Genomic DNA, 68916 nt, shown 5'->3' on the forward strand with positions numbered 1-68916 from the left:
TTAGCTCACTGCACCATCCCAGTTTCAGAACCTGGCTGTATGCAAATTAGTCTGTTCCTGTCCTAGTGCATGATGGGAACAGGGCAAACCAAACTACAAAAGCCAATTCTTACACTGGGAAGGAAACAAGCTCCCGGGGACCGGTTTCTGGCATTACAGCCGTCTTCGGCCCGGTTTGCTTGAATCCTGATGGTGCAATGAGCAAGGGACTCACATCTGAGTATACCCTTCCACGCTTAGGGTGGACAAAAATATTTACAACAAGGGGTGGTGAGGGACAGAGTCTCTGAATTTAGCAGAAAACTCTAACCCAGTCAAGAGATCAGGGCTAGATCCAACACCGTTTTTTAGCTCACTGCACCATCCCAGTTTCAGAACCTGGCTGTATGCAAATTAGTCTGTTCCTGTCCCAGTGCATGATGGGAACAGGGCAAACCAAACTACAAAAGCCAATTCTTACACTGGGAAGGAAACAAGCTCCCGGGGACCGGTTTCTGGCATTACAGCCGTCTTCGGCCCGGTTTGCTTGAATCCTGATGGTGCAATGAGCAAGGGACTCACATCTGAGTATACCCTTCCACGCTTAGGGTGGACAAAAATATTTACAACAAGGGGTGGTGAGGGACAGAGTCTCTGAATTTAGCAGAAAACTCTAACCCAGTCAAGAGATCAGGGCTAGATCCAACACCGTTTTTTAGCTCACTGCACCATCCCAGTTTCAGAACCTGGCTGTATGCAAATTAGTCTGTTCCTGTCCCAGTGCATGATGGGAACAGGGCAAACCAAACTACAAAAGCCAATTCTTACACTGGGAAGGAAACAAGCTCCCGGGGACCGGTTTCTGGCATTACAGCCGTCTTCGGCCCGGTTTGCTTGAATCCTGATGGTGCAATGAGCAAGGGACTCACATCTGAGTATACCCTTCCACGCTTAGGGTGGACAAAAATATTTACAACAAGGAGTGGTGAGGGACAGAGTCTCTGAATTTAGCAGAAAACTCTAACCCAGTCAAGAGATCAGGGCTAGATCCAACACCGTTTTTTAGCTCACTGCACCATCCCAGTTTCAGAACCTGGCTGTATGCAAATTAGTCTGTTCCTGTCCCAGTGCATGATGGGAACAGGGCAAACCAAACTACAAAAGCCAATTCTTACACTGGGAAGGAAACAAGCTCCCGGGGACCGGTTTCTGGCATTACAGCCGTCTTCGGCCCGGTTTGCTTGAATCCTGATGGTGCAATGAGCAAGGGACTCACATCTGAGTATACCCTTCCACGCTTAGGGTGGACAAAAATATTTACAACAAGGGGTGGTGAGGGACAGAGTCTCTGAATTTAGCAGAAAACTCTAACCCAGTCAAGAGATCAGGGCTAGATCCAACACCGTTTTTTAGCTCACTGCACCATCCCAGTTTCAGAACCTGGCTGTATGCAAATTAGTCTGTTCCTGTCCCAGTGCATGATGGGAACAGGGCAAACCAAACTACAAAAGCCAATTCTTACACTGGGAAGGAAACAAGCTCCCGGGGACCGGTTTCTGGCATTGCAGCCGTCTTCGGCCCGGTTTGCTTGAATCCTGATGGTGCAATGAGCAAGGGACTCACATCTGAGTATACCCTTCCACGCTTAGGGTGGACAAAAATATTTACAACAAGGGGTGGTGAGGGACAGAGTCTCTGAATTTAGCAGAAAACTCTAACCCAGTCAAGAGATGAGGGCTAGATCCAACACCGTTTTTTAGCTCACTGCACCATCCCAGTTTCAGAACCTGGCTGTATGCAAATTAGTCTGTTCCTGTCCCAGTGCATGATGGGAACAGGGCAAACCAAACTACAAAAGCCAATTCTTACACTGGGAAGGAAACAAGCTCCCGGGGACCGGTTTCTGGCATTACAGCCGTCTTCGGCCCGGTTTGCTTGAATCCTGATGGTGCAATGAGCAAGGGACTCACATCTGAGTATACCCTTCCACGCTTAGGGTGGACAAAAATATTTACAACAAGGGGTGGTGAGGGACAGAGTCTCTGAATTTAGCAGAAAACTCTAACCCAGTCAAGAGATCAGGGCTAGATCCAACACCGTTTTTTAGCTCACTGCACCATCCCAGTTTCAGAACCTGGCTGTATGCAAATTAGTCTGTTCCTGTCCCAGTGCATGATGGGAACAGGGCAAACCAAACTACAAAAGCCAATTCTTACACTGGGAAGGAAACAAGCTCCCGGGGACCGGTTTCTGGCATTACAGCCGTCTTCGGCCCGGTTTGCTTGAATCCTGATGGTGCAATGAGCAAGGGACTCACATCTGAGTATACCCTTCCACGCTTAGGGTGGACAAAAATATTTACAACAAGGGGTGGTGAGGGACAGAGTCTCTGAATTTAGCAGAAAACTCTAACCCAGTCAAGAGATCAGGGCTAGATCCAACACCGTTTTTTAGCTCACTGCACCATCCCAGTTTCAGAACCTGGCTGTATGCAAATTAGTCTGTTCCTGTCCCAGTGCATGATGGGAACAGGGCAAACCAAACTACAAAAGCCAATTCTTACACTGGGAAGGAAACAAGCTCCCGGGGACCGGTTTCTGGCATTACAGCCGTCTTCGGCCCGGTTTGCTTGAATCCTGATGGTGCAATGAGCAAGGGACTCACATCTGAGTATACCCTTCCACGCTTAGGGTGGACAAAAATATTTACAACAAGGGGTGGTGAGGGACAGAGTCTCTGAATTTAGCAGAAAACTCTAACCCAGTCAAGAGATCAGGGCTAGATCCAACACCGTTTTTTAGCTCACTGCACCATCCCAGTTTCAGAACCTGGCTGTATGCAAATTAGTCTGTTCCTGTCCCAGTGCATGATGGGAACAGGGCAAACCAAACTACAAAAGCCAATTCTTACACTGGGAAGGAAACAAGCTCCCGGGGACCGGTTTCTGGCATTACAGCCGTCTTCGGCCCGGTTTGCTTGAATCCTGATGGTGCAATGAGCAAGGGACTCACATCTGAGTATACCCTTCCACGCTTAGGGTGGACAAAAATATTTACAACAAGGGGTGGTGAGGGACAGAGTCTCTGAATTTAGCAGAAAACTCTAACCCAGTCAAGAGATCAGGGCTAGATCCAACACCGTTTTTTAGCTCACTGCACCATCCCAGTTTCAGAACCTGGCTGTATGCAAATTAGTCTGTTCCTGTCCCAGTGCATGATGGGAACAGGGCAAACCAAACTACAAAAGCCAATTCTTACACTGGGAAGGAAACAAGCTGTTCATCACCACCCCCTTTTGTAAATCGATTTTGGCCACTATAGGTGTGGCAGGGTATACTCAGACATGAGTCCCTTTCTCACTGCTCCATCAGGATTCAAGCAAGCCGGGCCGAAGAGGCTGAAATGCCAGAAACCGGTCCCCGGTAGCTTGTCTCCTTTCTGGTAAAGAATTGGCTTGGTAGTTTAGTCTGCCCTGTTCCCATGATGCACTGGGCCAGGGACAGACTGATTTGCATATAGCCAGGTTCTGAGCTGGGATGGGGCAGTGAGATAAATAACGGTGATGGATCAAGCCCTGATCTTTGGACTGGGTAAGAGTGGTCTGCTCAATTCAGACACTCTGTTCATCACCACCCCCTTTTGGACAATCAATAATGTCCTCTCCAGTGTCCTCTGCTTAGTTCCAGCTGGGAGGGGAATAGGAAAAGACCATACGTGTTTGTGGTCAAACCTCTACCTCTGTGGTGCTGTTGATTATCATCTGAGGTCCAGATGAATAAAGGAATATGGAAGGCCAGTTAGGAGAAATTTCAGCAGATATTGGTGGAGAGTTAGAATCAATCACAAGGTGTACTCTCAAAATATCCTAATTCTAGCAAATCCTTTATAGAGAACATTCATGAAATATGTAAGCGATTTGTTTCCCTCGTCGTCCTCTGTCAAAATCTCCCCCCACCCACCGCTCTTACCTGCGTGGGCCGCTACTGCTCTGTACCCCACAAAAGTTGCAGGTATCCTCTGGCCCAGGGCCTCAATAAAAGGTCAGCCCTCATATGCAACTCAAGCAGGTGCCCTTATTTTCCCGGGTACCATCCTTCTGTCAAATTGATACACTTTCTCCCTTCATTAGAACCATCTGGGGTATGCCACTTTCCTGTTTGGAACCGCCTACATAGTTGGTGTACGCGCCTAGTCGCTTTGGGGTTCCCATGCTAGTATTTCAATGTTTCTTTACAAGGACTCCATCATTTTCCGCACTGTTTTGAGCACTTCACTTAGCAGAGCTGCCCCTCTCTTGGAGCCCACTCCAGAAGGTCAAAGTTCTTTGTCCTTACTGGGCAGAAATGATTTCCCTTTTCAGAATAGCATCTTCCTGCAGTATACACTTCCAACACCCCCTGGCACAGCAACCTGACCTCTTCCCTCAAGGCAGATCCAACAGCTGCAGCAGGATTGGGACAGTTCCTTAGTGGTTATGCAGCTGGGCTGATGATAACTACTCACAGAAGGCTATCTTCTGGAATGCAGTTAGTCAATTGCCTTTCTCTAGCAGGTAGTTCCTACTTCACCAGGCAATCAACAGCTCTCCTTCTAGAGGTCTTCTCCAGGTTGTTTCCACCTGGGATGTAAGGCAGCAATCAGTGATTGTCGCTTTGGAGCTTGCGTGTTCTTCCTCCACACTGCTGTGCGGGCCCTGGCCTTAGTCCATAAGAATCCTGGCACACTGTCTTTGGTTTCTACCGTGTTTGCAGCCTAGTTCAGCAAGCAAATAGGCGGATTCCAGAGATCCATTTCTGGAGATGGCTTTACATAGTTCCTCACGTTTATTAGCCAAACATTAGCCAGACTAAATTATTGTATTTCTCCAACTTGGGAGGTAAATGAAATACCAGTATTTGTAAAGCGCACAGCTACCTCCGAAGTGGTGTCCCGGCGCTGGGGGCCCTCGGAAGATTAAGCAAGCTATTGCCCAGAGTCACATGTTGCTGGGCTGACCTGCCGCCGGTGATCGAACCATGAGCCCCAGATTCCAGCGACAGCCGCCCTGGCCGCTGCACCACACCTCTGTGCGATAGAGCTGGTGATGCCCTGACAGAGAATTCTGAGGCAAATTTTCAAAAGAGCTAGAGCCCTTCCCACTCAGCGGCTATACAAAACTGTCTGCAATAACACCTCAGGGGAAACACCCTTTCGCAGGAGGGGTTAGCTCCCCTGTACGATGCGGGTAGGTATGTTAGACTCATGGGTGTTGCTCCCTTTAGAAGGTTTTTTGAATTATTACTATAAATAACTTTATCACTATTTAGCATACTATTTTGTCAATTGTGTATTACATCAGCATTTGGCATTTTAAGCATCATATATAGCTGAGTGAAAGTACTTTTCCTTTTAAAAGTGAAAGCACTGACTGGACAATGATTTACTAATTACTATAATGTACGTTACTGATATATGAGTTTCAAACCCATATCATCTTCATGATGGAGCCCTTCAGGCCGATTACGATCTCGTTCAGAAGGGCTCCAAATCAGATTCGGGCTAACCGAATCCGAATCGGTACCCTTGTTGCCGACAGAATCGTACCCAGTTGTAAAGGACTGATTACGATACCTGGAAAACCATTTGGGCTGTCCGAATCGGTTCTGAAAGGCATTCGTTCAGGTCTAGCCTTTCAGAGCTGATTCGAACAGCTCTATGGACACAGTTTTCAGAGCCTGTGAATACGATGACAGATTCAGACAGCCGTTCCGATTTGGCTTCCCTGGAACGAAACGGATGTCAGAATTGGTCTTTGGGGGCCCGTAGCAGGCCCCCCTTCAACCGGGGCCCTTCAAATCAGGCCCCTAGCGGTACCTAAGGGACCTCCTATTTCTACAATGCACAGTGTGGTAGGCACCAAGGGGTGCCCACCACAGAGTGCACGATTTTCCCCAGCCACCCCTTTCTTCAATGGGAGCCTCTGCTCTCGTTCTGAACACAGGCTCCCATTGAAGTCAATGGGATTCTGACCGAATCATATCCGGAAGTATCCGGATGCATCCAAATCGCTTGGTTAGACTCCCCTGATCCGAATCGTCCAGAAAGCATTCCGGAACCGATTTGGTCGGAATGCTTTCCGTACAGGATCGTAATCAACCCCTTAGACTGCTTTGCCATTGCAGCCCCAAGATTTCAGTGCTGAAGGGTTGGGCTTGTTTTTAGGTCTCTCCTGGTGTTAGCAGCACTCATGTGCTGCTCTCGTCATGCGAGGGCTTTTTGTAATCAATACGCTTTTGGAAGCTTTTGGAAGGGGACTTGAAGCCCTGCCCATCTTTTTTATTGGGTAGCGTCATCTTCCATGCGAAACGCTGGCTTCTGATTATAAAGGAGGCTTCTTAGTCCCTTCTTGTTACCGTCTTTTCCACTTTTAGCCCCGCCCACCGGGACTGGATCTTTTACTTGCTGTGTTATACACTGTCTCCTTCATGTCGGTAAGCACTATGCTTTTTGGCGCGCGTCCAGATTTGTAGTTGTTATCTCAGCGGTGCCTCTCCACAGGGTCAGCAGACTCCCTGTCGCTGAGTGCTGTGTCTCGCTCCCGTTTTATTTATATATATATATATCCGCGCATTATCGCAGGCTGCTGAGCTGTTCCTGACACAGCGCACGTGAGCAGATGAAGGGCGCCGGCTCCTGGCGATAGACGGGGGCTCTCCTTCATGTCGGTACACATTGTAGCTCCTAATAACTTGAATCATATGCCACAGCGCTCTATGCAGCACACATTGTAGCTCCTATTAACTTAAATAGGATGCCACAGCGCTTTATGCAGCACACATTGTAGCTACTATTAGCTTGAATCAGATGTCACAGCGTACTATGGAACACACACTGCAGGTCATTTAACGAATCAGATGCCACTGTGCTCTGTACATCCTGCATTGCAGCTGCTAGTGATCTGACTCAGATGGCAGTTAACTCTCTGGTCACTGTTCCTGCAGCTTCAGACGTAGTATCCCTGGACAGGGACAGGCATCAGCTGGTGAGCCGGATTTTCTGCTGTGGGACAGTTGTTGTTTACAAGACTGAGCGAGGGCCACTGTGGTGTTCAAAGAGCAGGATCCTTTATTAGAGCATGCTATAGCGATCCTAAATTCTGGGATATTTCCTAAAGGCTGGTTCATGGACATCCCATCTCACAGAAGCACAATTTACATTATAGTGATGTTTCAACAACCCTCACTGTGACCCTACACGAGACAGCCAGGTGGAGGCCATACAATGAGTTCAAATCCCACGTTTACCCTAGTCGGCCTCCTTGCTCCTAAAATATCCCTGCTCAGAGTTGGCAGCCACAGCACGTGCAGTGGTTTAGACATGGTACCATCTGGAGAACTGGATGGGCAGCGTCATATGTTGCTTTTACTGTATGTCAAGAAAAATCCCAGCGGATATTGCGGCGGTCCATGGAAATGTGATTTACAAACAAACATGTTTATGCAAGAAGAACACAAGAGAACTATTTCACATAATATCTGTCTGTGTTCAAGAATAATATGAATTGTTTCATGCATTTAGTTATTCCTACACTAATTATGACCTTTTACTTATCTCATACAGTAATAGGAATATTTGTTGGCATTTAATAATAATATTGTCCATCTAAATGACATTCATGTGATCGAAAGCTGAAGATTCAAGCCCTGCACAGATGCAAGCTTACACCACACAGACAACATGGAGATATTTGCTGCATGCTTACAACTCTCTGGTCTGTTTATTAGGCTCAGAACTAGTTACATGCAGTTTACATAAGGAACTCTAAACCCACTGAGATGTCTCACTAGTATTAGAACCTGAGACCTGCCGATTACAGGCATTGCGGTGCTCTTCAAGATTAGTACAACACTCCATTGTTGTAGTTACAAGTTGTTAGTAAATTAAAAACATACAACTTAGGCCTGCCTTCCTTCACCAAGGAGTGATGGCAGAGAGTCATGTGCACTGCGAGGATCATCAAATATATATAATGCAAAGATTGTATCTTCAGGTGTACCTTTATATAAAACTAATGACTTTTGGGAACATACACCATTTGGCCCCATTTTTTTTCGGTGGAGACCTCGCCCCCCTGTGCACCAGTCCTACTTGGGAGAGGAGGGGTGGGCTTGAGTCCCTCGGATCGTTCAAGAGGGAATCCTAGCATGCATTGAAACCAGGCACAGGTTGGACACCTCTGAGCTGACCAAATTAGGGAAACACCCACAAACAAGCATTAAAAATGCAATAGGTCTCTCCTTTCATTAAGTTAAAGCCATTTGCGTTGCTATACAATACCATTAGCAAAGCAAATGGCTTTAACTTAATCAAAGGCAAGACCTATATCATTTTCAATGCTTGTTTAAATTTGGGGTTCGATAGTATGGGACCCCAGTGATAAGCGACCTCCACCCACACACTTTCAGTCAGAAATTGTGTTTGTCATTTCTACAATTTCCATAGTTACAGCAATCATATACCAAGTCCTCATTATCTGCAAAATCCTTCCACACATCCCGTTCCACAAAGCCGAGGAACTAGTCTGTGCGTTCATTCTGAGCAAGTTGGATTACTGCAGTGTCCTACTTCCTCTTCTCTCATTCCTTTCATTGGACAAAGTACTAAACTCTGCTATTACACCTTTTATAACCTCCCACGGTGCACTCCAGTATACTACTTCATCACCAAATTCCCCAGTTATCCACGAAAAAACAAATAATTAATAGTTTATAAGTTGTTACTAACTACTAATTGTTTTTTAATGCTGTCAATGAGCTATCCCTAAGCTACCCATCTCAAAAGCTAACACAGTGCATGCCTTCCTGCTACTTTCACTCACCCAACCTAAATCTTCTTACTGTTCTTAAACCAGTCTTACTTCCGGATTCTGCTCTTTTGAACTACTAGGCCCATGCTACTGAACTCAACTCCCAGATGAAGTGTGTTCCATCTCTATTTTTCTTCCCACTGTCAAAACTGCCTTTAAGAGGCAACTATTGATGCTTGAAAGTGGCCTCGCCTAAAACTTACTCACACTCTTATGCAGTTCCATTTATCCCAAATACAAATGTACATATGGATATACATAACAATTTTGTCCCTCAATTAATACTTATAATGCATCTCATCTAACAAGAAATTATGGGGCATATTCACAAGGGCTTATCGCCTAAGGAATGTCACTTTTTATGATGTTTCTGTGGCGATAAACCCTTCGCCTTATCTACAAGGCGACGTTAAGGCATTTAACAAGGCTTAAAGCCGCCTTGTAAATAAGGCCCCCTTTTACACTACACAGTGTGAAAGAGGCAGCCAATGGGAATTGCGGTGGGCCGTCTGCCGCAACACCCATTGATTTTTTGGCTCTGCCCCTGTTTACAAGGTTGGCGTAAATATAGAGGCAGCACCAAAATGAAGACCAAAAATAACCTGGTCTTAACATGGGGCAACGAGGAGAAATTTAATTTCTCCTCGTTTTTACTGTTTCTATGTGTACTGCATTGTGCAGCTGAATTTAGCACTAGGGAAAAAGCAGAGGTGCGCCATATCATTATAAATACGGCGCATCCCTGCGTTTTCAGAACATCGTTAGCAATTTTAGCTTAATGCTGCCATTGTAATGTAAATATGCCCTTATGTATCTGTTACCACCGTTAATCTGTATGGGCTTTTGTATCTGGGTTCTTTTGGTATGTTCAGTATGTCTTGTTGAAATTATTATTTCTTATAAATAAATAAACCCCAAAGGATGGATGGGGCAGTACCTAATAGTTAGATGCTTTGTGGATTCGAGAGACACTGTGTAGACTTTGAGTGGGGGATTACGTTTCCAGATAGTTCCTGCCTCAACTGAGACGCAAAAGCAACGGATACATTGTCAAACGGTTGTATATTCAAGGAGGCATCCTTTAGAAGAACTAAGGAGGGGCAAACTGTTTGTGCAGATCCGGGGCACTAAAACAGTTCTCGTCAACCCTTTTTTGTTCTTTTGGGTCAGACCTTATTTGCTCTTACTTAGAAATTTGGTCCAAGATTGTTAGCAATAATAATTCCCAACTCCTCCTCACCTTCGATAAATCTAACCCCGATATACAATTCACCTTTTCTGAGGGCATGAAGACCATTGTGGCCTGGATGAGGACCAATTTCCTTCAACTGAATGCAGAGAAATCGGAGATCATTGTGTTTGGAGGAGCAGCCATAAGCTGGACCCCCAAGTGGTGGCCAGAGGAGTTGGGCGTGGCTTTCTCTCCCAAAGAAGTAGCCAAGAATCTAGGATTTCGAATCGACCACAATCTCACATTCGATGCCTATGCCTCAACCATTGCTGCCACCTTCGGCTAACGAGGCCTCCTTAAACAAGCTACAGGTTGTACAGAATACGGCTGCTCGACTAGTAGCTAATGCCCCTCCCAGAACAGCTTCCATCCCCCTTCTCCGCTGGCTCCCTGTAAGAAAGCGGGAGAAGTTCAAGATCGGCTGTATTGTTTATAAAGTCCTTAATGGTCAGGGGCATTCATAATTGCCCCACAAACTCATCAAGTACACTCCCCCGCAAATCCTTAGATCAGGGTCCAAGTTACTTCTGTGAACTCCCAGAATTAAAAAGGCTCGCAAGGGTGGCAAAGCTTTTTCACATCTTGCCCCTACGTTTTGGAACAAACTACTCATCCAGCTTCATAATTGTCAGAGCCTCCCTCTACTCAGGAATCTTTTAAACACCTTTCTTTTCTGATTCCTCAGGTCTGGCTATAGCACACCGTCCTAAGCGCAGATGTACCCCTCATGGGTTGATTCAGCGCTATAGAAATAAATAAATATCAATAATAATTTGTTTTAATATAGTGCCTCGTCAGTTGCTTCTAATAGCATATTGAAAATGTGAATTCAGGGCTTCAGAGCTAGTAGCGTAAAGGCTACACTCAGTTTTCCACATACCCAATAGAGAGCAGCAAGGGCAAACTCCATCTCACACTGTGGTCATTGCATCCTTGCAGAGGACATCATATACTCGACAAATTAACTAACAATTATGTAATACCTCATAGAAATACACTACTCATACGTCTATACAAACCACAGCCCTCAATTTCCATGCAGGGATACGTGAAGAACCCCCTGCTGTGGAGGAGATTGAGTACATTTTCCTACAAGGACGTAAGAAGATATGTTCTAGAGATACATTTAAAATATTTGTAGTCAGAAAAGTAGAAACTGTATAATCCAAGCTCATTCTGCTCATGCTGAAGATGTGGGTTTAGGAGATTCTGACAAAGTTGCATATTGAAGTGATGGAGGTTGGTTTCCAGATGAGTGGTTTCGACTTGGCAATTCCCAACTGGGGCGTTATTTACAAGCCCCTTGTGTTGATGGTACGTCACTTTTCCCCATATTAAAAGTGATGCAACTGCGGCAATGCCCCGGTTACTTACCGTAATTTTCATTACTCCGAGTCCTAGTCTTCCTCGCCACAGTAATTAACAGTGAGCATTCTGCTCCTACAGAAACTCCAAGTAAAAAGCTACATACTAGTCTCCCTATCCCTCCAATATGGCCCCCAGTGGCAACCACCAATCAGATAAAAGGACTCAAAAGTCCCAACATGACCTGAAAAACAAAGCCGTAGACATGAAACCACTAATGGGGCAAGGAGGGAAGGGAAACTATACTGTGGCGAGAAAGACTAGGACTCGGAGTAATGAAGATTACCGGTAAGTAACCGGGCCATTACTTCCTCGTCCGTCTTCCTTGCCACAGTAATTAACAGTGAGCCAATACCAAAGCAAGAACAGCTTCATGTAAGGAACACAACCCACACAAGTAATGCACTAGAAAAACACAGGGGAGCACCATCAAACAACAAGATGATAATGAATGGAATTGGATGGCAACAGCCTTAAATGTTCGGAAAGTGGAAGGACTTCCCACAGAGGGTAAATGCGCCAATAATAGTACAGTAAAATTCCTCTCTTGGAACATCGCAAGTGCAGAAAAGGAACTAGAGGAAGAGAATACACCAGCATATTGGGAACATTATGACATCATTGCACTCCAAGAAACATGCATGATGGAGTGTAAGGATGTGGCTAACTATACACTTCATCAAGTAAAGGCAACTAGAACACACAAATATGGAAGGCCGAAGGGTGGCTTAGCAATTTACTTTTCAACTGCTCTAAATCTAAAAACAGAACAACTACTGAGTACGACAGCAGACCTACAAGTAATTAAAATGGTCCAGGGGAATAAAAATCAAACAACAGTACTACTAATAAATCTCTACCTTCATCCAAACGCGAGGAAAAAAGAGGTTCAATCTGAACAACTGATGCAATTAATCACGTCCATCAGATTTGAAAACCCAGCGTGGGAGATAATAATAACCGGGGACTTTAATTCAAATCTAATTTATACACAAGAAGATGACCAGCTCACAGCGGACAACGAGCAATGGTCTGTTCCCCCACAATCCTCCTCACTACTAAAGAGACATAACTTAAATGGGCAAAAGCTGGTCCTGGCTTAAGACCTGTGCTCAAATTTTTCGATGCCCCAACCAGACAGCTGGTAATCCAGGCTACTATCATCTCTCGCCTGGATTACGCTAGCTCTCTTCTGGTCGGGGCTAACCAGGCTGAGCTTACTCGCCTGCAACGGGTTCAAAATGCGGCGGCCAGAACGATTGTTGGCCTGCCCAGATTTTGCCCGGTGACGAGTGTTCTTCGCTCCCTACACTGGCTTCCAGTTAGGAAGCGTATTCTCTTTAAGGTCCTTTGTCTGACCTTTAAGATTTTGAGAGGTATAGGCCCCGAAATTTTGTCCAGCTGTCTCTCCTTTTATGTCCCCGCACGTGCCCTCCGTTCTCAAGGTCAGGACTTTGCTGTAGTCCCTAGATTTAGGCTCAGCCGTATGGGAGGACGCTCCTTCAGCGTAAAAGCTGCACTTACCTGGAATTCTCTTCCGGTTGACATCCGTTTGTTGGAGGACCTTACGACCTTCCGGAAAGCAATAAAAACTTTTCTGTTTTAGCTGTCCCTTTTAGTCTTCTTTTCCCTGCTGTGTTATGTTTCTCCTTGTCTATGCGCCAGGACGCTCCTTGGCTGGAGTAGCTGTGCGCACAATAAAAAACAATAACATAACATAACATAACACTAGAACATCTAGGCTTGCGAGTCTTAAATGGGAGAACCGAAGACGATACTCCTTCGCGCTGGACCTATCAGGGTGCCCACATGCAGTCAATCTTAGATTATACAATTTTAACGCTTCCTCTACTCGCTCGTGTGACGAAGTATCAGATCAAATATTCCACCCGAAGTGATCACTCATATCAGGTATTCGAACTGGATACAGGCCATAAAAAACATCATCTAGCTCCCATCGAGATGGGTCAATTGACCACAATACATTTGAAAAGAATAAGATGGTCAGCAGAAACCTTACCAGAGCTAACAGCATTAGCAAAAGAAATATTTGAAGCTAAGATTCCACCAGGTAAAAAGCTAGTAGAGAGCTGGCCCATATTTGCTAACGCACTATTGATTCATGCACCCAAAGTTAATTATGACCAGACTAGAAGGATCAAGCCCAATATAAAAATGTCCAGGAAGGCCTATGCACTAAGAAAAGAGCTGAAAAAGATGGTGAGGAAAAACAACACACAGAAAGTCCCAAATCATATATGGCGGAATATAAAGACTATCAAGAAGCGGTATAAAAACCAAATCTGGAAGGATCAGATAGCGCAGCAGGAGACCTTCTGGACGAAGCTACTCTTTAGTGCTAAGCAAGCAAACAATAAGCTCTTTTGGGAACTAGTAAACGGCACAATAATATCAAAAAAAGTGATCAACAATGCCTCGGTATCAGAGAATGTATGGGCAGTCCATCTAAATAAAATATTTGAAGATCACACATCGTCCACGAAAGGTGCATGCAATGTTAATAGCAAAACCCTTACTACAGAACTATTGGGGAAGAACTACCCACGATCCGAAGATGCCGGAACTATTACAGCCCTGGAAAGGCAATGTCACACAGTAGAAGATACTGCAAGTATAATAAAAAAGGGTCGTAACGACGGGGCCCCAGGCCCAAATGGCATTCCCCAGGCCATATTCAAGGCTGATCCCGACTATTGGGCAAAATCGTTATCAGATCTCTATAACGAAATCAGTTTAACAACGACCATCCCCACAAGCTGGAAGGGATCAATCATAAATCCGATCTTCAAGGGAGGTGATAGAGCTGATCCGGCAAATTATCGGTTAATTGCACTTATGGACGTGGAAGCGAAATATTTTGCCTCATTAATCTTGGAGGACCTGGTAGAATGGTCAAATACAAACGGGCTGATTCCATTAAATCAAACCGGATTCCGTAAAGGATGTGGCACTACAACAAATATCTTAGCTCTCGCCAAAATAGCTGAAAAGTGCAAACACCAGCGAAGACCGCTACAATTGTGTTTCATAGATTTCAAATCTGAATTTGACCGCGTGAATCGCGGACTACTTTGGACCAAACTACAGAATTTCGGTCTCCCAAAAACAATATTACGTCCCATTATACAACTTTATACAGGTACGTGGGTCCGGGTTCAATTGGCGAATGGAACTAAATTATCCAAGAAGATACAAACTGAGACTGGATTAAAACAAGGCTGTGTACTAGCCTCCCATTTATTTAATCTCTTTATGTCAGACCTTTCACCCCGACCTGATCAAGCAAATACACATCCACCCAGCTTGGGAACATTGCCCATAACGCACTTCTCGTATGCAGACGATATAGTTTTGTTTAACCTGATCCGAGTAGATCTACAAAGAGCACTTAATAAACTTTTGATGTTCACTAATGCTAACGCATTGGAAATAAATAATACGAAAACAAAAACTATGTCACTCACGAGCTGCACACGTTATCTATATCAATTCAAAATGGGAGAGACGTGCCTTGGAATAGTAAACACCTACAAGTATTTGGGGGTATACATAGACAAAAGACTAAGGGCCAGATGTAGGTAAATCACATTTACCGATTTTGAAATACCGAATATTACCGAATTTTACCGATTCGGTATTTCAAAATCGGTAAATGGGATGTAGGTACCAACATCTGGATTTATTACCGATTCCTTAAAAATTCGGTATTTACCGATTTGGTAAATACCGAATCGGTATTTGCTATTGAATCCTATGGGCCTTGAAGCCCATAGGATTCAATTCAAATACCGATTCTGTATTTACCGAATCGGTAAATACCGAATTTGTCAAGGATGCAGGGGGTGTCACTTTGACACCCTCTAGCACCCCCAAAACGGGCATGTGTGCAATGTGGCACACAGACATGCCCTAAGGGCACGTCTGTCTGTTACATGGCACATGTGTACATGCACAGATGTGCATGTACACAGGAATCGGTATTTTACCATGGATTTGTATTCCATGGTAAAATTACCGATTCTGAAAGCCATGTGCCAATGGAAAATTGGCTACCCACATTTCAATCTTGCATTTTCGGTAAAATTACCGAATCGGTAAAATTACCGAAAATGCAACATTTGAGGGCCCCTACATGTCAATGGCCATTTACCGGTCGGTAACGGCCAAATTCGGCCGTTACCGATCGGTAAATGGCTATTTTCGGCCACCTACATCTGGCCCTAAACTTTCAATTTCAGAAACAATATCTTGAATAAAAAGAAAATGGAATTATTTATGCTTTTTGTGCTACCGTAAAAAAGCTATATGGTCCGTCATTCACGCCACTAATCTCAGTGATGGCTGCGAAGCTGCTACCGGTAATAACCTATGCTAGCATAGTGTTAAATGGTAAAGACGGAAAAATCCTTGACTCTTTACAAATTAAGGCCTACAAAAAAAGTCTTTGGTCTACCGCAGTCAGCAGCTCCGGCACAAGTCCGATTGGAATTCGGCCTTATCAAGCAAGAAATTGGGAGAAAATATGCTGTGATTAAAACTTGGTATAAACTGTGGCAGAATCGATCCAATTTATTAAATGACGCCTTGTGGCAAGCCCAGGACGACCCAAACTCAAGTTATGGCAAATTCTTGAAAATAGCACTGAACGACACCGAGACGATGGATCTATGGGCGAAAAACCCCTCCTTCCAAGTTTTCCGTAGATTAACAAATAAGGCGGCAAAACTGCAATCACTACTGGAAGATAAAGGTACCCTAGCAAAAAGATCCCACGCCTGGATGGTTCTGCAATCTTACACATCACTCCGACCGGCGGAATATCTCGGCGCAACATACTCGCCCCACTTGAAGCGCAAACTAATGGCAACTAGATTTGGGGTATTACCAAGTCTGGCTGAACAACTATCATGGAAGCATACCGACGTCAAATCGTGTAGCCTATGTGGTGTAGCAAGGCAAGATATTATCCATCTAATATGTATCTGCCCCTGCCTAAAAATGAAACGTATTGCTCTACTAAAAAAGGCTTTTAATGATAGAGGTGTTCGAACTTGTAGATCTGCAATCATTAGAGGACTTGGCACTACAGACCCACAGCTGACTTGTAAATTGATGAAATTTCTATTGTTTTATGAGAAAAATAATGTCACACTACAAAATCAATAATGTCTAGTAATCTAAAGGAACATAATAACAATGATGTTCAGAACTTTAGTGCAATTTTATAAAAATGTTTAAAATGTTGTGTACGTCATTTAGCAGCAAAAAACATAATTTGACAATAATATGATGTTGTAGAATTTTTAAACAAATTTTTAAAGTGCCTCATGATAAGGACACCGCCATCGGTTTTTAGGTCTAAAATAATTAATACGTTTTTAAAACTTTTGTATATAGTTCACATGGATTCCATATTTGTACTATGATATTGTTATGGTTTTAAATAACTTAAACAATAAAGATTAATATTAAATATTAACTAACTATTATTAACTATTAACACTAGAAAAAGACATACTTTAATGAAAACAAAGGAAAGAGATATACATCTCATGAAGTCACAGAATTGAGGACTGAAGAAGCAAAGGCCACGGTAGCTCCACCCCCAACCTCAAGCCGGTAATGAGACATGAAGGTATGAGGCGAAGACCAAGTGGCCGCCCTGCAGATATCCTCCATGGAAACACCTTTAAAGGCGGCCCAAGAAACAGCAACAGATCTAGTAGAACGCCCCATAACCAGATGAGCGGGAACCACAGAGAGAGTATCATATGCCAACAGAATAGTCTCCTTAATCTACCGACTGAGAGTGAAAAGAGCGGCTTCTGCCCCTGTCTAGCCAGACCAAAAGTCACAAATAAGTTGTCCACCTTACAAAAAGAAGAGGTTCGGGCCAAATAAATGACCAATGCGCGCCTAATATCCAAATGATGCAACAGACATTCCTCCGGGGACGAAGGAATAGGAAAGAACACAGGGAAGACAACCTCAGCAGAACAATGAAAGAACGATACCACCTTAGGGAAAAAAGTAGAATGAGCCCGCAATACCACCTATCATCCAGAATCTGTAAAAAAGGAGCAGATCGTAGGAATGCACCCAACTCCCCAACACGCCTGGCAGAAGCAATGGCTACCAGAAACACCACCTTGAGAATCAAAAATTTCAACTCCACCTACGCCAAAGGATCAAAAGGAACACCAATGGAAGGTCCCACGGAGGAGGAGAAAGCATCGGGCGAGGCAGCTGAAGGGAAAGAGATCGAAAAAGGCGAGCCGCCAAGGGCTCTACAGACACAAAAGGGAGCCCATGAAAATCCCGAATGGCAGCCCACTGCGCACGGAGGGTAGAAAGGGCCAAGCCCAAATCAAAACCCTCCTCAAAAAAATCCAGCACCCGAGGAGGATCCAAAGAGTTCACAGACCAACCATGGCGAAGACACCAAGCAGCAAAGTTGTCCCAATGTTTAGCGTAGGACTTCAAAGTTGAGGGACGCCTGGACCATTAAATAAGACCAGCAACCTCCACAGAACAACCACCATGAACCAGGGATTCCCTCTCAAGAACCAAGCCTGCAGACTCATGGATCTGAACACCGGAAGAGGAACCAGAGTGTCCATCAAAGGAAGAGGATGGAACGGCAACGTCCAATCCGGACCACCGCCAACTCCAACAAGAGAGGATACCACGGGCGACGGCACCAACCCGGGACCACAAGAAGGACAAAAGCCCCCTCCCTCTTGATCTTCATCAATACCGTAGGGATCAGGGGAACTGGCGAAAAGGCATGCAACAGGCCCTCCGGCCAAAGGAAGGATATTGCATCCACCTTCCATGCACTCTAACAGGGCATAATTGTGCAGAAACAACGGGTCTTGGCATTGTCCGGAGATGCAAACAAGTCCATCTCTGGACACCCAAACTTCATCTGCAAAGTCCGGAACATCAACCTGGTCAGAGACTAAGACCCCATGCAAGGAAAGACCCGGCTGAGACAATCCGCCGCAACATTCCCCCGACCCAGGAGATAAACTGCCGAAAGGGACCCCAGATTGGATTCCGCCCAAGAACAAATCCGGCGACTGAGGCAACTGAGGGAACAAACTCTATAACCCCCCTGGTGATTGATGTAAGACACGACCACCTGGTTGTCCGTCCAGACCTGAACATGGTGACCCACTATCAGGGCAGAGAAAGCCAATAGACCCAACTGAACAGTCTTCAGCTCTCGGTAATTCGTCAAACAGGACATCTGAACTCGCGACCAGACTCCCTGCACCGAGGCATTGCCCAGAGTAGCCCCCAGCCCAAACCGCTGGCATCCGTCGTGACCACACGAGAAAGAACAATCAGAAAGGGACGACCCTAGGACAGATTAACGTCGTCCAACAACCAACCCAGATCCTCCCTCACCTGGGCCGACCAAGGAACCCTCTAGCTGAAATCCTGACCACATGGGCACCAATGAGACAAAATGTAGTTCACAATGGGATATAAGTGAAGACGAGCCCACGGAACCACCAACAAGGTGGCAGACAGAAGACCCTGGACCCACACCACATTTTCACAGGCGGACAAGACTCTGACAACAGGGATCGAATTGCAGACACCAGAGTCACTTTCCGTGCAGGAGGCAGGATTACCAACCCCAACAGAGTCTTGAAATGAGCTCCAATGTACGTCAGATCCTGAGAAGGGGGCAGGCAGGACATCTTCAAATTCACAAGAAAGCTGTGACTCTCCAGGACCTGGCAAACCTCCAGGACATGGATCACTGCCTTAGAAAGAGAAGAAGCAGAAATCAACAAATCATTCAGGTATGGAAATATCTGAATACCCCTCCCATGCAAATGACCCGTTAGAGGAGCCAGAACCTTAGTAAATACCTGTGGTGAAGAACACAGGCCGAAGGGCAATACCTGGAATTGAAAATGTTGACCCAGAACACAGAATCTGAGAAACAGTTGAAACCTTCGATGAACCGGAACATGCAGATAAGCATCTTGTAGGTCGATTGAGGCCAGAAAATCACCCTGACAGATCAGAGGGAGGATCACCTGCAAGGACACCATCTTGAACCCCACGGGAGAAATGAACCAGTTCAACCATTTCAAATCTAAAACTGGTCTGAGATCCCCGGTGTGCTTTTTCACCAGGAACAAAATCGAGTACACCCCCTTACCCCTCTGTCCCACCGGAACCGGAATCACAGTGCCCTTCGCCACCATACAACGGACACCTTCTAAGAGGGCCAACTTCTTTCGAGAGTCTCGAGGGCAAGGAGTGACCCGTAAATCCAAGGAAAAAACCTTCCAACACCACTTGAAGAACCCATTGATCCGACACAGTATGTCTCCATGCAGCCAGAAAATGAGACAGCCTTTTTTTTGTTGTTTTTTTTAACTTGAGTTTTATTTAGCGCTGGCTAGACCCAAAGGTATCAGAGCACTTTACATGAGTAGAGTTACATAGGTTACAAGTTACACATTGTTACAGAAGGTACATCAATTTTAAGTTACATCCATTGGTTCATGGCGTGTAGAAGGGTAAGGGGTAATGTAAAAGGGCGACAGGGAGGGAGATTAAGCGGAGAATCGGCACAAGGAAAAACAAAGCAGACAGGACCGACTCCTGGAGCAATCCAGTCATGACTTAGGAGGGGCAGAAGATGTAGAGGGTTTTTCGGAGAACCGGGACTTGCCAAAGGAAGGAGCACCCCGGCCACACCCCTTTCCACAAAAGGGCTGATGAGCCCTTTCCTGACGAGCCGGACCAAAAGGTCTGCGAGCCCCAAAAAAGCCAGACCGCCCAGCCCTCTCCTGAACCAGGAGCTTCCCATCTTCCGCCGATTTCTTGACCATGTCCTCCAATGGTGAACAAAACAATTTCACCCCCGAAAAGGAGATTTTCATGAGCAGACTCTTCTGCCCAGAATCAGCCTTCCAGGAACGGAGCCACAACTGGCGGTGAGCAATACTTTAGATTGCAACATACAATAAGGGTGCAGTGTCCCTCAGTGGCAACCACAAGAATATATGATGCTTAATAAAATATATTTTGACGCTTTTAGGGGTTACACCCCCGATAGCCCTCTGAATAGTGTTGGGAAGCAGATATGGGACTTTCACAGGCTAATGACTGCTGGGCATACTTTTGCAGCCAGATAAGAATACTCTCCCAGCCCTAGACATAAGCTTCTGCATTTTAAATTCTTACATTCCACTAATTGCACCACTTATTTGCTACACAAATTTGACCCTGCCCAAAATGACTCCTGCCTGTGCTGGGCGTGAGGTAGCTGAATTTTTGTATGTGGCTTTAGGTTGCTCATTTGTTTCGAGATACTGGGCCCAAATATTTGAAATGTTGTGGGAAAACATTATGTGGATGGTAACTTGACCCCATGCACTGCCTTTTTAAGGTACATATTGGATATACCCAAATCCTACAGGAAGTTTACAGTAATGGATCTGCTACTTGCATTAGGTGGGAGGCCATGCACCTGTAGAGAGTACTACTTCTGGCAGGAATTACTAGATATAAACTCTAATATATGGTACTGATACAACAGATGTTTATTCTACTAGGCTTCCTGGAGCTAGTTTTCTCGCCTGTTCATTTTTAATATCTGCACTGTTGTGAACTGCTCTTTTAAAATTTGCACAGCTGTGTTCTGGTTAGTGGGAATTCGGGGGGTTGGTTAGGTGGCTTCCTGGGAATTCGGCAGCCTGCGTTGGTCACCTCATTGATCACAGGGGTCCACTGCTGTATGTTTTGTTGCCTCATTTTATTCAGGGTATTAATTTAATCTCTTACCCGTTACCTTGGGAGTGCACCTCGCTGAGGCGACTCTCCTGGGGGCGGTATTTGGTGACGGCAGCCATTTTGGGCGAGCCACGCTCACGAGCGGTCAGCGCTCTAGTCATTTGACGCTGACCGCCGGCTTCAGGCAAAGCGAGAAGCTATTTAGGTAGGCTCGGATCTCCAGAGCGGTGCTTCCTGGAGATAGTTTGCTCGCCTGTTCATTTTTAATATCTGCACTGTTGTGAACTGCTCTTTTAAAATTTGCACTGCTGTGTTCTGGTTAGGGGGAATTTGGGGGGTTGGTTAGGTGGCTTCCTGGGAATTCGGCAGCCTGCGTTGGTCACCTCATTGATCACAGCAAGCTACTGCTGTATGTTTTGCTGCCTCATTTTATTCCGGGCATTATTTTAATCTCTTACCCTTTACCTTTGGGAGTGCACCTCGCTGAGGCGGCTCTCCTGGGGGCGGTATTTGGTGATGGTGGCCATTTTGGGCGAGTCACGCATCACGAGCGGTCAGTGCTCTAGTCGTTTGACGCTGACTGCTGGCTTTCAGCCACATCTATTTAAGCGAATGTTGACCCAGAAGCGCAGCGGACAAGCACAGCGGGCGCCCGGTGGCGCGCCAAAGGCAAGCCCGTCTGCGCCCGTCCGCGCTAAGTCAGTGCTCAGGGCGAGACACTCTGCTCAACATGGCACAACCACTTCCAGTGATAGCTTCACTCATTTCACTGGCGAGGAGCTGAAAGCTCTTAGGCCCTCGAGCTGCTCTCTAGTTAGCTCTTGTGCCTCTGGCCCCACTAGTGATTTTGCTTGTGCTGAATGCGGCTACACCTTCTCCACCGAACCATGTATTTTGACCTTACCAGCATGTACCACTTCGATGGGGACCATCAGGGCCTGCCTTATCAATGCTAGGTCAGTAAGAAGGCACCATGTTGACGTGGCTGACCTGACGTGGTTTGATGTGTATTCCAATCTGACTGTTGCGTTGCCTACTCCAGCTGGTTATAAAGTTCATCGGCTGGACCGCCAGTCGGGTAGGGGCGGGAGACTCGCCATTTGGCTTAGGAATAGCTGGACTCTGCTCAGTGAATCTTCCTCGCTCCTGGGTGATTGCAAGGTCCTAAACTTCTGCATCCAATTCTCAGCGCACTTCACGCTCGGAGGCTCGTTGGTCTATCGACCTCCTGGAACGTCAAAGCATTTTTTTTACTCCTGTGGGGACGCTTTAGCTGAGCTCATTTTTCTTGGAGATGTTAATATCCATCTTGACCACGCGGAAGTCTTGGATGCCTCTGCCCTGTTGGATGCCTTCCACCTGGCGAACCTCACTCAAAGAGTCTTGTTTCCCACCCATCTTGGTGGACACACCTTAGATATTATAGGGGCCAACTTTCATCTATTGGTAAAGAAACCTAGCCCGGCCGCTTGGTCCGACCATTTCCCTATCTTCTTTTTTTGGTCCTTGGTAAATCCTTCCCGCCCGGCTCATTGCTCTCGGCCCCCTGCCTTTAGGAGACCAGACTTAGGGTCTCTGAGCGCTGCTCTGGATGTCTCTCGTCCTTCCTTTTGTGGGGAGCTTGAGGACAATGTTGGCCAGTTTGCAGAGTGGATTTCAGGGTGGGTCTTAGCACAATCCGCTTTGAGTCAGGCTAAGCTGAGCAGAGAATCCCCTTCTAAACCCTGGTTTTCTTCTAAGCTAAGGACTATGAAACAGGAGTGTAAAGCGGCCGAGAGAGCCTGGCGTGCCCCAGGCTACAGTCTAGCCGACAAGAACACTCTCAGAGCAAGACAGAGGCAAGGTTTTCTGGCCCCTTGTGCTCAGTCGGTGGCCACCCCTACCTCTGATTCTTGGTGCAATTCCTTGGCAACCTTCTTTAAGGATAAAATAGCTAACATCCAAGCTTCACTGTCCATCTTCTCAGGGCATCTTGTCACGGGGTTATTTCCATCTGTCAGCAGGGTTGAGCCCCTCTTTTCCTTTGCGGACTTTGACCCTGTGGACTTGGCCAGCTCTCTTAAAATCTTGAAAGATCTTAAGTCCAGCTCCCCCAATGATCCCTGTGCTGCCAGGCTTCTGTCCGATTTGGCCGATATCGTCAATCCAGAGGTAAACTACTTGATTAATAAGTCACTCTGCTCGGCCTCCATGCCCAGAGCCTGGAAACTTGCCCTGATCCTTCCGCTGCTTAAAAAGCCATCCTTGGACCCTTTTGTGCAGGAGAACTATCGCCCCATTTCGCTTCTGCCCAGCTTGGTGAAAGTGTGCGGAAAGCCGTCACTTTTCAACTTACCAAGTTCGTCGAGGAGTCCAAGGGGCTTCACCCGGCTCAGTCAGGATTCCGTGCAGCTCATAGCACGGAATCGGCTTTGCTGGAAGTCGCTGAGGCCATCAGGGAGTGTCAGGATGCCGGCGGGAGGGCAACATTCATGCTGGACCTCTCGGAGGCATTCGACACGGTTCCCCATGCCATGCTGCTCAATCGCCTGTCTGCCATTGGCATCTTTGGCAACGCTTGGCATTGGATTAGTTCCTTCCTTGAGGGCCGGCAGCAGCAGGTTTGGCTCCCCCCTAGTGCTTCTGCGCCTCTCCCGGTGTCAACGGGTCTGCCTCAGGGTTCATCACTTAGCCCCCTCCTTTTTAACATCTATGTGACCCCGCTTGTGTACCTAGCGGAGTCACTGGGGGCTAAGGTGATGGCCTACGCCGATGGCACCCAGCTGCTGTTTACTTGGCCTAAGGAAGTGGACTCGGTCGGGCTGGCCCAAAATTGCCTTTCCTCTGTCTTTCACTGGCTATCTAATGCCCAGATAAAATGCAATGAAGGGAAGTCTGAGGTGCTGCTGTTTGGCTCCTTTCCTTCGGACTTCAGAGAAAGGCTTTGGCCTCTGGGTTTTTCTCGGCCCTCCGAAAGAACGGGCGCGGTTAAAAACCTGGGTGTCTGGTTCGACCAAAACTTGCATTTTGTGACGCACGTGAAGAAGTTGGCCGGTTCCTGCTTCTGCATATTGAAGAGCTTGAGGAAGTTTCTTCCTCTCTTGCCGAGTGCTTCTAGAGAAACCGTGGTCCGTGCGTTGATCCTTTCCCGCCTGGACTACGCCAATGCGCTCCTGGTCCCTGGTTAAAAACTTCAGGTCGTGCAGAATTCAGTGGTTAGACTCCATAGGGGGCTTTCTCCCAGAGATAGTGTGCGGACACACTTGCGAGCCTTGCATTGGCTGCCAGTGGAGTCCCGCCTGAAATTCAAAATGCTCACCATCGCTCACCGGGCCTTGTATGATACCGGCCCTCTATACCTTCAGAGAAGATTTGCCTTTTATGTGCCTGGCAGAGTGCTGCGGTCCTCTGCCCAGTGGCTGATGCAGATCCCGAAGTTTAAGTGCCAGCGTCTCAGTGGCAACTCCTTTGTGCGTAGGGCTGGTTTGGCCTGGAATCTACTGCCTTTAGCCCTGAGGACAACTCAGGACCCAGTGCTTTTTAAAAAAAAACTCAAGACCTTGCTGTTTTAACCTGATACATGTTCATTCTCTCTTCAGAAGCTAGCACCGGGATACTTTGAGTAGCTGTGCGCTTTATAAGCTTAATAAACATAAACAAACATAAACATACTATGGTTCATCTCACTGGGGAGCTGCATCATGTTCGGGGCAAGTTATGTCAGTAGTTGTTATCACAAGGACAATGCTGTACCCAGTGTTATCTGTCTTGTTTTGTAATATTCTCGTTACTTCGCCTTCTAAGCCTTCTGTTCTTTTCATTGCGATTATCCTCCATGTCTGTATTTACCAAAGTCCCTGTTCTCCCTATGGGTTATTAGGTGTTTATAGTCTTGATGTGCTGCAGTTTGCTATTTCACCCTCTTGCATTATGTCTATGTCTATGTAGGGATATTTATAAAGCGCAACTGCTACTCTAAGGAGTATCCTGGCTCCCGTGGAGTACCAGTTTTTTTAAATGCATATGTTTTGAAATGTACATTTTGCTCAATTGTCCTGCATCGTTAGTACCTAAATTTCACATGTTCCCATAACCATCTGCATTTGTAAATCCTGAAACTGTAATTCACTGCATCCAAGGGCATTTCAAGTATGGGGCTGCCTCGTATAGCCTACTGAATTTTCAGCACAAAAGAGTTGCCATTTGACTAGTTTCCTACAATATTCAATCCTACATTCTTGATCTGACTGCAGCGACTCATACTTCTTTCCGTATTATGCTCCTTATCTTTGACTACCTTCAAACTTTTATTTTTTTTTAAAAACCTTTATTGAAAAAGACATGGAAATACAAAAGCAGTTATACGGCATCTGTGGACCGGCCAGCATGTGCACACTACAACACCGGATAAAAAAAGATACACAGCCCTTCAGCCGACAACCCATAGGGCCCGGCGGCAAACATAAACCCATGTCTTGCTATATGCACCTATAAAGGAAAAGAGAAGGTTTCGATTTTATCTTTTTTTAAAACAACTCCCCCCCAACCAACAAACATAAGAAAACTACTGCAAGGGCTCAAAATAAAGGCACAAATCATGGTGAGTCCTTCTGGAGAGGGGCACCGTGTCTGCACAAGTGCATTATCAACAAACTGGATGTCCGGAATGGAATGAAAGAGGGAACAGGCAGTAAGCAATCATACACACATAGAACCCGGAGAAGAGGAAGAGTCATGCTAAGGGGACTGGAGACGCTCCGGCGGTGGCTCAAAGGGAGGGGTGCAGATCTCTCCACGGTACTGATTCCACTGACCCCATATTCTACCCCACTTCTTGGGCCTGCCCCTGGCAACATACACTGTTTTTTCTCGGAACATGCACCAATCCATATTCTTAGACCAGGCAGACAGTCTTGGAGGCTTTGCCGACGCCCACAATTGCGCATATCACGTTTCGCAACCATATTGCCCAAGGTGGCCCATTGCGTTTGGGCAACATTATAATCATTGGGCTCCCATACATTAAGCAAACATCTCCGAGCCTCAGGCAGAAGAGAAACACCCGTCACTTCAGACATGACACCATGCACACCGGTCCAGAATGAGGCAACCGCCGGACATTCCCATATAATATGGAGGAATGTACCCACCATACCGCAGCCACGCTTACACAAGGCATCCGAAACAAACCCCATCCGCAACAATCGAGGACCCGTCATATACACTCGGTGTAGGATTTTTAGTTGCACCAGTCTCAGACGGGCCTGGATCGCCACCTCCTTTGGAGAGGATATCGCCGCCTGCCAGTCCTCGTCGTCAAGCTCCACTCCATCGCCGGTCCAAGACGCGCGGAGCTGCACAAGAAGATCCACCCGATGGTTAATTAACTTCTTATATATTAACGAGATCGTACTGTCCGGGATATGCCCGTCTAATACCCTATCCTCAAGGGGCGAGGAGTCCGGTACGGACGTCCCAGGCAACATCACCGAGGAAAGGGCATGCCGAACTTGCAGGTAATGAAAGTGTTCGCGGGGGCCGAGTTGAAATTCCCGTCGCAGCTCCTCAAAAGACTTGATCTCGTCCTTCCTCAACAGGTCACCTACCACACTGATTCCAACAAGGTCCCACTTGTCGAACCCCTTAGTTTGCCATAATTTACCCAACTTTTCTGAAGCATAGAGTGGAGTCGCCCAAGTGATGGTGTCCAACCAACCAGTGGCAGCGGTGGCGTTGTGCCAAACCCTCACTGCAACCTTCGTAGGCCCAGTGAGGGCCACATCAGACCGCTTCGAGTAAAGCGCCCTATTGTAGTCTCCACCCGGAAGCAGCCATTTATCCATGGCAAAGGCCGGATTAGATGCCGGACCGTACAAAGCGTGATTGACCGGGCTCAGTTGTGAGGCCCAGTAATACCGACGAATATCCGGTAGCGCGATCCCGCCATCATACCATGGAAGCGTAAGCTTAGCCAGGGCAATCCGGGGACGGCCAGCCCAAACCAGTTTCCTTTGCAAGCTCTCCACCTCACGGAAATAGCTGGAGGGCACCAAATCTAACGTGTTCTGGAGAGCATACAGAAACCTGGGAAGGGACATCATTTTGAATAAGGCTGCTCTACCCACCAGGGACAGGGGCAGCCTATTCCACGCCTTCACATCTGCTCGGAGCCGAGTGAGCGGGGGAAGCAAATTAAGCCGGTACATCGGCGCCGGGTCTCGTGAGATATGGATGCCAAGGTACTTGAATCCAGTGGACGAGATCTGTATCCGACAAGTACGTGGCAAGGACGGGACATCCTCCGTAAGCGAGTATACACAGGACTTAGTCCAATTAATGACTAGTCCCGAGTTTCTGCCAAAGGAGCTAAGGACATCAAATAGTACCCCCAAGGATTTCCGCGGAGCAGTTAAATAAAGATTAATATCATCCGCATAAAGCGAGATGCGATCCTCAAAACCGGGGGCCCACCTGATGCCTTTGAGAGAAGGCTCCCACCTCAACCAAGCTGCCAAAGGCTCCAGCGCCAGAGCAAAAAGCAATGGGGAGAGGGGACATCCCTGTTGTGTACCCCGACCCAGAGCAAAGGGAGCCGACACTCTACCATTAACAACCACCTGGGCAAGGGGCTCTTCGTACAGCAAACGGACCCAACCAATGAACACCGGCCCAAAGCCAAACTTAGCCAAAGCCGCCCATAAGTACGGCCATTCCACAGTATCAAATGCCATAGTAGCATCCAACGAGGCCAAAATGGCCGGCTCACGCAACGTGTCCGCTCTCGCCAGCACGCCATGAAGGCGACGTAAATTGAGCGCGGTGTTACGGGCTGGAATAAAACCGGATTGGTCCGGATGCACCAAATCACTTATAACGGTTATCAACCTGTTTGCCAACACCTTCGCCAAAACCTTGGGTTCAACATTTAGGAGAGAAATAGGCCTATACGAGGTACAGAACTCACGTGGCTTGCCCTCCTTAGGAAGCACCACAATGGAGGCGAGTCGTTGGTCTCGGGGAAGTCGACCTTTCCCTCTCGATTCCAAAAACATCGCACGAAGCTACAACGCCATTTTATCTGGGCACAATTTGTACAGCTCGATGGGCAGACCGTTTGGTCCCGTGGCTTTGCCCGAGCGAATGGAGTGAATAGCGAGCGCTACCTCATCTGTGGAAAAATCCGCCTCCATCCGCTCCCTATCAGAATCAGACAGACAGGGCAAGGCTATATCTCGAAGCAAAAGATGGGAGTCCTCCTCAGGCCGATCCGAGACCGGAGCATACACCTTACGAAAATGCGAGGCAAACTCCTCCACTATCTCCAGCGGCTCCATCACACGTACCCCATCCTCACGCTCAATCACAGGCATCACACGACTCAGTCTCTCCCGCTTGTCCAACCACGCTATCAACTTCCCAGCTTTATCACCCACATCATACAAACGGCCCATTTGCTCTCGACTCATGGCTTTCGCAGCATTCGTAACCAAGGCCTTATAAGCAGACTGTTTTAACTGCAAAACATGTAACTTCTCCTGCGTGACACCAGTTTCGAGTTCTCTCTCTAGAATGGCCACCTCAGCCTCCAGCCGTTCAACCTCCTCATTGTGCCGCCTCTCCGCACCAGCAATAAGCGAGAGTGCCTGGCCCCGTACCACAGGTTTAAAAGCTTCCCAGATGGACACTGAAGACGAAACTGAGCCCACATTCTCGGCAAAATAAAAGTCCACAGCTTTAACCAATCCCGCTCTAGTCTCCGGAGTCCTGAGATGCCAGGGGTTGATTGGGGCGATTCGGCCTCCAGCATTCAAATGAAGGTCAATAAGAACCCACAGCGGGGAGTGATCCGAGATGCCTCTGGGCAAATGTCGAATCTCTCGCACTGTCGTGGCCTGGGCAGCAGGCACAAGTAGATAATCAAGCCTAGCCAGACTCCCATGCGCCCCAGAGTGAAAGGTATATTCGGCCTGACCTGGATGAAGCATCCGCCAACAGTCTACCATACCAAAGGTATCCAGCAGCCCACTAAGACCCGATTGAGATGGTGTGAGCGTCCTGGGAGGGTGTCGATCCAGCAAACCATCCACGACAGAGTTAAAGTCACCTCCCATCACTAGAAGCCCTTCGGGGAGCCCAAGCAACAATTTATCCAAGTCAACAAACGTGGTATTCTGCAGGCCAGGGGTAACATAAACCGAAAGGACAATAACAGTTCTTCCCTGCCACCTCCCAACAATTGCAGCGTATCGACCCCTGTCATCCAAAATCGTGTCATCTATCTCGAAGGGAAGGGAATTACGGAGCATAATACCAGCACCTCTGGAGCCCGATGTAAACCCCGAGTGCGCCACCAACCCGTAGCCCCTCCGATTCATGGCATGAAACGTATTTCCAACCAGATGTGTTTCCTACAGGAGTATGATATCGGGAGAGTGACGTTTTACATATTGAAGTACAATGCCCCGCTTTATCTTGTCCCCCAAGCCATTGACATTCTAGCTCAAGACCCGTAGCCCCCTACCCCCCATCCCGGAAGCAAGAAATCAGGTACACCCAACCCCCCGAAGGAAGCACAGAAATAGCAACAATACGGAGCCTCGAATGCAGTATAAACAAATTAAAGAAAACCCAACCCTCCTCCCCCCAAACCCCACAACAACAACCCCCCACCCTGCAACTCTGCGAGGAACCAAAAAACCACCCCACTCTGCAGTGTGCCTGTCGCCCTTCCCCAATAACTAGAACTACAGATGAAAAGGAAAAAACATCCCTGGAGGAGGAGAAGTCCCCAACCCCCCCCCCCGCCACCCCAGGGTCCAAATATAAAAGTCATCGACCCCAAAAAATATCAAATCACAGTACAATGGAGCATATGCCGGTGCCTCTACTCCTCCTGGTCCCGTTGGCCTCCCTCAGCACCACCAGTGTTATCATCATTGTCTCGAGGCGTGGATAAAGTGTCCAACCAGTCACTAGCCACCTCAGGCAGATCGAAAAAGAGCACCCGCTCATTGTGTTCAATACGCAGACGAGCGGGAAAAAGCATGGCATACTTCATGCCCAAATCCTGTAGTCTACGTTTCACCCCGGAGAACGCCAGTCTCTGCTTCTGCACCAGGGGAGTAAAGTCAGGGTAAAAGTTAACGGAGGTGTTCTCAAACCTGGTGGGGCCATTGGTCCTCGATGCCTGCAAGATGGCGTCTCTGTCTCTATAGTTGAAGAGCTGCACGATAATGGGCCGCGGTGCCGTCCCCTGGGTTCGTCTGCCGCCCGGAATCCTATGGGCGCGTTCCACAGCAAAAAGCTTGCTCAGGCCTTTAGGGGCTAGATGGTTGACGATCAGATCTTCAACAAGAAGGTTTGTCGATTGATCCGCCGATGCCTCCGGAACTCCAATAATGCGGATGTTGTGGCGCCTAGCACGACCTTCAAAGTCCTCGAGGCGGCGGGCAAACCGTTCGCTAGTGGATCGGAGGGTGCGGACTTCAGTCTGGAACTCAGAGACATCCGAAGTTAGACTGGCAGCCTTAATGTCCAACGACTTCACCCTCTCGTTGGTTTTCCCCAAATCTGCCCTGATCAGGCCCACATCCACCGCCACTGTGTCGATCTTGGCCGCCAAGGTCTCATATTGTTTGCCCATCGACGACTGTATGCTGGCGATCGCTCCCATTATGTCTCGAAGAGTCGGTTCTTCTGACTCCAGGGTACCACTACCCATGCCCTCCGAAGTTTTCCAAGTCCCACTCGGTGAGCCTTTGTTCCGAGCAAATCTTTCCATAATGGAGGATTGGGTCCCGCCACCACGAGTTGTAGTCTTGAGAAACCGTTTGTCACCCTCCGACTTAGCCGCCATGGTGGGTAATCCGCCCCGCCTGGGCTTCCGAGTTCTGGTGGAAATGGCTCCCACAAAGGAAAACTCCACAAGGTGTGGAAACACAGGGCACAGCAGGGATTAAGCAGGGAGCTGCAGCAGCCAGCTGGCTCGAGGACAGTGATCTCCAATCTTCACGACCAGGGAAAAGCAAAACCGAAAGTAGTGCCCGGGCAGCTGTCCCACACCACAGGCCGTTGTTGTTCAACTACTTTCGGGTTGCTCCCGATGCCCAAGACCTGGGATCAGCCACGATGTAGGCCTCAGGGCTCCAGACGGAGCAAGTCGGGCATCCGGTGTCCAAATCGAATTCCGAAAAGGGTCTTGCAGATCAGGAGAGTCACGGCAAGAAGAACCCGTCGTCTAAACCAGGATTAGTGCCAGGATAGTCGGTGGAGGCAGCGAGGGTCTCGGGAGCTCACAGCTCACGCGACCATTTTGGATGCGCGCTAAGCCCCTCCTCTCTACCTTCCAACTTTTGGATTCATCCGATTACCACCATCTCCCCTTGTAGAGCTAGCGCCTGCTTAAAGCCCTTATTTCCCCACATCCACCTGCATTTCCTCAGTCAATATTTTGTTTTTTTTAAATACAAAATGTCACAATGGTTCTTTCTGACAAGTAATTGAGCCCTTTGGGTTAATGGCCAGGGTACTTTACATTTTCTTTTAATAGTAATGTTTATCGGATACCTATTCTTTTGTTTTTTTGCTGTTTTTTTTTACCTGTGTACCATAGTAATAAATGATATGTATCAAAATATATCGATTAGTATGTACCCACTAACACATTTCATATAAAATCCATATTCATAATATAAACATGTAATTGTCATTGTTCTAATTTAGATATATTGTTGCTACATTTTCTCTTCAAGTTAATTGTCAATTCAGACCCAATATTGTTTTATGTATTGTATTGTAATTGCATTTATATAGCGCTTACTTCCCCTGACGAGGCGTCAAAGAGCTTTTTGGGCGAGTAGCACCTTTCTCCGGAACCCATAAAGGATTAGTAATGAATTAGTATAGTGAAAATATGAAAGTAGTTTGAGTGGTGAATATATTAGTCAGTTATTTGGATTGAGAAGGATAGTTGAGGGATAGAAGGGGGAAAAAAGTTTGCATTTATATAGCGATTGCTACCCATGATGGGGTGTTGAAGCGCTTTTTCGGCGAGTAGCACGCTACTTCGAAAGCCAGAAAGGATTAGCAGTGAATTCAAAATTTGCAAACATTCGTGACAAGAATTTTCAATTCTATTAAGGACAAGGAGGCGAGGATTATGCTATTTCATTTCTTTAATGAAATGCCCAGCAGTCATAGAAACAAATAAAAAACCCCAATACCCATGAACACTTGGGTAACAACAATAGAGTCTGCAGTATATAAGGCCATATAGAGAGTCACACTTCCTCTTTCTTTTGTGAAAACAGATAGTGTAAACAAGAAAATCCAACATGGAAAGTCAAGTAAGGCCAACACCATCACCAATCCAGGAAGAGTAAGGAACATCCAGAATGCAAACGACTGAAGAGTACTGGAGCCACAATCCCCGAAGGAGCAGGCAGGAAAATCCAGGCATCCTTGAAAAGCCTTCATTTGGGATCAGATCCTGAAAAGACCGTCCTGTTTACTTACCACAGACGCGGTCGCTCCTCCACGCTGCTCCCCGACCTGCCTCACCTCACAGCCTGGTATCGTTGCACTCCTCCGCTGCTTGAATACATCGCTTTTATTTACTTAACTCGCATTGCAGGACAGCTTTAATTGAATACATCGCTTTTGTTTATTTATTTAACTCGCATTGCAGGATCGTTTTAATTGAATACATCGCTTTAATTTATTTATTTAACTCACATTGCAGGATCGTTTTAATTTCTGTGCCATATAGCGCTGAACCACCTCGCCTGCTAATTAGCTGCTTGTATCATTGTGCCGTCGCTGTGTTGCCTTGACTGCCATTTCATTTTGTGTTTTTTGCACATTTTGCATTACTTTGGCTGCTTGCTCCGTTTCGCGCTGCCGGCCATTTTGTTGTTGATATTGTTGTTGTGTCGCCCTGCCCGAGTCTCCACCCCGCTCCCGCCTTCCCAGCTGACCCTCCCTCGCCCCTCCCCTTCCACTATCCACATATGACAGATGCAAATGCGCGCAGCGTTCACGCGCAGCGGTCGCGCCCCATGCGCGCCGAAGGTGCGCCAAAGGTAAGCTCGTCTACGCCCGTCCGCGCCTGTACCGCGCCCAGCGCCTGTCCCCCTGGTCCCCGCCGCTTCCAACCCTCCAGATTCACATATGATGCCGCTACTCTCCTCGCTCTCAACCCCGGACGTACACCATTATGCTGTGAAGCTTCTCCAGGACGTACTCACGGCCCATTCGCCTGCCACTTCCTCCACACACAGCTCCGACTCTAACCACCTGAAGTGCATCCTGCTTAACACCCGCTCGGTCCACAGACACGCAACTGAACTCTGGGACCTACTCGACACTGCGTCACCGGACATCGCCTTCCTCACAGAAACATGGATGAACACATCATCAACACAGGACATCGCCATAGCCATACCGGACGCTTACAAGATTATCCGAAAAGACCGCATCAACCAAACTGGAGGAGGCATCGCCATCATCCACAGGAACATCATCAAAGTCACGACCAGCTCCGACGATAATCTTGCAACCGCCGAACATCTCCACTTCCAGATCCACACCGACCCAAGGACCACACTTAGAGGCACCTTCATCTACAGGCCTCCAGGTACCCGCACTCAATTCAGCGATGACATCATGGACTTCGTCAGCCCACATGCCCTCGCCTCCGAGAATTACATTCTTTTAGGAGACCTCAACTACCACCTTGAAAACAAACATGACAGCAACACCACCACCCTTCTGGACAACCTGGTCAACCTCGGACTCAAACAACTCGTTGACACCCCCACCCACACAGCCGGACACACGCTCGACCCTATCTTCACCTCCAGCAAGCACATCTCCTTCGATCACACCACAGCTCTCCACTTGACGGATCACAGCTGTGTTCACTTCAGCTACAAAACCACCCTGACCCACAACCGCCCACAACCTGTTCCTCGGAGAAACTGGAACAAAATCACCTCCGACCAACTCCTCTCATCACTCAACCAAAACCCTCCCACCCTCTCAATGGACCCAAACCAAGCGGCCACCAATCTCAGGCAATGGATTACCCACAGTGCTGACGAATTAGCACCCCTGAAAAAGCACCAGATGAAATCAGCCAGAAAAAAGGCTCCCTGGTTCAATGATGAACTTAAAAACTCCAAGAAGCTATGCCGCTCCCTGGAGAAGATATGGAGAAAAAACCCAACCTCCGACAACATGGCCTCCCTCAAGATAGCCACCCGTAAACACCACCAACTGATTCGGTCCGCCAAGAAATCAGCATTCAAGGATCGTCTCGACAACAACACTCACAACAGCAAGGAACTCTTCAACATCGTCAAAGAATTTACCAACCCCACCGCAGCATCTAACGACATCACTCCCTCCCAAGACCTCTGCGACGCGTTATCCTCCTTCTTCTACAACAAAATTGCCAACATCCACAACAGCTTTGAGAATACTCCCAGCGATCAACCCTCCCCACCCCCCTCAGATCCTACTCCGCCAACTAACAACCTCAGCGCCTGGAACCCAATCACCACTGAAGACACCATTCGCCTTATGAACTCAATCCACTCTGGCTCGCCTACCGACCCCTGCCCGATCACATCTTCAACAAAGCCGACTCCATCATCGCACCCCATCTCCGTGATGTCATCAACTGCTCGTTCAACTCTGCCACCTTTCCAGAAAGCTGGAAACACGCCGAACTCAGCGCCCTTCTGAAGAAACCCACAGCTGACCCCTCTGAACTTAAAAACTACCGACCCATATCCCTCCTCCCATTCCCGGCCAAAGTCATCGAGAAAGCCGTCAACAGCCAGCTCGCCGCCATCCTCGAATCCAACAACTCCCTTGATCCATCTCAATCCGGGTTTGGAGCCAAACACAGCACCGAAACCGCCCTCATTGCAGCGACTGACGACATCCGAACACTCCTGGACAACGGAGAAACAGTGGCCCTCATCCTACTCGACCTATCCGCCGCTTTTGACACAGTCTGCCACAGCACCCTTATACATCGCCTCAACAACATTGGCATACAAGGAAAAGCCTTGGACTGGATCATCTCATTCCTCGCTGGGAGAACTCAAAGAGTCCGACTTCCCCCATTCTGCTCAGAGGCCACCGAAGTCATCTGCGGCGTACCTTAAGGATCCTCACTCAGCCCCACCCTCTTCAACGTCTACATGAGTCCTCTCGCCTCCATCGCGCGTCAACACAACCTCAACATCATCTCTTACGCCGACGACACCCAGTTAATCCTTTCCCTCACCAAAGACCCCAACACCGCCAAAACCAATCTTCACGAAGGCATGAAAGAAGTAGCCAAGTTGATGAAACTTAGCCGCCTAAAACTCAACTCAGACAAAACGGAGGTGCTCATCCTAAGATCTTCCCCCTCAGCTTGGGACGACTCTTGGTGGCCTTCCGCTCTGGGCACAGCACCCACACCCACAGACCATGCACGTAACCTTGGCTTCATCCTAGACTCCTCTCTCTCGATGTCCAGACAAGTCAACGCAGTCTCGTCCTCCTGCTTCAACGTCCTTCGCATTCTCAAAAAGATCTTCCGCTGGATCCCCCTCGAGACAAGAAAGACTGTCACCCACGCACTGGTCACGAGTCGACTGGATTATGGCAACACACTATACGCCGGAATCACAGCAAAATTACAGAAAAAGCTCCAGCGCATCCAAAACGCGTCAGCGAGACTCATATTAGACATCCCTCGCCAAGATCACATCACCGGACATCTGAAAGACCTCCACTGGCTTCCCGTCAACAAAAGAATTACTTTCCGCCTTCTCACCCACGCACACAAGGCCCTCTACAACCTAGGACCCGAATGCCTCAACACTCGACTGTCCTTCTACAAACCCACCCGCCAACTAAGATCGTCCAATCAAGCCCTCGCCGCAGTCCAGCGCATCCGGAAATCCACCATGGGCGGCAGATCCTTCTCCTTCCTGGCTGCCAAGACCTGGAACTCACTCCCCACCCACATCTGCCTTACTCAGAACCACATCTCCTTCAGAAAAGAACTTAAAACCTGGCTATTCGACAAATAACGAACCCTTCCCATGCGCCTTGAGACCCTCCGGGTGAGTAGTGCGCTATACAAATGACCGAACTTGAACTTGAACTTGAAAAGAGACATAGAGCCGTAATACACATACTACGCAAAAAGTTGAGCATAGAAAGAAGGGGGGGGTAGTAGAAAAACAAGGTAGATGCAAATAGACCACATTAAGCATATATGCAACATGTGTGTAGCAGTAATAAATGCATACAACAATGGGTGGGATAATCCTCGCCTCCTTGTCCTTAATAGAATTGAAAATTCTTGTCACGAATGTTTGCACATTTTGAATTCTATTGCAGGACAGGAGGCTCTGATTATGCTTGTTTAAAGCTGATCCACCACCACAGAAGCAACATTAGCAATAGGCTTATAATAAAACGTCTTAAAAACAGAATCAGAAGACCAATCAGCGGCCTTCATAATGTCAAACAAAGTGACCCCCATCGAGAAAGCTTTAGAGGCTATCGCCCCTCGAGCGGTATGAGCCCCAAACACAGCAACATCAATACCTGCTTCCGCCATGAGCCAACGTACCCATCGGGCCAAAGTAGCCGGGGTAATGGGGCGAAAAGGCTTCTGCAAAGCAATCAACAACTGACCCTGCATATCGGAACGTAAAGAAGCAGTACTTACTTCATAATCCTTGAGACACTGAACAACACAAAGGTTGGGATGGGCGGGAAAAGAAGGGTAAGTAATGAATGCAGTATTCGTTTTGGTAGTGAGCTTGGCCGACAGTTGTTTATGGGACAATAAAGAATTGGCAAGCCAGGCCTCCAGAAAACGCAATACAACTGACACATCCCATAAAGAGATGTATTTAGGACATGGAGGATTAGCCAGACGGATACCCTTGAGCAACTTAGTAATTAAAGGGTGTTCACCCACCGGCTTACCATCCACGTGGAGATGGCCCGCGGAAACGGCAGAACGGAAATTGTTCATTGTGCGATAGGCCAAACCAGAAGAAGCAAGGGAGGCCAAAAAATTAACCATCACAGAGACATCTGCTGAAGTGGGATCAACCTTCCGTTGAACACACCAGTCACACCAACGCTTCCAAGATCCCCTGTAGCATTTGCGGGTACTGGGAGACCAGGCATCATTAATGAACTTGGAAGCGTCTGCAGAAAGGCCCTGGACCGACCAACGTTCCCCGAAATCTGCCACGCAAGGAGCAGGAGAGATCCTGACAGAATCAGGGGATGCGGATTGTGAAGAGGATCTAGCAGGAGATTCCACTTCTGGGGAAGAAGGAGCGGCACTGCACAAGACATCTCCAGGAGAACCGGGAACCACGCTTGAGCCCGCCACAGAGGAGCAATCAGGATCAGCTCTGATTGATAACGCTTCGTGCAAGCCAGTACCCTGGGAATCATCATGAATGGGGGAAAGGCATAACACAGAGTCAACGGCCACGGTTGCAGAAAGTCATCCATGGCGAGGGCTACCGGATCCGGTCTCCAACTGAAGAACAGCGGGAGTTGGTTGTTGAGGCGAGATTAAAATAGATCTATCTGGCACTGGCCCCAAGTCCGGAGAATGCGGCGGAACACGCGGGGATGGAGTCTCCAGTCGCTGAAATTCCTCAGGTGTCTCGAATTCCAATCCGCAATCTGATTGTTGCAGCCGGGCAGATACTCTGCAATAATAACTGTGATCCTCTGTTGCAGACAAAAGTGCCAAAAATCTTTGGCAATCTCTGCCAGTAACCTCAACCGAGTGCCGCCCAGTTTGTGATATAGTAGACTGCCGATACGTTGTCCATGCGGAGAAGTATACAGCAGTTGGACTGAAGGGGAGAGAGGCAACGGACCGCAAAGGAGCCCGCCAGGAGTTCCAAACAGTTGATGTGGAGAGTGAGCTCTCGAGGAGACCATCGACTCCCTGTCGAGACTGGGCCGCACCGGGCTCCCCGATCCCATTGACTGGCATCTGACTCGATCACTATCTCTGGCGAGGAGCCGAACAGGGCTCGCCCATTCCAAGCATCCATGTGATCCAGCCACCATTGCATCTCCCACCTCGCCTCCTCCGAGAGAGGAATCTGGTCCGAATAGCTGAGGCCTTTTTGGAGATGACGTATCTTCAGGCGTTGCAAAGCTCTGTAATGCAGAGGGGCCAGGAAGATCGCTTGAATGGAGGAAGCCAACAGACCGACAACGCGTGCTAACGACCTCAATGACACAGTCGGTTTGGAAATAACCGAAGTCAATTCCCTCTTGATGTATCGAATTTTTTGATTGGGTAACAGAAGTTGCCACGTAAGAGAATTGACCTGGAAGCCCAAGAAGTCTATTACCTGAGTCGGGCTCAGGACCGACTTCTAAACGTTCACCAGAAACCCCAGGGATTGCAAAGGTCGATGGACCTTTCCAGGTGAGTCAATAATTGGGACGGGACTCCGCCAAGATGAGAATGTCGTCCAGGTAAATGATCAGACGAACACCCCGAGTGCGCAACGACTCCACTACTGGCCTCAGCAGTTTTGTGAAGCACCAAGGTGTAGACGAAAGGCCGAACGGGAGTACTTTGTATTCGTACCACGTCCCCAGCCAATGGAACTGAAGGAAACGCCGATGAGGAGGGAAGACAGAGACGGACACGTAAGTGTCCTTGAGATCGAGGCGAACTATCCAGTCCTTCTCTCTCAGAAGATCCCGTAATAGATGGATGCCCTCCATCTTGAAATGCCTGTAAACCACCATTCCGTTGAACTCCTTTAGATTGAGGACCAAGCGGGACCCTCCCCCTTTCCTTTCCACCAGGAAAACCATGCTGGCAAACCCCTGAGGATGGTGCACGGTCCAAACAATCGCCTCCTTCAAAAGAAGGGAATCCAGTTCCGTAGAAATGAACTCTTGATCCTGAACGGAAAAGCAAAGAGGAGCGGGAGGGCGGGACTGACGCGGGGGTTGATAAAACTCTATCTTGTAACCCTGGACCGTCTCCAGCACCCAAGCATCGCTGGAGATCAAGCGCCAATTGTGTAGGAAAAAACGAATCCTGTCCCCCAGTACCTCACTGCATGCAGGAATGACGCTCACCTGAAGAATTGAAGTCCTGGTATCCACCATAGCCTCCACCGGAGCGTCCTTTTTAGGTTTCGCCTCGCCGAAGGCTGCGCTCTGCGCAGCTTTTCGGCACAGGCGAAATCTAATGTTAGAAAGAGTGTGGCTTGGAATCCGCCCCTCTGTTCCATTGGCTAGCTCCATAAATGGAGGCTAGCCATTGGAACAGAGATCTGTCCGTCATGGCCGGACCAGATTCGTGGGCGTTCCCGCGATTTCTTCCCTCTCCGATCGTCATCGCGGCCGTGGGCGGGGTTTATTTTTTTGGGTCGTCCACGTTTGTTTTTCCCATTCCGCGGCCGACCGCCGCCGGAGGAAGTCCAGGTGAGTGCTTGTTTTTTTCCTTGCCTTCCCGCCCCCCTCCCGCTGTCCGTTCCTGCCCCCCCCGCTGTCCGTTCCTGCCCACCCCCCTGCTATCCGTTCCCCCCTCCCGCTGTCCGTGTGCCCGACTTGTTGTAGATGACATCATCCCTAGCTGCAGAATAGCGGCGTCTGCTGGGATTTGCGGTTATTTCATCCCCCTCTGAAAGAAGGCTGGTATTGATATCATAATTGGACCCATTTGATGGCGCCGCTTGGAAATTGAAAGTTGTAAGGGTGCTGAAAAGTTGTGCAGTATTCAAGGCGTTTTAGGCATCAGAGATCACGCTGCCGTTCTGGGGCCTGTTTAATTTGTGAACTTTGGCAGCTCGCCACCCCTGTCACTGTTTGAAATCCGCCATAGAAATGCTGCACGAAAGATCAGGTTATTTCAAACATGTTACTTTAAGATGTGCTGACCTACTTCTCATTTTTTTGCGGTAGAATGACATTCTGTGGAACTGACAGTGGGTCAATAGTACAACATGGGAAGTCAGTCGGCCTGCGACTCTATTGTTATACATTTAACCCCAGGCGATGCGTGTTGTTATTCTTTTCTCCACCTTTTGCCTTTCTGCACTGTGATTGATATTTGTAATTTATTAAAACATTGTTTAATCAATTATAACAAGGTAGGTGACAGTATGCACACAGTCACTGTATTCGAAGGGAGGAAAGGTGGCCTGGCGGCCAAAGAAAGCTGCTGACTTAGGAACAAGGTTCGAATCCCGCCCGCAGCTCAACTTCCTGTGATTCTGAGCAAATCATTTAATACTCTGCTGCTTTAAACGTTTGTAACTTTAAGCGTTCAAATTCCCTAAGGGCAAGCTTGCAATACATATTACAACAAAAAATAAATAAGTAATCATTTTCTCAAAATGTAATATCTGTGGAGCAAACTTAATATTTTATGTTCATAAGAAAATCACATAGCAAACATCTCTTATGTTTCATGACTCAAGCACTACCATTCTTTGAGTTAATTTCTCTGGCTATCTCCTTAAAACAGCGGAGGAGTCCTACAATATAAAAGTTACAAATATTTGGTGTTCATTTGTGCAGGGCGTTGTCTTTGGAAGCCCGGGTGAGTGCAGTGGACAGTACATCATTGTATTACTTGAAATACAAATCCACAGTAGCTCCCTCCCTGTCACTGCCTCAGGTAGCTACTCTGGAACAGATCACGATAGGAGTCAATCTTCAGTATGATTATGTACACCATACTTGACTGCCTACTGTGTTACACCATCACGTGCTTCAGAGCCAGGCAGTGCTTAATTTGAGCCTGTGGTTGCTGGTGCTAACCATCGGCACCTAATTGTCAACACTTGCACTTAAATCAGTCTGTCACATGGATTTAACCCCAGGCGATGCGTGTTGTCATTCTTTTCTCCACCTTTTGCCTTTATGCACTGTGATTGATATTTGTAATTTATTAAAGCATTGTTTAATCAATTAGAACAAGGTAGGTGACAGTATGCACACAGTCACTGTATTCGAAGGGAGGAAAGGTGGCCTAGCGGCCAAAGAAAGCTGCTGACTTAGGAACCAGGTTCGAATCCCGCCCGCAGCTCAACTTCCTGTGATTCTGAGCAAATCATTTAATACTCTGCTGCTTTAAACGTTTGTAACTTTAAGCGTTCTAATTCCCTAAGGGCAAGCTTGCAATACATATTACAACAAAAAATAAATAAGTAATCCTTTTCTCAAAATGTAATATCTGTGGAGCAAACTTAATATTTTATGTTCATAAGAAAATCACATAGCAAACATCTCTTATGTTTCATGACTCAAGCACTACCATTCTTTGAGTTGATTTCTCTGGCTATCTCCTTAAAACAGCGGAGGAGTCCTACAATATAAAAGTTACAAATATTTGGTGTTCATTTGTGCAGGGCGTTGTCTTTGGAAGCCCGGGTGAGTGCAGTGGACAGTACACCATTGTATTACTTGAAATACAAATCCACAGTAGCTCCCTCCCTGTCACTGCCTCAGGTAGCTACGCTGGAACAGATCACGATGGAAGTCAATCTTCAGTATGATTATGTACACCATACTTGACTGCCTACTGTGTTACACCGATAAGAGAAATTCCTTATGGGGTAACCCAGTATCCCTCAGAACCTGGGCAATACAATAATAGTTTCAACAATGGCTCCGTCGGGTGTGAACACAATTGCTTTAAATCATGTATTTATCTTTAACTCAAGTATAGGCATAACATTTCTACTTATTATGCCGCCTCTGTTAGACCATGAAGTGCAGAAACCAAACACTGAAAAGGGTCAGTACGACATTTTAATCATTGAATCATTTTTCATTCATGGTTTTTGTTTGTTCTTATCGACTGACACCTTTAAATATGCAATAAAATTTACAAAAAGCGGCGCAACAATTCAGTTTAGTGGGCAAAGTGACATAGTGTGAAATAAATGTGACACAGTGACATCAAGTGATCTATATACACGTGCGTGAAGAAAGTATTTAGAAACGGAAGAAGGAATGGGAAAGGCCGATTCTCATTTAGCTGACACTCAAGACCAACAAACTATATTCAATAGATGTGTTATGTTGGACATGGTTGACTGGTCCTTTGTGTGAGGCTGTCGACGTTTCGACCCTGGGACACCTTATTTATGGGTCTCTAGCGGGTCTTCTTCAGGACGGGGGCAGATAAGGGTAGTTGCGCCTGTAGGTTAAATTAAAAGGTTACATTAAAAACCATCAGGTTTGGATTTTTTGCACTATATTTGAGTTTACCAAAAGACTGGTAATGGGAATGAAAAATAGTTTTTTACCAGTTCTTCAAGAGTTAGACATCCTGATGTTCAATTCAATCAGTCGGTCTTCTTATGTATTTGATGAGTATCTGTGACCAAACACAGTTGTTAGGATCAATCTGAAAGAGGGGCTCTGTTTCAACCCTCCTGTCATGCAACACTCACCTATTTAAAAAGGCATTAGTCCTTGTATAATCCTATTCACTGGCAACTGTTATTAATTATCAGGATCCCTTTGTGTTGGTTTCCAATATCCTGTAATTAAGCAGTACATATGTATCATCAATATGTTCTATTTAGTTTGTATGAGTTCTATCATTTATACCTGGCCACCTCATACGTTTCTCACTCACCAATAGTTGGCTCTAGTGATGTCTCCGTTAAACTAGTTTGAGCCACGATGTCTTGTAACTTCCTACGTGGCTATCCGTGTATCATCCGGTGATTTATGCAATCTACAAACAGGTAAAACGAGGGGACAGTTAGTGCCAAATACCTCGTGGGTTTGCAGGAACGTGATTCTGATTGGGAAAGGCAGGTCTGAGTAACATCGTTTTCACTCATCATCACGAAGGAGTTAAACATTTCAGAACGGGTTCCCAACGCACATCTGCTCTGCTAGGCGGCTTCAGTCTCTGAAAGCGAGCGCAACCCAGTGGTGAATTCTACTTCCGCATATCGTCTCGAGGACGTTGCGGATGCTAGGCAACCACACGTTGATGCGGAATGACATCACAGCGTGTGTATGTTGCTAGGTAATGCGGTAATGCCCATCTTTCGGTCATTGTTGGAGTAACACAATAGTTATTCAACTTAGATCCTTATATTTTGGCAGTATATCATTGCCCCTTCTTTCTCTTATTGTATATATTAATGTCTCTTCTTCAAGGGAGCACGAGTGTTCCAATACCGAGTGAATGGCCCATGTACCAAGGCAACATTAATATTCAATGACCAGATGTACTGGTCTTCAATGGGATTTACAAGATATTGTGCAAAACACTGGTAATACATGTCCTTGCTGTTAATCAATACTCCTATTCTGCATACTGGATTACACAAATAAGTATCCGTGCAGGTGAATAGAGAGAGAGGTAAATAATTTAGAGAAAGGTGGCTGAGAAATCCAGGAGAAGTGTACAATTCTCTGTTATAAATGATATCGGGCCCAATTGTCATAAGGCAATCGCACATTCATACAGCCATATCAATTACTAAACAAAATGTCTACACTAGTATTATGTTAAGGGTAGTTGCATTAACATAAACACCTCATTCCTAAATAAAACGTCTATACATGTAAAATGTCAAAGATAGTTACATTAAGCATGAGTCCAAATATCAGACAAGGCAACCGCTATTGTCATTTGTGATTAGTACATTACCGCAACATTGGGCAATACGTCTATATCAGACCCATGTTATACGAACAGTGATACATTATACAAAGGTATAGGAACAAAACAGAACAATGCTGTATAAATTCCCTAGATTCAATCAAAGCTGTCCCATTTGTCTAGCTGTCTCCTCTCTCTCGTTCAAGCCCTGTTGTACACTATTCAGAGAGTGTATCCACCTGCATTCTTTGTAGTTCATTGTCCTAACTAAGGAGCCACCCCTCGGTCCTATATTCACTTTTTCTAAGACTCTCCACCTCATCTCTTCTGGTTTGTGTTTGTGGGTATTATAATGCTCGACTAGCCGGGCCCCAATAGTGTTGCATCTGAGTCTACTCATGTGTTGTAGGATTCTTGTTTTGACTCTTTGTGTTGTTTGCCCCACGTATATTAAAAGTAAGGACAAAAGCACTTAACTGGCTGCGGAGCAGCAAAGAAAGAGGAAGTGTGTCTCTCTATATGGCCTTATATACTGCAGACTCTATGGTTGTTACCCAAGTGTTCATGGGTATTGTGGTTTTTTATTTGTTTCTATGGCTGCTGGGCATTTCATTAAAGAAATGAGAATAGCATAATCGGAGCCTCCTGTCCTGCAATAGAATTCGTATAGTGAAAATAGGAAAGTCATTTGCGTGGTGGACATGTTAGTCAGTTATTTGTATTTCTTTGAAATAAAATAAAATAATAAAATGTAAACAAAAAATCAATATTCAGGCTATTTTAACTTAATGAAAAAAAATGAATTTTGACAGAGGCACACCCAAGGCTTAGAACAGTATCAGCTCACGTTCTCCATGTAGTATTTGAAATATCGTTCAGGTCCAGGAATCTGTAGTATGTGTTGCCTCAGGCTAAATGGCACGTTGCCTCTCGAACATTGTAAAAGCTTCATGAAAAAACACCAGCGCTGCCTGAGCTCTGTTTACGAAAAGCAAATTCCTTCCTGGATCCGAGAGCCCGCGAGGGTGTGTCCCATGACTGAATTCCAGGGCTGCCTCGGGCTGTCCCCTTGCGTCCCCGGCGGGAGCGCGCCAAGGAATCTGTTTCCTCCTCACAGCCCATGATAACATGCGGAAGCGTCAGAGAACGCGAAGCACAGCAGAGGCACCCCCCACATGGTCGCACCGCCCGAATCCCAATAAATTCAGACCACACCAGTTTATTTTATGGAAGAATTAAGGCCGCAGTTTATTAGGCATTTATCACTTACAAGCGATCCTTTACAAGCCATTATTTCTGTTTTGGCGACCGTGCGTCCTTACACAACCAGCTCTGCACTGTGCCCTACATTCAGTGCGGCTCTCTTTACAAAGTGACTTGTCCCCGTCCTTAACCACCAATGCCTCTGCACTGTGCCCTACATTCAGTGCAGCTATCCTTGCCCAGGCAACCCCCTCCCTGGGACACACCTTTTCCTTTCTCTCCGGGCAAGCTTCTGCTTCCGGCCCGACCGGGTAACCTTTTACCTCCGGTTTCCACACACTCCTTGGGTAAGCGTCTGCTTTAACCCAAACCGGATGGCCCCTTAGCCTCCGGTGTCCAATCACTCCCGGGTAACCAGCCGGTTCCCACCCGGCCGGGTGACCTTTTCACTTCCGGGGCCCACACATTCCCTTCCGGGTTGGCGTTTGTCCCCCGCCCCCCGCCCGCGTTGCGCCATTAATTGTTTGCTTCCGGTTCACCTGAACACAGGGAGCTCGGGGAGCTTGCCAGTGACCCCCTGGGTCCCGCCTGCCCCATTTGTAGTCTGAGCCCTCTGCGCCACCTGCTTTTTGTATTCTTCTTGGATCGCTTTGTAAGTACCGCCTGTTGTCCCTTCTTCCGAAACCACAGGATCTCTTGTAAGCCCCATATGCCTCTGCGACTAATCTCACCTCTTTTGTCTACCCCCCCTTCAATTCCTGTCCCTCCAAGGGTGGGTGGGCGGGTCTTCTCCTGCCAAAATTCCCCGGAGAAAAGAGGGCCTTGTGCCCGGTGTCCACCCTTAAATAGCCCTTATCCCCCTACACATTCCTACCTTAAATTTATGGCTGAGCTGGCCCAGCCCCAATGCTTGGTGGGCCCGCTCTTTCTCTTTCCTTGCCTTTGCTCCCCTTATCTCCAGCCAATCATTGGGTGCTCGGGCTCTGCCTCCCGGGGGTGGCCTCCACTGAGACCCCCGGTCCAGCCACTGTCCCCCTCCCCCTGGGGAGTGGGGGGGGCCGAACCAAGGGGCACAGCAGAGGCACCCCCCACATGGTCGCACCGCCCGAATCCCAATAAATTCAGACCACACCAGTTTATTTTATGGAAGAATTAAGGCCGCAGTTTATTAGGCATTTATCACTTACAAGCGATCCTTTACAAGCCATTATTTCTGTTTTGGCGACCGTGCGTCCTTACACAACCAGCTCTGCACTGTGCCCTACATTCAGTGCGGCTCTCTTTACAAAGTGACTTGTCCCCGTCCTTAACCACCAATGCCTCTGCACTGTGCCCTACATTCAGTGCAGCTATCCTTGCCCAGGCAACCCCCTCCCTGGGACACACCTTTTCCTTTCTCTCCGGGCAAGCTTCTGCTTCCGGCCCGACCGGGTAACCTTTTACCTCCGGTTTCCACACACTCCTTGGGTAAGCGTCTGCTTTAACCCAAACCGGATGGCCCCTTAGCCTCCGGTGTCCAATCACTCCCGGGTAACCAGCCGGTTCCCACCCGGCCGGGTGACCTTTTCACTTCCGGGGCCCACACATTCCCTTCCGGGTTGGCGTTTGTCCCCCGCCCCCCGCCCGCGTTGCGCCATTAATTGTTTGCTTCCGGTTCACCTGAACACAGGGAGCTCGGGGAGCTTGCCAGTGACCCCCTGGGTCCCGCCTGCCCCATTTGTAGTCTGAGCCCTCTGCGCCACCTGCTTTTTGTATTCTTCTTGGATCGCTTTGTAAGTACCGCCATGCCTCGCCGGTAGCTATCGCTGCCTGCGAGGCCCCCCCCATGCCTTAACTGCGGCCCCATTCTTGCAAACTACCAACAGCCCCTTGCATACAACACTGCTAGCATATTTCGTAGCAGGACATCCGCCCCTGTGTCAGAAAGGTACACCCCATCCGCTCTGTAATACTGCGGCTGCCGCAAGTTAATCAGAGTGTGCCTGATAATCCCTAAGCCTGCCCCCTTTAGAAATTTGACCATCAAGCTATTTAGCCTCTTCCTTGACAACTCCATGCCATTTTGGGAGCGCGCCCCAGCCCATACCCTTCTAGGAATAATCTCGGACCATACTATTTCCGTTGAGCCCATGCACTTTGCTAAATTGGTGAGATCCTTCTTTAATGTGTGAAGCAGGTCACCCCGCCCCATCTCTGGAAGATCATTTCCCCCTAGATGAATTACTAAAATACTCGGATCCTTCGCACCTGCGCGCAATTCCTCAATGACACCCCACAATTCTCTCCAGCGCAAGTCCTCTTTTCCGAACCATTGCACCCTTGTCCGTTGAAATGGGAACGTAGCATTCCACCCAAGGCAGTGAGCTCTGTTAGCCGCCCTGGACACGTATGAGTGTCCGATGACCCACACTGTTTTGTATTCTGCGAATTAAACAGAAGCACGGAAATGTTCAGTACACGTCACCCATCATCCTTTTATTATACATAAAGCTTGCTGTACAGAATGTATATCAGATCCCCCAATTGAATAGCCGCAACACATGTCTTTCCAATTTCCTTATCTGTCTGCTGTTGGGCGAATGTACCCCTTAAACCTGTCCGATTCCCATCTGCCTATCTGTTTTATTCCTTCCGCCGACATGCCCTCCTGGAAGGCTGTGGTGGCTGCCCCAATGCGAAATGAATGTGTAGTGTAGTGACACCTTTGGAGGCCGGATATTTGCACCGTTGCTGCTAACACCCTTTTAAACTGATAAAGTGTTAACGGAGTCCCATCCCTGTGAGTGAGGAGGTAGCTGTTCCTATCAGCACCTTCCCGCTCCTGCAAGTACCCTGTTAAAAGCGTCACTGGGCAATAGGAGCTGTGCCCCTCCATCCTGTTCAGTGTGATGCACTGTCCCCTTCCCACCTGATCTGTCTTAGATTGTCGCACCAGAAGGGACACCTGGTGTGTGCCTAAGGATATGTCCTTCACTAACAGGGCCCTGTTGCTTTTGTCCCCTTTCGCCCTGGCTATTAGTTCACTAATGCGAAAGGCCCCAAAAAAGGCCAGAGAAAATGTTAATCTGAACAACTTACTCTCAGACTCCGAGTAACACACCCTAGGGATGTTGTCCATTAAAATTTTAAGTGTGTTAAATTCAATCGGGGACCTGCTGTCCTGCTTCTTGCCTTCCTTTTTGGCCCATCCTTTCAATGCTGCCCTAAGCACAAAACCCTTCGTCGGATCCTCCAAACCCCTTATCTTTGAATAGTATGCTATTGCTGCGAGGTGCTCCCCCACCCATGATCTGGATTTTCCGGCCCCCTTGGCCCACACCACAAACTTTTTGACCCGCATCCCCAGTTGCTGCACATTGTCCGGAAGCATGAAAACCTCTGGCGTCATGTTTTGGAAAGTGTCCACACAGCGCCGATACCGGTGTCTTGTTCCCACCGCTAGGGCCTCTTCAGCCATATTCTGTAGTTCCCGTTCTAATGCATTATTCTCCAGTAATCCTCTTTGAAGGGTGTCATTTCTTGTTGCGCCTCTGGCCATTCTGTACGGAATCTTTCCCACTGCAAGCGAGAAAGAGCATCAGCTGCCTTGTTCTGAAAACCTGGCACATGCTTAGCTGTTATCTGAATATTATACTGGAGACATTTGCTCACTAACTGCCTTAATAAGCCCAATATTACGTGACATGACGCCGCCTGATTATTAATTGCATGGACGGCTGCCATGTTGTCTGACCTGATGACCAAATTCTTGTTAGCCAAGGTGTCTGACCATAATGACAATGCCACTACAATGGGAAAGAGTTCTAATGCTGTGATATTGTTGGTGAAGCCACATCGTCGCCAGGCAGTTGGCCACCTTTTGGCACACCACGCAGACCCCAATATTGCCCCAAAACCTCCTTGCCTGGAGGCATCTGTGTACAGTTGCGCCCTCTCATCCGCCGTCCACAGCGACGGCCATATCCTGACCCCATTAAAACTTTGGAGAAAAGACAGCCACATCTGCAAGTCTTGCTTCAGCCCCTTCTTTAACCTGACAAAATGATGTTTCTGAGTCATGCCTGCTGTGGCCCCCGCCAGCCTTCTTGAAAAAACTCTCCCAACCGGAATGACCCTGGATGCAAAATTGAGCTTGCCCATTAACTCTTGGACGTCTTTCAACGTTGCCTTCTCCTTTGCCAATACCTTTTTGATAGCTGCTGCAAAGTCCTGTACTTTCCCCACTGGGAGGCGTGACTCACCTCCCTCCGAATCCAACTCTATCCCCAAGAATGTTAACTTAGTTGTGGGGCCTTCAGTTTTTTCTGCTGCTAATGGAACTCCCAAGCCCTGTGATACGACCTTGAAGGCCTCCAACGCCTGAGCACATTCGGGTGAGTCGGCCTCACCTACAAACAAGAAGTCATCTAGATAATGGAGCTTGCCACCCACTGGCTGGACTTTGTTCGTGGCCCACTCTAAAAAGGAACTAAATGCCTCAAAGTAAGCGCAGGAAACAGAACAACCCATGGGCATACACTTGTCATAATACAACCTATCCTTGAATTGGAACCCCAGCAAATGAAAGCTGTCTGGATGCACTGGTAGCAGCCTGAAAGCTGCCTCAATATCTGCTTTTGCCATGAGGGCTCCCTTCCCCGCCTGCCTGACTAACTCGATGGCTTCGTCAAATGTTGCATAGGAGACCGTGCAAATATCCTGGCTTAGCCAGTCATTTACTGAGTTACCTTTGGGATAAGAGAGGTGGTGAATCATTCTGTATTTGCCTGCTTCCTTTTTTGGAACAATACCTAGCGGAGAAATAATGAAGTTCCTTAAAGGGGCGGTGTCAAATGGGCCCGCTATTCTCCCTAGCTGCAGCTCCTTTTGTATTTTTTCTGCAACCACTTCCGGAAGCTCCTCCGCTGAGCGGAGGTTCTTAGATGATCTGCCCTCTAAAGGACCACTGTAAGGTATTTTGAACCCTTCCTTGAAACCCCAAAACAGTAGCTCCCTCTCCTCAATCTTTGGGTATCCATTTAAAAGTGTTGCCAGCAATTCAAAATTTATTGGGGATGGGCCTTTTGTAACCTGGCCCAGACTATGGCTAGCCCATGAGGGTGGTGCCCGCTGCATCTCTAACAATTGGTTTGCATGCCACAGCGGGATGGTCTCCGCCACACTGGGAGCACCCATGCCGAAATCTGCATTGTACCCCCCAGGTGCAATTGCCAGCGTTGAACAGCCGACATGTATTATCCCTCTGTTTACGTTGCAGCGGCTGTTTGAAATCCTCTGCCCCCTTTGGCCCTCGAAATGCCTGCTGCTGCTCCTGTTGGGGCTGTTGCTGCCTACCCATCATCTGTCCCTGTCCTATCCCTGACCCTGAGGAATTCTCCACTGTCCTCATGTAGTTTTGACTCTGCTCCCCTTGATGCCCTGCCGTTGTTTGCCCTGCGCCCACTGGGAAGCCTACCGCCCTCAGCGGCTGCTGGCCCCTGCCCGCGTTGAATTGCCCATTTGCGAGCCCATTGCTGCCTTGCTGTAGCTGCCCCCCCACCTGCATTGTGGACGCTGCACTACCGGTACCCGCCTGCTGGTCAGGCCCCACTTGTGTGAACTGTTGCCCTATTGGTCCCAATTGCTGTTGCAGCGTCTGTCCTCCACTTGCCTGATGCTGCATGGGACCTGTCCATGTATATTGCTGCCCCCCGCCACCCAGAGGGGACTGTTGACATGCCCCAACTACCGCACCTTGATGCTGGGACCCCACCATTGATCCATTGCCCGCGTATGCTACCCCTTGCTGAAACTGCACCTGTCCTATTTGCTGCTGTGTGAATCCTGCCCCTACTTGTTGACCCAACCCATACTGCGCACTCACCCGCGAATGCGCCTGTGTATTGTTAGCCTGCCAACCCTGTCCCGCCGACGTTGCGCCCCAGTGCTGTACACCATTGTCTGCGCCCGCCAAACCTAAACCATAACCTGCTTTGGACCCCATCTGTTCCATCCATTCCTTAGCCTCTCTTTCGTCCCATGACATAGCCGGTGATTCCTCCATGCGTTGGCGGAAGTTGAGGTCATATTGCAGCCACCCCATGCCTCCGTATCGCCTGAACCGGTCCAGGATGGCTTGGTTGTATCTATTCAACGCTGGACCCTGCTCAGGGAACTTTTCTAACATTATTGCTGCTAGCAGGGCAAATGCGTCTAACCAGTTGTTAATGTTCTCCTCTGGCCTGATCCTCTTCCTATCCTTCCCTTCCTTGCCGGGTCCAGCAACCCGTAGCGTGTCTACCCCCCTGCGCACATGCTCCAGTAGTGTGAAAATATCAATGAACTCCCTCCTCCAAACTCTCTCTTTAACCTCCAGAGGTATGTGCCATGCTTCTGACCGTGTCCCGTTCAGCCCCCCTAGCCCTACCTTCCTTGGCAGCGTTGTACTTCTGTCATTATCTTGTGATGGCTTTGACAAGGGATCCCTTCCCAGGATCGTGTTGCTACTCTTTAGCGCCTGAGCCGCTCCTCTCCTCCCCCCCCCTACCTCGCCCCCCTGTTCCCTGCTCCCTCCCTCCCAGACTTGCATTGGGGAACCCTCCTGTGACCCGCCCTTCGTTGTTTCTTCATCAACCACCACCACCTCCCCCTTCTTTGTACCAATAGGCTTATGCCAATTATCCAACAGTTTTCTAATGACTTCTGACAACTCACCTAAGGAACCACTTTCAGCTGTTAATGCCCCTTGTTTACTCGACTGGTCTTTGCGCAAATTTGCCGCACCTTGTGCATCATCACCCATAAATGCTGTTGCTGTTAAGTCCTCTGTGTGTAACCTTGCCTTTTTGGCTCCTGCGACAGCTCCACCACGCCCCCTCGCCTTCTTTTCCATACCCCTTTTTTCCCCACGTGTCGCTGCATAGGTATGACCATTAATAGGAAAAAAGTCCCCCTGCAACCCCTCCACGTCCTTGCATTGTCCAACGCCTTCTGGGGCCTGTCCTTGCATTTGAGCCATTGCCAGCTCCCAACCTTCCCAATTCTTTGCCTTTGCTATTGATGCAAAAGTGGCCCACAGCTGTTGAGCGTCCTGGCCGCTGTTGTATTCCATTCCCGGGACCACCCCGCTAGGTCCAGCCTCCTCGTTTGCTGCTAGTTCCAATGCACCGCCGTGAAACATCCCCTCCTCTCCCATCCTTATCCGGTGTGCCTGGAACAATCCCGTTCCCGTTGCTGACCTAAAATTGAAAAACTGTGTTAACCTTGCAAGCAGTGTTGTCAGTGCCTTTTCCGCTTGCGAACTCCTTTAGCCCACTAGTTGTGCCGCCCCGACCCCTGCGGTGCCCCGGCCTTGCTGTGCCGTCCTCTGGCCCCCCCGCGGTGTTCCCCGACTTCGCCTCGCATCGCCCCCTTGTCCCTTGACTCACCTTCTGTCACGCCTCGACCCCTTGTGCTCTTCCTGACCCTTTGCCCAGTCAGTGACCTCCGCCACTATTGGCCCCACTCTGTTCGTTGCTCTGTCCTTCACTGTCCACTGTATTCGAACCGTATTCACTCTATAAAAGAAACCACATGTTAGTTCTCATCATTGGACACCCTTGTGTATAGCTGCCCTCGCCTAGCTCCAGCACTTCACCCCTTTTCCGTGCGGCAGCCTCTCCGTCTGTCTATGACACGCCCTTAAACCCCTCTCCTCCTTCTCCCTGCCCCCCCTGGCCCCCCTATCCCTGCCGGCCCTGGTGGAGGCGCACTGGGGAAGGGGGCGAGAGGCGTTAGGAGTTCACCATTCTCCCAACTCGCCCCCCACCCCAAACCCCCGGCCTTAGCCTTGCCCGCTCTCCCCAGCGCCGAACACCGCCTCCCCTCCTGCCCCCCCCTTTTATTACAGTGGTCTCCCTTTACAGCACCCCTTCGCCTTGACCCCTACCCCTTGTGTGACCTACTCATACCTTCAGCGTCATTACCGTGACATTTCAACCACCATAAGCCACGCATTATACTGCTTCAACTTGCAATGCAGACGTGGGAGCCTATAACTCTGAAATTCCGCCCATCTGAGCAACGAGAGACACTACGACGTCTTACAACTGCTGCAAAGTGCCAGAAATGAAACGTTGCTAGGATGTGAGATATGTTCCCCCCACGTGGAGTGGCACTAGGATGTGAGATATGCCCCCTAGCGTGGAACCTGCGCCTACCTCCTGAAACTGAACTCACTTTGCCCGTACGCCAGCCTGTACCTGCAAAGCCGCCCTGAAGCCCAAGTTCCAGTAGCAGCGTTGCATGAAGTTTCCCCTAAAGTAAATTATTAGGCAAGAGATGAAGGACGAATCAAAAAAAAAAAAAAAAAAAACACAAACCGTTTTTTTTTTTTTTTTTTTTTTTTTTTTTGCAGCTATGGCGGCTTGGAAACCACAGGCCCACCTCATTGGAGCCGGACACGAGATGATGAACCTCCGCCTGTAGATGCGGGGTGGGGGGGATATGGGGGGGCTAGAGCTGGTGGGCTTGTTACAGAGCACCGGCCTACCCGTGTGCCCTTCCTCTCCCCCGCCCTCTGCATTTCGCGAAGACTTTGCGCCGCACTGTATAGCCCCTCGCCCCCCCCCCCCCCCCCCCGACTCCGCAACACCCCTCCCTCTTTTTCCTGTCCGCTCGACGTTAACTAACTTTCTTGAAAGCAGAGTTCAGTCGTTGAATTGCCAAATCACCAGCGCCTACGTTCGTGCTGTACCTTTTGTAACATATTAGCATGTCCTTACAATAACAAGAAGCTACTATGCCAAATTAATTATCCTTATTACTCGAGAAATGTAATGTTTGATCAGGAATATTAGTCCAGGTGATCCCTGTAATAAATCTATTCGGGGATTAGTCAAAGCAAAACGATGTGATGAATAAGTAGTCTTTGAAACGAAAGTGACAGATGCTAGCGTGAGCGTCCCCCAGCTACGATACTGCTGCAATAAAGTGTTGAAATTTCCAGCTGAAACGGACGTTCCTCCAATTAGGTGACAACACTATAGTTTGCACCTGGAAGTATGAGAAGTGGAAACAACCAACATCGAAAGGTACGTATGGATGTGCATGTGGCGCGAGTTGGCCGAGCCTTGCACACGTCCTGTAAGGGTACCGAGGAGGAGTAAACGCACGCCTCCTCCCACTGGCTGCAGAGCAGCGCTGCCTGGCAGGAACCCCAGAGCCTTGGGACCCCGAGGGCTGCTCCCTCCAGGCACCTCCGCCCCTTCCTCGCTGCTGGCGAGAAGGATGTCAGCGCCTTCACGCACCGACCTTGGCTCCGAGGCTTTTCCTCTCGGAGGGGCTCCAGTGCTCCTTGAAGGCCTCGAGCGAGTCCTGGAAGCTTGGGAAGCCCCATCTTTCCATATCAAGTCCCCCCCCCCCACCAGTGAAGGGAAACACAGAAGGCAAGACTTCTTGACTCCACAACAAAGCAGCACGTGCCCTCGGCTGGCAGAGAACAAGCGCCTCGAGTAGCGCACAACACCTCCCTCTCGACCGCAGTGCTTCTAAGCACAAACCCCGGCAACGAGGCCAAGCGCCTGGAGTAGAGCACAGCGCCTCCATCTCGCCCGCAGTGCTTCTCAGCACAAACCCCATGCAGCTCTGCCAAGCGCCTGGAGTAGAGCACAGCGCCTCCCTCTCGCCCGCAGTGCTTCCAGTCGGGCACAGCGCCCTCCTCTCGCCCGCAGCGCTTCCAAGCACCAACCCCGGCAACGAGGCCAAGCGCCTCCAGTAGAGCACAGCGCCTCCCTCTCGCCCGCGTTGCTTCTAAACACAAACCCCGGCAACGAGGCCAAGCGCCTGGAGTAGAGCACAGCGCCCCCATCTCGCCCACAGTGCTTATCAGCACAAACCCCATGCAGCTCTGCCAAGCGCCTGGAGTAGAGCACAGCGCCTCCCTCTCGCCCACAGTGCTTCTCAGCACAAACCCCGGCAACGAGGCCCAACGCCTGGAGTAGAGCACATGTGCAATCCTTTTTCAGCAAGCAATTTATTTCCCTTTTGCCCTAAACTACGCCGTGTTGTCTAGGATGAGCTATCGCTTCTCGTTGTGGCCCGATGGGGGGGGGGGGCGGAGAGGGCAGCTCCTTGCCTGCACTCCCCCCCCCCCCCCCCCCCGTATCTGCAGCTCCCAGCCATGCAATTAACCAGCCCCTTAGCACAATCGGCGTCCCTCCATGTTCTCCCCTTACACATTCCTTTACTTTGCTAATTCCCTCCCTCCTGTCCCCACCCCCTACGCTGTGTCTTCCTGGCTGTCTGTGCTCGTGCCCACTCCGCCCCTTACCTTTGGCGCCCCAATCCTCACCTGTGTGCTGCACAGGACCCTTGGGGAGCAGTGGAGCGTCGATGCCGCCAGCGGTGTCCCATGCTCGCCTATCCTCACCACCCCCTCTTGTGTTCACTTCAACTGCCGATCTATGCCCCCCCCCCCCCCATTGCTCGTGCCATTGTCCTCGATGCCCCGACACCCTCTTCCTGGCAACAATGCTTTCGAGTTCACCTTTCGCTTATTGCGCTCGCCCCGCAGCCTCATGTACTTTCCTTGCTCACAATTGTCACCACCACCTTATGTAACGTAACGTATGCCTTCGCAATCCGCTCTTTTGCAATCTTTCTCACTATATTTCACCCCTGCCCCCTTTCGTGAAGCGCCCTGACACCCCGGGGAAAGTCCGCCCACACAAATGCACAAACCAATAACCCCTGACTTTCGTCCACGCTCCGTCATTACCATCAGCCCTCCCGCAAATCTTTCTTTTGACCCCCCGCAGTCCGAGACCCTGCGCCCATCCACCTTTTGTCATCTCCCGAGCCCTCCCTTCGAAAACAGAGCCCCAACTGCTTCGAGAGCTGCCCAGCTCTCCCCCTCCACGAATGCGCACTTCTCATCACACCTTCATTTATCCCTCTATGAATAACATGGTGAATAACATTCTTAAATTACAATGCATGAACCGTACCTAATGCTACAACGCGCATTCAAACCCAAACATTAACTCCTAAACACCATAACCAATGTTACTAAGCATCTGCAGCAATACTGTACCAAATAAAAACACTAGATACAACGGCAGCCAGCGTATCAGTTGTGTCGAGCAGCACGCGTCGAACACCATCTTACATGTGAAAGTTATAGAGAGAACTGTCTTATGTACTTTATGAACTCGGAAGGAGTTTCGTTCCATTTGCACTAAGTCGTCATAATCCCCCAGCACATCCGCGTTACACACTCCTTTCTATATCCACCATTCTGCTCACTACAGAAGGGGGGGGGGGGGGAGGAGGAGCGTTCCCAACTCCTTGCCGGCATTTCCAAGGCTCCCTGTACCCTTCGCCCCCTCCTCCCCCACTCCCCTTATCTGCCGCTCCCTGCCATGCCCGGTGGAGTAAGCTCCGCGCCCCCCCCCCCCCCTTCGCCAGCCCTTACCCTCGATGGCCCTCCCTGCTCTCCTCCCCCTACAAATTCTTTTCCTCCTTCCCTGTCAGTAACCACCTACGCTGTGTCTTCCCTGGCCGCCCATTCCCGCCCCCCACCTTGTGGCACCCTTCCCGCCCCCTGCCACCCTCCCCCAACCCCCCCCCCCCCCCCCAGCCCAAACCCGCCTGAATTCCACCGGGACCGCGCCGGACATTCTAAGCCTCCATAGTTCAACTTCGTGGTATCCCTTCATGGCAGGGTGAAACTTATTCCGTTCACTCTGCTAGAACCCCCCAAAGGCAACCAAGTTCCGTGTTACCCCATCTATGACTCATTCCTGCCGTCTACCGTTAGTGCCTGTTCGCCACGAGTGCCAATCAAACATCTGCTGATGCTACACAATTTTAGCCCATCTTCATTCTGCTCCCTTTGCATTAGAGGCCTGTTCCCCGAATGGCACTTAACTGTACGTCTCTCGCCCGCGCCCATAACCCTATCTCTCCACTGTCTTTCTCCTGGACGGCCCCAAACCCTCTTCATCCCTCCTTTGCCCTGCCATCCGACCCCCATTATGCCTCCTCTCTTGGCGCCCTTTTCGGCTATCCTTGTATGTCCGTTCTTGCACCTCCCATAGTCCCTCCGCACCTTCCTTACCCACCCTCCCCCAACCTCCCCCCATCCTCTAAGCACTGTACATTAAGGCAAATCAATGTACTGCGACTCAGCCTTTCAGCCTCGAGAAGATCACAGAGTCAGTTAGCTAGGGGGCCATTTTATTGCCAATGAAAACCCTGTCAGTGAGTTACATTTTGTTCTGTCCTTTATGCGTTCGTACTTATGTGACTTAACTTGAACCTATTCTTATTTCTCCCCATTCATACAGCCGGACAAAACAGTGACAGTTCCCTCTGCTATTACTACTCATACGCTTGACGCCCGGAGGCTGTGCCTTCCCTCGAAAACAGAGCCCCCAGTACCGAGAACCAGCGCCACCCCTCTTGTTACGCCAAACTGCGATCCTCGGCCCCATGACACTAAGGGGCATCTACTAACCGCCCCCATCTCAGTAACCTTTAAGCCAGCATCCAGCCCTTCCACACCCTCCTCCTTTTACCCGCCTGGGGGAAGGGGGTGGGAGGGGGGGGGGATGCACCTATACCCACTTATCCTGGCTCACATCCCCAACCCCCCATTGAATATCCTTGAGCCCCCCATGGCAGATCACACCCTCTACTTTGGCCCCTCTGGCCACAATCCCTCCATGCCCTTCCTTATTCTAACTTGCGCTCGAGCCCTCCCGTGGGCCCCCGTCCCCAAGACTTCGCACCTGACCGACTCGTGCTCGGCCACCTCCCCCCCCCCCTCTGCTATTGTTGTTTCCTGGGCACTCTGACGCCCTTCCCCAGAACGCCGCCTCGCCCTCCGCCGTAGGAGCCTGACCCCTCTGTCCCGTGCCATTAAAGCCCGCGCCATGGACCCCAGCGGCCCCACCCCCTCTTCCACAGAGGTCCCCTTCCCCCCATCCATCACTTGATAATATTGCGGGGAGTATTTAACTTGCTACTCCCACCCCTCCTTATATTTCTTAATATTGCACACTCTCTGATGACGTCCCTTCCTTTCCTTGTTACTCTGCACGCCCAGACCCAGCACCGTCCCCCCACCCTTGCTACCCCACACGTTCTCTTCTGTACCCACCACACTGCAGCCCACCCTATATCCATCCCTCCATCCCTCCCTCCCCTCGCCTCCCCCCACCTCACCTCGCACTTTGTCGACGCTGCACCTCTTCTCCTGCCAAAATTCCCCGGAGAAAAGAGGGCCTTGTGCCCGGTGTCCACCCTTAAATAGCCCTTATCCCCCTACACATTCCTACCTTAAATTTATGGCTGAGCTGGCCCAGCCCCAATGCTTGGTGGGCCCGCTCTTTCTCTTTCCTTGCCTTTGCTCCCCTTATCTCCAGCCAATCATTGGGTGCTCGGGCTCTGCCTCCCGGGGGTGGCCTCCACTGAGACCCCCGGTCCAGCCACTGTCCCCCTCCCCCTGGGGAGTGGGGGGGGCCGAACCAAGGGGCAAAGCCCGGGAAGTCTCTGGAGGGCCTTATCTGGAAGAGGTTCTTGCTTCTTCTACTTCCTGTTGATAACACACGTCTCTTCCTGGAGGAAAGCAACAGAATAAGGGGAGGGAGCTGGCGGGGCGAGTCATTCACTCGGTACACAATTCTGAGAAGAGAGAGGCGGTAAATAGACCTGTAGTTTAACACTGAAGGTAATGCATGTGGAAAAGAGGCTGTGTGACCAGTATTAGTGGTTGATGATCTGCAATAGGGAGGGGTTATGACCACTAGCGTAATGAAACTTGAGCCCCCACCCCCCTGCAAACTAAATGGAAGGGCCGCCCTCAGGAGCTACTGTGCTGAGGGGCCCCCTAAAGTTTGGACTACAGTGGGGCCTATGTTTCGTTGCTGGTTATGACTTCCAAACAACGTCGAAGTACATAAAAAGAGTATGGGAACTGAGATCTTGAATACAATTAGGGCGGGGTCAAATTCGTCACGGTTAAAATGTACAAAATATTCTGTAACTACTTTGGGAAACTGCATATAAAGTACCACACACCTTAAGTGAAAAAGTAACGCACACCTTTAATGACAAATAAATACAAGTTCAACTAATAAGTGGTAAATGCACTATTTTAAGTTATTACACTGATATTGATTAAAGTGATCACCGCAGATGTGTGTGTTTGACCAGAGAGCCACAGATCTGAATCCTGATTGGATCAAAGGTAATAGTGAGTTGTGTATTTTAGTGCTGCGAGGTCCCAGCCTGTGACAGAACGTACAGTGAATATGTCATTATGTTGAACTTGCATTACACACAGTATAAGATAGACTCCGATGAAATTTGCAAACAGATTTATGATTAAGATAAAAAAGTGCTTCCAAAATGTACTTTTTAGTGATACACAGTCTGTCTCTCTCACCACCACCAGATAAACCCTCCCAAGACAGTTGTTCTTTCTATTCCTCCATCATTGTATTACTTGCTCCACCAATCCTCCACATCTTCATCATCTTCACCAGATATGTCCTATTTCCTAACAAAGAAAGGTGCATGCCATCATGGTAAAATAGCACCCAAAACATGTAAACTATAAACAGTATATATACTTGTCGTGCGTACAACTCCAGGGTTTTCTATCCTTACCGAAACATTACACCTCCCTGTTCACCTCCCTTTTTCCTCACTTGATGACTGCAGCAAACTTTCTTGCAGCTGCCAAACTTTCCTGTGTACGAAAAGAAACAAGCATGTTCCCACTTGTCCTAGAATATTCAGCTGTCATCGACTCCAACCAGGAGAGCTGCACCAGGTCGTTCTCTCCTGCATCAATCAATATTCCATTCAGCCCTGGTTACCTCCCCCCTAAATCCAAAATTGTAGGTAGTAAGTGTCCCCACCTCATTCCCTCTTGGCCTCGGTAGTGAACAACCCCCTTCACCTCATCCAAATCCAATCGTATTCCATGGCATTGTCTCCCTGCCTGTTCCCTGGCCAGGGGCGGGACTTGCTCAGTATGACTGGAGTGGTTTGAGCTCAAGATTTTTCGACAATCAGACTCGCATATAATGTTTAAATACATTATAGGGCAAGCAGGGTGCATGCGAGTGACCTAAGGGTCAGTGGAAAGGGAAAGGATTCTGGATTGGTAGGAGAACTAAGTGAGACAACACAATATTTTGTAAAATAGCCAATATTCTGAGGACTTTTAACACAGAATGGAAGAGTGTATATGTGCGTATTTTTCTGTGTATGTAAAAATCGCCGGTAAAATCCAACTGACATCTCACAATACCCAGCTTACAGCACCTGTACCCAACTATTTATCAGAAAACACATTTATTAGGGGGGTGTAAAACCCCAAATACCCCCAGCAGGCAGCAGCACCCCTGTGCCTGGCCGCTTCACTAATGAATGGCCGCATATTAAGATCACTCGTTTTCAGCTCCTCCACGCACCTGGCCATGCAGAACAGCTAAATGGAATTTCCAACAATCCCGGCTGTTCCTTGGGCAAACATAACCACATGTGCACTTTGAACGTTGTCTGCCTGCCTGTTTCTTCCCGCACTCTCCCCACTTCATATAGCAACTTCAGCCAGTGCGCCTATCCTATGGGTGCAGAGGTTGGCTGGTGACCACATATCTCTTTCTCAACAACCCAGTACTTGCTTTCCTTTAACCCCTCCCCTGCTGATGACGGAACCGCTCCGTCATCAGCTGTGGTGGCGCTGTGCTGATGACGGAGCGGCTCCATCATGGCCTGACCGACGCGCCTGCGCGGCGCGGATTCCGCGCCTGCGCTGGGCGTTCTATTGAGCAGGCGGGGCCAAGACGGAACCGCTCCGTCATAAGCACAGCGCAACCGATGCTGGTGACTGAGCGGTTCCGTCACCAACATGCGCCCGCCGCATTTCCGCCCGCCCCCTTAGCACTGCGGCGGAATAGCCGCCGCAGTGAAGGGGTTAACGTGCTCTGCATTTTCATGCCCAAAAGCTCTTCAGCTCTACCCTAAACTCTAAATAATACCCGCCAAAACCGATTTTTGACACACCTCTTTGTACCCCGAAAGTCTCAAATTCCTCTTAGTCCCAACACACTTCTGGTCAGTTTTGCACTTCTGTATTCCCCAAAATGCATTCAGTCTCTCTCCACACACATATTGTCCTCCCTCAAGCTTGCTTAGTTTCTGATAATAATGGAACTTTTAAAACAATATTTTGTTATCTTTATCTGGGCTTGCCTGGTAGAGGGAGGAGAAGTGGTTCCTGCTGCACTTAAGACGACCGGCTAAACCGTCATGCGCACTTTGCATGGCCTCCACCAAGCTGCATTACAGCCTGGGTGGAGAACATGCCCAGCCTCCCATTCCCCGTCTTAGCGTTGAACCATGGTTCTCAGACCAATCACAATGCTTCCATAGCAGTGATGTGATTGGTCAGGGGATTCTGGAAGGCTGGGTGCTTCCTGTTCCTGCATCGGAGGAGGAGAGGCCGCGCCTGGCAATTGGCGATGATAAGGTAAGTCCTTTTTCTAAACTCCCCACTGCCCCCCGTCACTGTTCTCAACCAGCTGCCATTGTTGAGACCTAGGGTTCGCCTAGGAATACTACAAACTGCACCAACAGTGGAGGAACACCACACATCACAATTAAAGTTTACACTTGCATTCCCATCAAAGCTGGTTAGAGAGGGCAAGATTTATTTTCTGTGGTCATCAGCAAACTGAGAATCATGGATTGAGAGTAAGCCTGCAGGGATCGCCACAGGGAGAAATCCCCCTAGTTTAACGGACGGATCACATGGCCTCTGCCTCCCGATCAAGGGCCTCATTCTTTTTATTGTCTTACTATGGCAACACAATTTTGATCAACGACAGAGTTGTTTTCGTTTACTGGCTGTGACTTCATTCTGGGTCACATTGAATCAAACCCTAGCACTGCCTGCCAGTCAGAGGCCAACCACGACCGCCCGACTGTCGCACTTTCGCCTATTTAATGGTTCTTTCCAACTGCCTTATTGAGATCCTATTTCTGTGTTCACATCTCACTGATTTGCAGCTTCTGCCATCAGCCGGCACCACTGCCATTTTTACCTATTTGCGCCTTTTTAACACAGGAGCCCTCTCTTAATGTATTCCCAACCACTTGGCTGGACATTCGATTAATCATACTAATTAATTCTCCACAATGTGCCAGTAGTTTCTCTATTCTCGTCCATTCATGATCCCATAATCCCCTAGGGCTCCTTTAATTAGAGCCCTGATGAGGATCGCAAATTGTAATGGAATCTAAACACTGTTGACTTTTGTATTCCGAAACCCCCAATAACCTTCATGTTTTCATATAGGGTTGCATATCTACTAACCTGTTGTTATACTCCTATCGATGTTCATTTTTTGGCTTGTCATGATTAAGGATAGAGCACTTTTTCCTCTTTGACATTCATCATTTTAATGCTCTTATAATGTCGGTAATTCATTGTTTTCATTGAAAAAGCATCTTGATATCTTTACTGACTAGGGACCACCGTTCTTCTGAATTTTCAGAACCCCAGGTCCCTCTTGATTGTTGGGTTAACCCTTGTATTTCATACAATTTCCATGAGTCACTCCATGACATCGGCGGCAGAGAGAAAACTTGTAATATGCTTGGCGGGACCGTGGCAGTACTGCCAAGCATATTGCGGGCTCTGAGCTCCGCAACACCTCGGCGACGGCGGTCTCAGGGCGGTTCGACCACCCAACTCGTAATGGGGTGGTCGGACCTCCTTGACGCCGCGAGTGTGGTGGTCCTCGGATCGCCAGACTCGTAATCACGGCCTTCCTGTTTGGAAAGACATCAGCTGGAGCATGCCATAGTCCACTGGACCACTTTGGGCTCCCCCAAAGGCCTCAAGAGATGATTCTCCAAGGGAAAGCTTTCCAATGGGAATAGCTTCCCATTTGTGAATGAGACACTATCCCAAACTCGGGTATCCGATCACTGCTTCAATTGCTTTCACAAATCATTGATCAATGCCATTGCAAATCACAATTAGGAAGGGGTGCCTGCTACATGCCCCCTCCTAACAGTGATTCAAAAAGAGTCACAGAAATCCTTTTCCGAGCCAGAATAGCTTTCATGACTGTGAAAGGGGTTTCTAGAAAAAAAGGACAGTAGCAAAGCTTTTTAGACTGCAGAAGGGCTCTGTACAGCTGTCTCCAAGATTACTCATTCCTTTGAAGTCGCAGCTCACGCTCCTCGCCCCAGGGTCTTAAAAGAATCCCCTTAAATTATCGGCACTGCAGGTGCAGGGATAAGACAAGAAGCAGCGCCTAAAACGCGTAGAATGACGATCAGGATTCAACAAAAAAAGGGAGGTGGAAAGAAAGTATCTGCAGGGCGAGCTGGCATGGCTCGCCCTGGACCGAGAGCTCAAGCGTTGGAGGAAGCGGGCTCCAGGGCGGTGTGGAAAAACCCCGTCTGGAGAAACAACGTTTTCATTGTCTCGTGGCTTGAATAGACTTCCCGGAAGAAAGCGGGACCGAGGGAAAGACCAGAGTCACAGCAATGCTACTGGCCTTTCCCTGACGTTTCAGGAACACTGCTGGCACACTAGTTAAAGTTGAAGAAATGTGCTCTAGAAACCAGGCGCGCAACGCCCATAGGGCTAAACAGGCAGCAGCCACCAACCGCCCCCCTCCCCCTACCCCGTCGTGTGTGTCAGCCTAATTTAAACAGATTCCCGGGCTGACACACAGACAATTTTTCAGTTTATCACAGCCGCACCCGAGTACTTCACAGGTCTTTAAAAGCAGGGGCGGCTGGTGACATTTGAAAGTGGTGAGGCGTAAACTAATTTGCCTATTGCACCGCAGTGATCGAGCGCAGCGAGCGAGCCCGAACCACCTTGCATCCATCCATACATCATTCATGCATCCACCCATCTATCCACCCACCCACCCTGCATCCATACATCATTCATTCATGCATCCACCCATCCATCCATCATGCATCCACCCATCATGCATGCATGCATCCATACATCATTCATACATCCACCCATACATCCACCCACCCATCCTGCATCCATACATCATTCATTCATGCACCCACCCATCCACCCATCCATCCATCATGCATCCACTCATCATGCATGCATCCATGCATCCACCCATCCATCCACCCACCCACCCTGCATACATCATTCATTCATGCATCCACCCATCCATCCATCATGCATCCACCCATCATGCATGCATCCATGCATCCATCCATACATCCATACATCATTCATCCATCCACCCATCCATCCACCCATCCATCCACCCACCCACCCTGCATCCATACATCATTCATTCATGCATCCACCCATCCATCCACCATGCATCCACCCATCATGCATCCACCCATCATGCATGCATCCATCCATACATCATTCATGCATCCACCCATCCATCCATCCACCCATCCATCCATCGTGCATCCACCCATCATGCATGCATCCACCCATCATGCATGCATCCATCCATACATCATTCATGCATCCACCCATCCATCCATCCACCCATCCATCCATCATGCATCCACCCATCATGCATGCATCCACCCATCCATCCACCCATCCTGCATCCATACATCATTCATTCATGCATCCACCCATCCACCCACCCATCCATCCTGCATCCATCAGTCATGCATCCATCCACTCATCATGCATGCATCCATCCATGCACCAATCCACCCACCCATCCACCGAACAATCATTAATGCACCCACCCTGCATCCATCCATCATTCATGTATTTTTATGACCATATAAAAATAAATTATGGACTCTAACAAGCCTTTAGGATCGATGTTGAAGGATGTGCCAGTTTACATATTACATCACCCCTACCTTTTTATGCTGGAAACCTTCGACCGCCCATGTATTTGCCATCCTGTAAGCCCTAGGTATGTACTATACAAATTCACATACAAACATACACCAACATGCATGCAATAATAAATGCATATATCATGCTATTCCGCCTCTACCGTTTCTTAACATTTTGAAATTTTGGATGTATGACGTTACAACGCATACTTTTACCACGCATACCATTACAACGCGGTATTTACAACGCATACAGTTACAACGCATAGCGCTTAGAGGTGCTGGATAGTGGTAAGTATAATTTTATATTCCAACTCCAGTTCCCGTGGACACTAGGGAAGGTGTTGGATATAAAATTATACTTATTCCCTATCCTAGAGCGCCCCCCAGCGCAATGCGTTGTAATGGTATGCGTGGTAATGCCTGCGTTGTAGTGGTAGTGCGTGGTAAAAACTTCGTTGTAAACGTTGTATACCTGAAATTTTATAACCTTAGTTCAAAGAGTACATTATATTTGTGGTGACAGTTGTTAACTCATTTTCTGGAAAATGTTTATAAAATGAAATCTGTTGAAGGCTGTTGTTGCAACTATCAAAAAAGAAATTCTGAGAATTTTTACATTTCCAAAACCCCATGCCGTGAAATAAACGGGTGACCTGGAATAGACGCACACATTTCTGCAGCAGATGCTTTAACACACTGAAGTATCTCAAGTCATTTGTGCAAGCTAGTTTACTGGAATACTGAAAAACACACACTCTTACCTTGCTGCCTGTCTCGCACACGTCACAGGCTCACAGCGCCCCTGGCCAATCCTGGTGCCAGGGGCACAGGTACCCTCTCGCCCGCAGCACGCCCATTAGGGCTCCTGATGGGCATGCGCAACGCCGCCAAAACACAAGTGCGCATGCGTGGGCACGGGTAAAAATTCACCCTCCGTACCCACGCATGGGTACTTGTGTTGCCGTCTGTACAATCATGTCAATGAATCAACATGACGCCCGCCCGGCGGTCTGACGTCATGTTGATTCATTGACATGATTGTCATGAGGGAGCTGCGGGCGGCGTCGGGCAGGGGGGGCTACGCCCCCACGCCCCAATGGACGAACCGCGCCTGTTTAAAAGACCATTTACTTGTTAACGAGGCTTTGTGTTTTTGCATCTCCTCTCTGCCTATTAGCCCCCCCACCCTAAATTTTAGTACCAATCATCCTCTCCCCCCCCCAAAAAAAATGTGCCTCTAGTTGCGCCTCTGCTAGAAACTCAGGGGCAGATTTACAAGCCCCTTGCGCCACTTTTGCGTCACTTTCCCAAGTTAAAATTGACGCAAAAAGTGGCGCAAGGGGCTTGTAAATAAGCCCCTCAGTTCCTTGCCGCTCAGCGTCAACGTGTTGTGCCCTAAATTGCAGTCGTAAGCCATTGAACAGATGATGACACCCCATTTTGAGCCTCATTATGGAGTCTCTGGAAATGGGGCCAGTAATTCCGGCCCACAAAGCTACTGTTACCATGCTGGCGCAGTAACTACGAGAGCCAGAAACACTCCACCATTAATAGTTGGACCAGGGAATCAGATTTGCCCCATCCAATTTCAATGGCTATTTCTTAGTCCTGGCCATATTTTCAACTGGAGATTTTGGATTCCATGAGCTTGTGGAGTCCCCAGGTAAACTGTCTAGGCGTATGGATTTATTGTGCTACTCATAATCTTGAAGGGCCTGGTAACTCCTGTTACCAGACCCATTCGATTGTCTTAGCAACTTGTAATGGGGCCCTTTTGATAGTATTTTGCTTGTGAAGTGGAAGCTGTCACGTGGATGTGCACATTTATTTTACACAAAAACATATGGACTGATTTAGAGTTTTTCTGACAGACTCAAGTCATTCAGGGTGTTGGAGGACTTTACATTCACCACCATGGCTTTCCATCCACCAAGTTTAGAGTTCACCACCTGTCCTGCAGTGAAATCTATGGGTTTGTATGAACTGTTGTCATGCCCATTCATATAAAGCAGAGGTCTTCAAACTGGGGGGCGGGCCCCCCTAGGGGGGCCTTAAGTGATCCCAGGGGGGGCGCCAGGCTCTGGCCAGAAGAAACATTATGCATTGTTTTCAGCCTAAAAAAATGAGCAGCGGTAAGCACGTCTATAATGGGCCATCATTAACATCCTTTGTCATTTAAATCCCGGCTGGGAGAAGGTGTCAAAAGGGAAGGGACTTCACATTTTCTCCAAGACCCACACTACTATTTCGAATAACCACACTGTGGATCCTTTGCAGATTAGCAAGGCCTGCCTCACCGGAATAGTATGTTTGGATATCCTGTATTTGTTTGCATTTTTAAAACAGTGACAGAACTTAGCTACAATGTTGAAATAGGTCTAGACCTATTTAAAAATTGCCAGTTAAATAGAATAATTGTGAAGTATTTTGATGGGGGGGCCCGGCGAATTGTTTTTCTAGAATGGGGGGGCGCGGAATTAAAAAGTTTGAAGATCACTGATATAAAGCCATTTAATGGTTTGGACCGCGTACACCATTGAGAATGGAGGCTTACACACACCAAACTTTGAAAAGTTTAAGATTTTCAAAAAATTGCTAGCAGAGTAAATTTGACTCCTTCTGCATAAACCTGGCGGTCCACCCAACTCAAAATTGGGCGGGGTGATCAAATGTTTGGCAGATACGTACTCTGTCGTCATTATGACAGAGTACATGGACTAACTCTAAAGTGGATCCTTGGCCCCGTCTTTCAAATTTCTAAAGTCCAGCAAAATGTATTTTGTTCTCTTTCTTCTTGGGCTGTTTAGCTGTGCTGTAGTTTTTCCGTATTAGGGAAAGCATGCACTGCTGCTGGTTGTGCTCAGCCTGTGTTTTGTACGTATGGGAACGCATAGAGTCCTGTATCTGTTCTGTATGGGAAAGACCATTACACTGCTGCTGTATGGGCTTTACCTATTCTGTTTGCGATTTTGTGTGTGATTGTGTATCTATGCGTGTGTTAAGGAAGCTTATACTAATTCTGCATGTGTTGTTCCTTTGCTTAGAGCGAATGACAGAGAGTGAGGGAGAGGGACAGAGGGAGGGAGAGTGTCTGTGTAGCAAGGGGGATGCAGGGAGGCGGACCACCCTGGGCGACACAAGTTTTGGCCCATCCCTTACCTGTGGCCATTGCTGGGTGGCAAAGCATGTATCCCTAGCACCGCCTCCCGCTCTTACCGGCAGCCGTCACAGGGGGGCTAAAGTAGGGACAACCACAGATGGCCAAAGGTTGGTCAGGCGGCCTGGCTAGGTTCAGTTAATCGTTTTATATCACTCTCCATTTAGATATTAAATAGGACATTTAATTGACTGGAGCATACACTCGACATATAATTTACAGACAAGACATGTATACAGGTCCTCGGTTGTGTTCAGACCTCCCCGGGCCTTGTTGTCAAAGTAAAGTATGTATCTTGTTTCCAACTTTCTCAGCTGCCCTTCTTTATCTCCTTCTCTCCTGTTTAGGGGGATAGTGTAAATCAAATAATACGAGAAATCTTTAAGGTTATTTTGGTGTGTTTCCTTAAAGTGTCTTGCAACCGGGTATGTGTGATCGTTTTTATTGATCGCTCTAATATGTTGCAAAATTCTCTTGTGGGCAGGGAGTTTGGTACTGCCCACATATTTTAGGTTGCAAGAACACTCTAAGATGTAGATGGCGTATTCAGTTTTGCAATTTAGTGGTTTGTTAATGTTCAAAACTTTATCACTAAATGCTGACCTATAGGTCTTAGTGTTGACTCCATATTGACATGCCTTACAGCTTATACATTTTGTAAACCCATTTTGTAGCCACCATTTTCTTTGCTCTTTAAATTCTGGGCTGCTACTTACTAAGCAGTTATGCATGGACAGAGCTCTCATATAGGTCACCCCCAAATTACATGGTACAATGTCATCAATTCCCGGGTCACTTCTCACGATTGGCCAGTTACGCTGCATGATCTTCTTTATTTCTCGTTCTTGGGCATTGTACATTAGAATCAACCTA

At 48.4% G+C, this 68916-nt stretch overlaps 1 protein-coding gene across 2 annotated transcripts; it reads right to left on the bottom strand.

Moving 5' to 3' along the window:
• Positions 1-45024: 45024 nt before the first annotated feature.
• LOC147692031 (uncharacterized) lies at positions 45025-58532 on the bottom strand. 2 transcript variants are annotated; one of them, XM_086938329.1, is made up of 4 exons: positions 58340-58532; positions 52448-52576; positions 51735-52258; positions 45025-47462 (listed from the first exon to the last, which is right to left on the bottom strand). In XM_086938329.1, the coding sequence occupies exons 3-4, from the start codon at positions 52213-52215 to the stop codon at positions 46897-46899; spliced, it is 1047 nt and encodes a 348-aa protein (XP_086794455.1). In that variant the 5' UTR covers positions 52216-52258; positions 52448-52576; positions 58340-58532; the 3' UTR covers positions 45025-46896. The 2 variants fall into 2 exon arrangements, with proteins under 2 accessions (XP_086794455.1, XP_086794454.1); XM_086938328.1 differs by having other exon boundaries at positions 45025-48599.
• Between the last annotated feature and the right edge of the window lie 10384 nt (positions 58533-68916).

This window comes from Lissotriton vulgaris, chromosome 9 (genome assembly GCF_964263255.1).
Source record: "Lissotriton vulgaris chromosome 9, aLisVul1.2, whole genome shotgun sequence".
NCBI classification, from domain to species: Eukaryota; Metazoa; Chordata; class Amphibia; order Caudata; family Salamandridae; genus Lissotriton; species Lissotriton vulgaris.

What these genes read in the sequence shown, in the direction of transcription:
- LOC147692031 (XM_086938328.1), bottom strand. Translation starts at nt 52,215, where the DNA reads ATGGGAGAGGAGGGGATGTTTCACGGCGGTGCATTGGAACTAGCAGCA. An exon ending in AGCTGAAAGTGGTTCCTTAG is followed by an intron (nt 48,600 to 51,734) that starts GTGAGTTGTCAG and finishes TCTCGCTTGCAG; the next exon opens with TGGGAAAGATTCCGTACAGA.